Genomic DNA, 72,089 nt, shown 5'->3' on the forward strand with positions numbered 1-72,089 from the left:
ACAAACCAAAAAGTGAAGGGGGGCGGGAGGGGGAGGAGGAGTCAATCAAAAGATTTCATTCCTATAATTAAAAAAAAAAAATTGCCCCCTTTTTTACGTTTTTAACCTGTAAATGAACTTAAAATTGGAACTGAAAAGTTGTTTACCTTGGAAAACAGAAGTTTTTTTCATTTTGAAAATATCAGAATATGATGTGTTGTCAATTTTGCAACTTTTTCCAATTTCTTTCTGAAACAGGAAATTTGTGAAAACAGACCCTGATAAAACAATATCAGTTTTAATTAATCAGCATTTTTTGATGAAAATGCATTTTGTCAAAAAATTCCCAACCAGTTCTACTCCAGAGAGACTTTTTCCATTTAATGATGGCAGAGTTTTTGAGAATCATGAGAATGGTGATTGATGGCTTATGAAAGAAGACTGCAGTGGTTAGACATATCTGGTGGGCATGAGCCTAACCACTCTCAGTATTATCTTCATTGACTTATTGGGATTGCATGAGGGGAAAGTTGGGCCCTTATCTATATATTCATATTGTGCTTTTTGAAATGCACAGCAAAGTAAGCAAGTGGCATGGAATATTTTTCTATAAAGGATATAAACACTCATACTTCCGGGCATAGGTCAGTCAACTTATGGCAGTTCAGAAATAGCTACTACCATGGAAGAGGTTAGTATAAAATTGCCAATTCTGGGGTTTCTTCACTTTCCCCTGAATAGCTGGTGCTGTCATTTATCACAAGATACTGGTCTGAGCCAATAAAGCAACACCTATGTGCCTACCTCTTCCTCATGTATAGATTAATTAACATGATGGTCCTTTTCCCAAGCCTTAGATTTTGCTTCAGAGGTTTCCTGGAGAACTCTGACACCCCACATAAACTATGAAGCTGACTTATTCTCAGTAGAGAGAGGCTGATCAATGGGACAAATGACTGGGAGGCTTCTTCCATTTCAGAAATTCCTGCACTGTAGAAAAGGCAAAGAAATGTGGGCTTGGGGGAATGTTATATTTCTTTTGTCACTAAAGGAGTCTACATGGGAATCTCTTCTCAATCCCAGTGTTTCAGGCACTGGCTTCTCTTCATCCACATCCATCCACAAAGGTCCCTTCTTCCACAAAGTAATCAAATGCTGACCACTGCCACCCATAATATTAAAGCAAAGGGAGAGACAAAATTAGGGGAGGGTGGGAAATCCACCTTCATCTGAGTCTCCCTGTGCTTTGTGTTTTCTGTCAGTCTCAATGTAAAATTCCAACAGCCAGAGACCATGTTGTTTTCTGTGTCCAGTGCTTAATAATAGAGGAAGGATGGTCTGAGGGTTAAAACACTGGCCTGGACTCATGTGAGCTGTCCTGCTGTGCCACAGTGTATGACCTTGGGCAAGTCACTTAATCTAACTGTGCCTCAGTTCCCCAGCTGTAAAATGTCCCATCTTTGATCTGTCTTGTCTAAATTGTAAGTGTTCCTAGGCAGGGACTCTCCATGTGGATGTACAACACCTAGCACTGTAGAGCTCTAGCAGGTGCCGACTTTAAACCCCCCCCACTCCACCCCTTCCTCCAAGCCCCACTGCCCCACCTATTCCCACCCCTGCTCTGCCCCAGCCCTGCCCCCACTCCATCCCTTCCCCCAAGACTCCATCCTGCCTCTTCCTGCCCCTGCTCCACCCCTGGCCGTGCCCCCACTCTACCCCTGCCCCGCCTCTTCCCACCCCATCCCCCAAGTGTGCCCCGTACCCGCGCCTCCTCCCAGCTTTTCCTGCATGCCATGGGACAACTGTTCTGGAGCATGCAGGAGGCACTGGGAGGGGGGGGGAGGAGGTGATCAGCAGGACTGCCAGTGGATGGGGGCTCTGGGGGGAGGGTGGGAGCTTAGCTACCAGTGGGTGCTAAGCACCCACTAATTTTTTTTCTGTGTGCGCTCCAGGAACAACCACCAATTTTCACCAAAGTGCTGTGCCACCAATACCATCCCCCTACATTTCCAACAGGGAGAAGACCACTCCAAGTCACCTCTTACAGGAACTAAGGAAAGATGCACCTTTTAGGCAAGGTAGCAGGACCTGAGCTGCTTCTACCCTTGTGTCTCATTCCATATCCTACAGCAAAGAGAGTCAGATGTGCCAGCAAATACAAGAACTGTATTCCAACGTGAAAGGAATTTTTTTCAATAAAGTATCAGAGAGGTCAACTTCGACATCTCTACATCAAATATCCTGGGGCCTTATTATGAGAGTATGCATTTGATAAACCCAACCAAGACAGTAAAGATTAGGCACTCCAGTTTTCCCTTTCTCCGTAGCAGAGATATTACCTAAATGATAGTGTCGAGTTTTACTCCTATCTGATGAACCCTAACACCTGACCCAAGCCACTAAATCTTTAAAGTCTTTCTCCCCCCCCCCCCCCCCCCGTGGCAAGTTGAGTTGAAGAGGATAAAAGCTGCATGGGAGAATGATCATTTTAATTAGATTGATACTGCCCAGGAAAGGACTGCTGCCTAGCCAAATCCAATTTGCTTTAATTTAGAAGAGGAGTAAAGTTAACTCTCTAATCTCTGCTGAAAGACGATGTTACAGAGAGGCCAAACATTAAAGGCTTTTCTTTTTTTTTAGCTTGTTTAAATGGAACAGAATCAGAGGTTGGTGCAGGAGAACCATATGGAAAGTTTTCAGCTTCCACCTTATTAAAATTAATGTTAAAGCCTAGCAGATTGCTGAAATAATTAGTGTCATTAAGAATAACTGTGAGGGCAGCCCTTGGCTGAGTAACAAAAATCAGCATATGGTCAGCAAAAAGATTTTTGACTTTTGCTCCCTTAACTGCCCACAACTTTCTGCAGCTTTGCAAGTTGCCTAAGTGTAACAGCAAAAAGTTCAAGAACCTGGGCAGAAAGTAGCCAGGGGAGGGGGAGCTGTTGGTGATGGAAGGGAACTCCTCCCCCAGGGTTGATGGTTGGGTATAGGGGACAGATTTTTCCAAAATAGAAAAGGAGGTGATTTAGGAGAGACTCAGTTGGGCTGCCTATACTTCCTCATCAGGTGCTGCTCATGGTTCAGGTACAAAACTGGGAGTCCCAGAAACTCCTCAGTCAGAGACAAGCTTCTCCTTCTGCTCTCTCTAGGGCTGCCCTTAGGCATACGCAGCTGTGCAGGGCACCATGAAATTTGGGGCACCAAATTGCCCCAAATTTCATGGTGCCCTAGGCAGCTAAGTGCTGCATACACGGCAGCCCCAGCGACCAGCCCTATCCCTTGGCCAGCCCCCCCCCCCACCCTGCAAGGGGCAGGGCCATCCCTAGGGAGGGGTGGGGCCCTGGACAACTCCCTCCGCCCTGCTTCTTACCCTTCCCCCCCCTGGCCCGCCCACAGAGCTGGCTCTAACTTTTTTGCCGCCCCAAGCAAAAAAAAAAAAAAAAACAGCGCTGCTCCGCCGAAACAACCTCCTCCCCAAGCACCGCCCTGCCCCGCTGAAATAACCCCCCCCCCCCGAACCACAGTGCCGCGCCACCGAAACACCCCCCCCCAAGCACCGCCTGCCCTGCTGAAACAAATAAAAAAAACAAACCTCGAGCGCCGCCCTGCCGAACCAAAAAAAAACCCCCAAAACCCCGAGTGCCGCCCCGCCACCCAAAGATTGGCTGCGCCTTACAAGGTGCTACCCCAAGCATGTGCTTGGTCGGCTGGTGCCTGGAGCCGGCCTTGCCCGCCCCCATTCCACCTCTTCCCGGCAGAGGTGGGAAGCGGAGCAACCCGGTCCCAGCCCGCTCTACTCCGCCAGCTCCCAGCCACGGTGCCCCACTTCCCGCCGCAGGTGAATATAGGGAAAGGATTGCCCCCTGCTCTCACTGGCGGTGGGAAGCCAAGGCACACAGCCCAGCCCGCTTCGCTTCCCTTGCCCTGGTCCCAGCCATGTTGCTTGGGTTGGGGAAAGGACCGGCCCTGGCTCTCACCTGCGGCGGGAACTGGAGCGCCGCAGCTGGGAGCTGGCGGAGTAGAGCGGGCTGGGGCTGGGCTGCTCCACTTCCCGCCGCTGCCGGTGAGTGGTGGTGGGGATGTGTGGAGCCCTTCCCCCAGGCCTCCTCCCCCGAGCGACACGGCTGGGGCCGGGGTGAGGGAAGTGGAGCGGGCTGCTCCCGGCCCCCCACTAATCCTCTGGGCCTGTGGGGCCCCCAAACATGGCCCTCCACAGCTTCTGCCTCCCAGACCCTGGGGGACTGCATAGGGCACCCAAATGGCTAGGGATGGCCCTGACTCTCTCTGCAGGTTTCCCTGCCTGGTGAGTCCTCCCCACACTAACCAGGACGAGAGGGGGTTGCTGCTAACCACAAGCCAGTGAGAGGGAGGAGAGATCGCCCATACTTTAACCTGAAGAGTTGAATGTGAGCTCCCAGCGTGATCAAAAAAGCTAATGCGATCCTGGGACACATAAACAGGGGAATCACGAGTAGAAATAGAGAGGTTATTGTACCTCATATTTGGCACTGGTGCAACCACTGCTGGAATCCTGTGTCCAGTTCTAGTGCCCACAATTCAAGAAGGTTGTTGATAAATTGGAGAGGGTTCAGAAAAGAACCATGAGAAAGATTAAAGGATTAGAAAACATGCCTTATAGTGGTAGAATCAAAAGCTCGATCGAGTGAGTTTAATAAAGAGAAGGTTAAGGGATGGCTTGATTATAGGCTATAAGTGTCTACGTGGGGAACAAATATTTAATAAAGGGCTTTTTAATCTAGCAGAGAAAGGTGTAACACAATCCAATGGATGGAAGGTCCAAAAGCCTAGTGGAGTGGATGAAAATTGATGTCTGGAAGTGCTGTTCACTGCACATGATATGTGGATGATCCTTTGCTGGAACTCAAGTTGTGGCTACAGTCAAAATGGGATCATCATTTCTTTTACTAATTAGCCCAATCACCCCTTCCATTCCACCCTTCAATGCACATGATTTAGAGGTTGTATTGGTCACCATCCCCAAGTACCTGGATGTCTACCTTCAATATAATATATTTAAACAAACAAATAAAATGCCCACCCAAGCTGTGTTATTGGGAGCTGTGCTGGAGGGGAACAACAGGACTCAGGGTGGGACTCAAGGATTGCAAATAAGCTTGTGCCCATCTTAGATTTTGGGGGAGAGTGGGGTGGGGAAAGAGCATCTTTTTTTCAGGGTAGAGCTTTCTCTCCAAATTGATTTTCATGGGGGGTGCATTTAATCTGTTATTTTGATTTAGTTCCCCTTTCAGTATGTCTTTTATCTACTTCGCCAGCATTTACTTTTCTGCAACTCTCGAAGACCCCTTACCAGGCTGCAATGCTTTGTTCATACCATCTCTAACTCCAGCTGCTTGGAACAGTTCATTTGGCATAAACACTTCTGACTGCTCTAATTTAAATCATATGATGTGAGGCGATTAGTGCTGGGAATTAAAACTCATGCTCCTTATGATATTAATACACACAAAGTAGGTAGATGTGCACTAGACAAAAATTACCAGCAATCACTGCACGCTCATTGGGGAGGCAAAATCAACTATGCTGAGGAGTATCTATGCTAGCATCATCATTATTGTCTTTAACCATTGCAAGACTGAGGGTAGCAGCTGAAATTATTTGTTTGGGAAGCTAATCTCATTCATACATCTGCAACTTTTACTGTCTTTCAGATACTCTGTGCAAAGCAAAGGGCCAAATTCTGGCCTCAAATCTATGTGCTGAAGATGGCCCTAATTCTCCTTCTGGAGACACAAAAATATGAAGCTGATAGTTACAGCTGGGGGTCCTATTGCCCAATAACAATTTATTTAAATGTAGCCCCTTATTCTGTTTGAAAATTATCCACAGACAGACCTGGATTTTTATGCACATTTTGTCTTCTGCAATTACTTGATGAATCTTTTAAATAGACACATTTTAGCCTATGGGTTGCTCACAAATTATTTACTGTAATTATTACTCTGACAGTTTGCTATTGGTAATTCACTATTGCGCTTTGTGACTGGTCACCTAAGTTACATGGGATTGCTTCTGTTCCCTGATTGGAAGACTCCCATTCCCACAAAGATTTCAAGACAGCTAGCAAACACTTCCAGCATAATTATTCAGGCATGGGGCCTGATCCAAGCCCTACTGAAGTCACTGTGTATTTGAGGCACTTTCTCTTCTTGCAAACATGGTTGCGAACAAAACATGTGCAGTCCACAAGGTTGAGAGTCTGTTATGGAGAGTTTACAGTTTTGACTACAAAACAAGATAGGCGATTCAGAGGAAGCTGTCACCTTAGTTAATTGTTTCATTACCCCGGTCATTAATTTTATTAGTCATTAATTTATAATTAATTTATATTCACAGTTTTAAGTAAAACAGATATTGACATATGTTTTTTGCAGTGGTCTTCCAAAGTTAATGATAATTGTGGTTACATAAAAATACTTTTGCTCTATATGGTCAAAATGAGAATAGATCCCAGAACTATGTAAGAACCAAAAAGGCTCTTTGTGATTTGAAGTTTAATTGCCATAATTTGAAAATAAACCAATAAAAGAAACATCTGAACTAACAATCTGCCCTCATGAAGACTTAATGGAAAAATCTCATACTGCTAAATATTATTAGATTATCTTTCCATCTATTTCTGAATAAAAAATGGTGTAGATTTCAAAATATTAGAAATATATCAGTATGATGCAATGGGATGAAATGTAGTTATTTCAAGTCCTTTGGGCTTAGTTTTAGTAACAACTATTTTGAAATCCTTTATCTCTACAACTATGATGTAATCCACAGACAGGACACGACCTTTTTGTTTTAAGATTATGGCACCACACAAAAAAGGTTTATAGGAGCAATATTTTAATCTAAAATAATCCTAGTTTTGTTTCAAATGCTGTAAATCTTTAATCCTATGGCTTCAGTTAATGTCTAAAATAAATGTAAAACAAAAAGGATGGGTTACACACCTTACAGTGACTGGAGTTCTTTAAGATGTGTTGTCCCTATGTGTACTTCAGGATGCACATGCACCCCGGAACAGAGAATTTTCCTTAGCAGTATCTGTCTATACCCCCACTCTCCTTGTGCTCCCCACTGAGGGGGCAAAAAAGGGGCTGCAGACTGCCACTATCTTAATTCCTTGTCTACTGCAGTTCCCAGCAAGGGGAAACCAGGCAGTGGGGAAAGGAGAATGGGTAGTGGACATATGGGGCAACACATCTTGAACTCACTTTACTACAAGGTGAGTAATCTTTCCTTCTTTGAGGAGTGATTGTCCCTGTGTTGTGCATGTCAGGTGACTCACAAGTGGTGTTTCTTGAAGGAAGCAGGTGCCTGGAGTCCTATGACACAACAGATTGCAGAATTGCCCTGCGTAGAGAGGCATCAGAAGCAGCCGCTTGCACTAGTGCATAGTATCTAGTATAGGCATGTATGGAACTCCAAGTTGCCGCTCTGCAGATGTCCGTAATAGAGACTTCTCTAAGGGAAGCTACCCATGCTGCCTGAGCAAAAGTTGACTGCATTTGCACGTGGCTATCAACGAGACATTGTTCATCTTGTAGCAGAAGTAGGATGCACACTGAGATGCATTTCAATAGCCTCTGTGAGGAGATGGCCTCTCCTTTCGTAAGTTCCATGAATGAGACCGAGCCTAGGGAACTTCTGAAATGATTTCATTCTTTGCAGGTTAAAGGCAAGAGACTTACACATGTCAAGCGAATGCCATGCCGAATCTTCCTAGCTACATTGAGGCATATGGTAAATCACAGGTAGATGGATACTTTGGCTGATATGGAAGTGATATGAAACAAATCCCTAAAGCTACCTATAAAATGTTTTAAAACTATTTACAGAGAGAAGCTGAGACAGTCAATACAAGCACTGAACCTGACCATGGTTGTCCAGCAGCCCCTTGTATTCCCTCAGGGCAGGGCAAGGGCACATGTGCATACCACACGGACACTACTAAAGAGGTTCTCTGGTCCTGAGTACATGGAGTTAATGCACAACCTGAAGTGCTTTGCACATAGAAACAATCACTCCAAGAAAAACCTGCTTTATTAAGAAAACAGAATATACGGCAGATGTACTCATGTTGTTTTAAGTCTGGTGGTGGTAGTAAATCCACATTTCACTTTATTCTTCAAAAATATTGTATTCTGAGGAGCACCCTGCTGTTTAATAGTGCTATAAATGAAGAACCACATTCTGAGAGCCTTCCTTGCAGCAAGTAGTAACTTACTCCACAAGTACTCCCCTCCCCATTGACGTCAATGAGATTACTCAGGTAATAAGTGGCTACTCATCATGAGAAAGGGTATCAGAATCTGGCCCCAAAGAAATACTTCAGGCCTCCAACTCCATGCCTTATTGAGTAGCCTATACCAAATGGATGAATCATTGTACAATTACACCTTAAATGAAGAGCATAGTTTTATAGTTGATATCACTATACATTGTTCAGCATCTTTAGTACTTCGGTTTTTGCAATGACTGACATGTGGTCTTCCATGATATTACAGATCTTAAGAATTGCTGTGGGATATTTTCCCAAATCTCTTGTGTATCTTCCCTTCAGGGGCGGCTCCAGCAAGTGCATGCCTGGGGTGGCAAGCCGTGGTGGCAATTAGGCGGCGGGTACGCTGAAGGCACGGGACCCGCAGATCACCCGCAGAAATGCCGCCGAATCCGCATAACCAGCGGACCGCCCACAGGTGTGCCGCCAAAGGCCGCCTGACTGCCATGCTTGGGGCGGCAAAAAACATAGAGCCGCCCCTGCTTCCCTTTACCCTCTCAACCTTCCTGGAGTGTCTTTGTCATCTTTGCGTGCCTAGGTACGATTGTGTCTGGAGTGCAGGCTGTCCAAGTGATGATCCTTTTTGTGTGTATTTGTTACTTTACTGCTTCTGTTTGACAGCTCTGGAGACTGGTATCCCGTATTTACCACTGAACAGGTACAGCAGAGTGAGTGGCAGTACCAGCATCCTCATACTGCCCTGCCAATGGGCCTGAGCTCTGATCCAGAGGGGCTATCTCCACGAGAGAGAGGTTAATTCATATTGAGTACTCCTTCATACTCTTTGAGATGAGGCTGCCACGTAGGGCCAGTTGTGGTGGTGGTGGTGGTGTGGTTTATGATGTGGAAGCTTTCACACTGGGAATTGAACCACGGGATTGAAGCGAAGCTCATTGACAGTTACTGAAAAAACTCCAGAGGGCTTTGGATCAGGCCCTAAAACTGCCAAGCTCATTTCACAGAGCAAGCCTTGATTTTAAGGGTTGCCGCCTCCTCTTTGTTGTTCAGGAAAGTTTTAACTACTTTACCAGTGTGCATGGTGTCAGCATTATATGTGAGGGCAAATACGAGGCCAACAAAATTATCTCCTGATGGCACTGCACAGTATATTAAGATTTGCTTATGCTTTTAAGGATTATGGATCCATTCAATTTTAGTTAGTTTCTCTTGAATTAGTTTCCTTGAGGTGCAGCCTCAGATATTCCTAGATCCCTTCATCATGTTTTTCAGTTTTTATGGACAATATTTTAGGGGGAGGTTGTACAGACTAACCAGCTGAGTCAGCAGATGTGGGAGGTGTAACAAATGCAAGGGTGCGCTCCTCTCCCAGGAGAGCAACTTCATGCATGCTGTTGTGATGGCAGCTGAAGCTAGAGTGCATGGAGTAAAAGAGCCGGTGCTACAGCCAGAGATGAGATCAGGAAGGTCCTGTGAAGTGAGAGATGGAAAAGAAAGGACGCACCATATTAGCCACCTATACACATAGCCAGCACTGGCCCTGGGGATGGTGTGTGTGCATATGCCAAATTACCACCCACCCCCTCTTTCCTAATGATTAAACACCAGGGTGCCTGGGGAGTGGGAGGAAAGACGGGGTCTGAAGCAGCAAATCTTCATCATACTTACTAGAAGCTGTGCCCAGCTGCAGCTTCTTCTCCCTCCAGGTGGGACAGGATGGAATAACGGCATCTCTCTCCACCACTGTGTGGTGGCACGTTCCCATTCTTTTCTTTGAGGTACAATGAACCTGGCCAGCCTCTACCCCTCTTCCTCCTCTCTCCATGATGGCCAACCCACCACACATCCTTCTCCAGTGGCTGCAAGTGCAAGGGGATGGGGTGGCTGCAAGTATGGCTGGCCAGATTGAGTAGAGAGGCTGAAATCTCAGACAAAAGTGAGACCAATGGACAGGTGTGTGGATTGAAGTTTTGACAATGGGAATGGGGCAGGCAGACTGCTCAGGCAGTGGGCTGGGCCAGTCAACAGGAGCTAAAGGAAGCATGGTTCTGAGGTGGCAGGAGGGGACCAGCCCCGGGGTGGAGGAGTTAGACTTTATGGGGGTGGGAAGCAGAACAGATGGTCAAGCAGGAATGGAAGGCAAGGCGCACAGGTAGCACTGACCATGCAGCTCCTGAACTAGGTCTCAGGAGAGCTATGAAATCTGGAGAAAAGTCATAACCTCTCCCTCTCATTTCTTACCCTCAGCAGAGGACTTATTCTTGCAGATCCCAGCTCATTACTCTCATGGTCTCCAGCCAGGTGGCATCCTGGATGGGGCCCTCAAGCACAGCTAAAGAAAGGTAATTTTTCAGAAGTTGGAGGAGAGGGGCAAGGAAGAGCTGTGATGAATTGATGTTATGATCAGATAACTGGGGTGTGGAAACTGATAAAGCTATTGGATAACATTGAAAACAACAAGGAAATATGTTCTTTTAATTGAGTCCTATTCCTACATTTAACATAGCATCCTGGCAACATAGAGGAGACTTAAGAGATGGAGGGAATAAATTGTAGTCCTGAATCTTTGAGCCAAACTGAGCTGAGGGGACTGGGAAAGGGAGCTTACCCTCTACTACTTTGTTTTTCCTATACTAATATTGTCTGTCCCGATGTGGAAGGGGTGGGGGAGTCCATGTTCTTTCTCCTCCACAGGCAGATCACTGATAATACTCTAGGGTGGGTAGGTGGATGTTGCTGAAGAGTGAGTACCATCCATCCTCAAACTGTACAGACTGTGCCAAAGTTCAAATGACCATGGAGTTAGAAAACATAGTTGACTATATATCAATCAAGTGGGTCCCTCTTGCCTCCCTCCCCTCCTAAGCCTGGACCTGATTTGTTGGGGCTCTGGGAGGTTCTGAAAGGACAGCAGCAGTAACAGGAAGCAGATTTTACCATTCCCTGTCTGCTCTTGCTCCTGTAATGTCACAGCTAGGGAGCCAAGCTGCTGCCTACAGGACCAGAAGAGGAAGTTAGGAAATACCCTTACAGAGAAATCCTATAGAAAACTATTAAGTTTCTGTAAATTCTTTGCACTGTCCTATAAAATGTACTAGAGAATTATAAATATGCTATAGAATTCTACAGATTGGTTAAGAAACCCTATAGAAAGGATCTCTTGTCCGTATTAAATTGTTTGTTTTAGAGTAATTTTAAACCTTAACTTTCTATAGAACCTTCTTGCCTTTGCCCTATTAAATTCTATAGACACTTTCCATAAGGATTACAAAATATGGTAATATTGTCTTAAATCAACTAAAATGGGTTTATAAAGGCCAAGTTTAGTCTCCTAGGTCACCAATAATGGCCTCTGAGCAAACATTTATGGAAGAGCCATACTTTTAAAAGCCAGTTAATAAATAACTAGCAAATAACTTTTAGTGATATTTGTTTAATGCCCATATGCTCCTTCTCTGTGAGTAGATAGAACAGGGATCCTGGCTGGGTGTGCATGGGCAGGAGGAATGCCTCCCGCACTGCATCATTCCCCTTACCCTGCAGAAGCCCCTTATCAGATATCTTACAGAGTTTCAGCCCTGCAGCGTGATGGAGCATACCCAGGGAACTGCCACTCTGCTACATCACCCTGAGGGAATTTAGAGGGTAAGTGAACGCTGGCTCCAAGAAGCCATTTCAGGAGCAATGGCTGGTGGAACTGTGGGTCCATCAGGGGCAGGAGAGAGTCATGAGCTCCTACAGCAGTGCAGAGGCATGGGGCCTATGCAGAGATGGTTAAAGATCTGGGGTTCCAGAGAGCTGAACCCCATTCAACGTCCATGATGTGTAAGGGAGAAGCAGAGGCAGCCTTCCCCAAAGGAGTGATCAGATAAAGAATGGTGGAATGTCCAGTCCTGATGATGAGAGTACCTGTGCGGATACCCCCAGACTACCTGATTTATCTGTCTTTTTGCCTAATGCTCCTGTTGCGGGGGCTCCCACTTCATGGTGGGGGTCTTTGGCTGAGGCTGCTTACAGCCTAGGCATTCCATTGAACATCTCAGAAACCTTTTGTCTAGAATACAGTGGGGAGACCAGTTAGCTGGCTGTGATATAGTTATAATAAACAGCTCTCATGCTGTTAATTAAATGTCTCAACTCTATGGCAGCTGTTTTTTCCTTCCCCTACTTAAACCAACCAAGTGGTTTTATTCAATTACCTAAAAGGTTAGTGGGCTCTGGTAGCTTAGAATAGGTCCATTATGGATCTGTATGTTATATTTATCTAACAGATTGGCCACAGATTAAAAACTTTTAATTCATAGGTGTGATATCACTAAAAGCAAGTAATTTGCAGGTATAGTGTTCTCTGTGTGAACGGCAACATCTACTGAAGAAATGCAAGCAAAGATTTTCAAAAGCAGGGGCCTAAAGTTAGCCTCCTCAATCTGTATCTAGGTATCTGGCTAAGTGACTGGCAGGATTTCCAGCAGCGCTCCCAATGAAATCATATATATTTTCATATATATTTATAAATTAAGACAATGGGAGTTTCTGGGTATCAGAACTTTTGAAAATCTTGCGACTTACAAATGAGTTCTTTAAGGGCCTGGTCCAAAGCCCATTGAAGTCAGTGGAAGTCTTTCAATTGATTTCAATGGTCTCTTGCTCAGGCCCTAACAGTCAAACATTAGGCACCCATTTTTGATATTTGGCAGTGCAATTCTCCCTCTCACTTCAGCATGGGTGTGACTTTAATTTCACTGAAGAGTTGGAGAATCCTAGTAAATACCCTGGCATTCTTTTTATCATTTTGGTTTCTAGGGAACTTTTTGGAGTCTCGTAGGACATTTTTCTTTTAATTAAAACTCACATTTTCCATGCAAAATATAATTTAAGGACAACCCCCCCCCAAAAAAACCCCCATGTACATGTCTTTTTCAGAGTAAATGGATGCCTGTGCAATGCCAACATGAAGGATTCTTGTTTTAAGTCAATCCTCCCCCTGCTTCTAGGTGTACTTGAATTTCTAGGTCTACCCTTGTTTGAATAAAATACAAAAATGTGCAAACCAAAATCAATCTTGCAAAACTGTACGCAAGAGGACTGAGAAAACAAGCATTGGCACTGCACAAAAATACACCAAGGCTTCAACAGCACTGTACAGACAGCTCCAAGGGCTAGGTAGGTGTCATTACTGCAGCCTGATATGCAGATGTCATTCAGACCACACACATCCCCCTAAACAGGACCGTCAGGTGACTTTGGTGGGCTTGGGAAGAGCCACTGTGAGAGATGCTAAAATAAATACCCCCCAGCCAGCATTCTCTAAGTTGCCCTTCCACCCTGTATGGAGCAGAGCAGGGGTCAATAGGGAGGCAGTTTCTAAGAGCCCCCCATGTAGTTAGCGGTGTCCTCTCTTTGCATCCCTGCAGCTCTCAGACCCCAGGGAATGGGGGGTTGATTTTTAACTGGGGGGGGTCAGCTGCGGACAGCTGTTTTGCAGTGGAGTTCTCCCTCTCCCCCCGGTGGCTCGGCCTCTGCCCTTCCTCTCACCTGGGCCCATGCGCGCGAGCGCAGGGCGTGTCTCCCTGCGGGCTCCTCTTTGGAAAACCTCCCGCCCCTAGTCAGGCGGGGGGCGGCAGGCAGAGCGGCCGGCGCGCTGCAGGGACCGCAGGCGGGCAAAGCGCTCCAGCCGCCGCCGGGAGTTGGGCGAGTTCTCTCCTCCAGCAGCACCATGGACAGCAGCCCCTTGGAGCAGCTGGACGCCGCCGGCTTCCTGGACATCTGGCAGCGCTTCGACGCCGACGGTGCGGGAGGTTTGCTCGCGCGGGGAAACTTGGCGCAGGAAGGGAGCGAGCCGGGCGCCGCTGTCTTGGGGGCGCTGAGTGTCGGGCGAGGCAGGGGGTCCCGGGACTGGGAGGACGGGTCCCTGTGGCTGGGCTTGGGGTATCTTTCGGCACCTGGTGGCTGTGTATGCGGGACTCCCCCTGTGATGTAGCTGGGGCGTGGTGCCCCTGAGTGCGGCCCTAGGTGTGCATGCCCTGTGCTTGTGTGATGCACGTGAGTGTGGTGCCTGAGTCTATGTAACATGTGGCTGGGGCTTCATATATGTCTGAGACTTACCACGTACTTCTGTGTTTGCCAGCTGTGGCAGATGTTGCCTGCGCCCCGGATAGCCCGCAAGCAGGCTGATAGCGTTAACACCGTGCAGCAAAAATCAGGACAAATGTTCTCTTTGCGCACCAACGATGTTTTTTTTTATTTTAAATCAAGTACTTGCTGAGCATCCACCAACACTACGTAGCTGAATCAGTCCTTCCAGGAAATCCTGAATTTCACAGGGTTGACCTTATCTACATAAGGGAATTTTTTTTTTTTTAACAATAAATATCCCTTGCAGAGAATGCACTCAGAGCACAAAATATTTGTCCACTCTGTTACTGCTACTGCTTCTTTTTTCCTTTTGGCCAAGATCTTTACAATATAATAAAGAAAAATTAAAAATATGAAAATGCTAAGAATTTGAATTAAATATAACAACTTCCAACTTTAAGTGATGTGCCATAAGATAGGAAGGATGAATAGACTTATTTAGGAATAAAGAGAACATTGCTCCAACTTGGCACAGTTTCTATAAACATAAAAATGGTTCTATAGTATGTAAGTTGTGCTTAGAGTTAAGAGCAATAATTATGTCTGTTCAATCATGTATGTTTTAATTGTATTTAGACAATGGTTACATAGAGGGGAAGGAGCTTGATAATTTTTTTCATCATCTACTGAAGAAACTGGACACATCTGTAAGTACTTACCAAATTCCATGCATGTGAAGACAATTACGTTTAAAAAGGTTTTGTACTCTTTGCTCTGTGACTGATAGTTTCCTTAGTGAGACCAAAGATAAAGGGTTTTATTTTCTCCTAGCAACAACAGGTGCTAGGAGAAACAGGTGCAATAACTCTACCAGTATTAGAACTGTTTATTTTCAGTCCAACATCTGTTACTCACTCCAAGGTTATAATTTTGGCACAAACCAAATCTCCTCTTTGAAAGCTTGGAGGAAAATCCATTTAGATGAATAAAAATGGAACTGAAATTCTTTAATACAGAATTTAGTCTTGGAGGGGAAAGTAGCAAGTATTTATGCTTGATTCAAAACAGTGCTGATTTGTTAATATGATCATTGACTTTGGAAATAAAATTACCATAGAACTCTTCCTGCATTAATTTTAACCAGTGCTTATGAAGAGTTATGCCTTCATTCTTAAAAGTGGTTAAAGGATAAACATATGAGTCAAACATATTGCTCATAAGATCAAGACTTGTGTATCTTTGTTTGGTTTGGGTTGGGTTTTCTTTTTTTAGCTCTATTTCATACTATTTATCAGTGCTTCTCATCTTATGCTGTCCACAAATCAAAATGTACAAAAAGTTTTATGCTAAAATCTCCCTTTCCCCCTTATCTTCAGTTCATACTTTGCCTTTGAATGTCACTATATGCCAGAGAGAACTACTGCCACTGAATAAATCTGTCCTAGAATTTGTACAAAGATTACATTAAAAAAAGTATGTTTTCACTACAGGGTCAAATACAAGAAAGAAAAAAGTCAGCATCTCTTTAAATAGAAGAAATGCACACAAAGCAAATAAATGTGATGTGAAGCAACTCCATTAAATAAAAACAGATAATAAGACAGGAAAAACAGGCTAGTTAAATCTGAACAGATTTCTGACTACAATGTACAAAATTAAGAATGGGGGTCTTACATACTCCAATTTGTAATTATTCTAAACAAAAAGGAACTGTTGTTTCATTTGCAAAAATAATAGTTTTATTATGAAATATTGCTGGCATGTATAGAAAAGTCTATTTAGAATTTAGATATAAATTGCATAAAGACAGAGAGGATTCAGAGATGAGGAATGAGAATGATTATGGATATAGAAAAATTCATATGAAGAGAGGTTGAAAAGACTGTGATTATTAATTTTAAAAAGGAGATAAAATTGGAAGCTTCCATTCTCCCTGCTTCATAACACAAGATAAAAGGGCACTGAATTAAACTGAAAGGTGGCGTATTCAAAACTGATAAAAGTGTTATTTCACACAATGCAGATTGTGACTAGAACTCATTGCCATAGGATGTTATCAAGACCAAGAACCTAGCAATATTCAAAGAGGGATCAACATTTATATAGATAAGACTATCTAGATTTATAACAACGCTAAAGAAAGTATTGGAAGGGATATGAGACTTCAAGCTTTGGGGTTTAAGCCAGCCTTTAATTATGAGGTGTTAGGAGAAGAATTTCATAGTGCAGATTATCTGATGTTTGCCTGCTGTGGGGTTTCTTGCACCATCTTCTGAAGTGTCTAGTGCTGGCCACTGTAGTACTGGACTAGATGGGCCAAGAGACTGCTGCAGTACATCAAATCCTATGTTCCCGTGATCACACACAGAGGTCTATGTGAAGTCTGTTTCATGACATGAAATAGGGCATTACATACCAAAACAGTAGTGTACAGAAACCAGTGTGTACAGGGTTCATAATGGAACATATTTTTTCCCTTTGTTAAACAGGGTATATAATGACAACTCTCATTATTGCCAAAAGTTACATGTTCAAATGATTTAATTTAAATCAGTCTTCTTTTCCTTTCCGCATCTCTCATTTTCTATATCTACTGTTGCTATTATAAGAAAAAGTTTCACATAAATGAAACCCCTCTGAATTAAATTTAAGGAACAGATTCTGCCACACTTACTCATATGGAGAGTAGTATCTTGCTTTGCAAAGGATTCTCAGTGAAATCAGTGGGAGCAGTAAGGTGCTACTTAACAGTGAGGGAGCCAGTATATGGTCCTTAAACAATATGATCATGTGTTGCCTTGCATCCCTTCCCCTGGTATCCACAATTCAAGAAGGATGTTGAAAATTGGAGAAACTTCAGAGAAGAGCCACAAGAATGACTAAAGGATTAGAAAACATGCCTTATACTGATAGACTCAAGGAGCTCAATCTATTTAGCATAACAAAGAGAAGTGTAAGGGGTGACTTGATTACAATCTATAAGAACCTACATGGAGAGCAAATATTTAATAACAGGCTTGTCGATCTAGCAAAGAAAAGTATAACACAATCCAGTAGCTGGAAGTTGAAGCTAGACAAATTCAGACTGGAAATTAGGTGTAAATTTTTAATAGTGAGAGTAGTTTGGAACAATTTACTTAAGGTCACAGTGGATTCTCCGTCCTTGACAATTTTTAAACCAACATTGGACGTTTATCTAAAACAGTGGTTTTCAAACTGCAGGTCGTAAGGCGCTGAGTCACGGCGGCTCTGGTCAGCACCACCGAATGGGCCATTAAAAGTCCCATCGGCGGTGCTGCCCAGCTAAGGCAGGCTAGTTCCAACCTGTTCTGACACCACGCTGAGCCCTGAAAGCGGCCAGCAGCAGGTCCAGCTCCTAGGCGGGGGGCCATGGGGCTCTGCACACTGGCTCCGCACTCCCATTGGCTGGTAACCGGCCAATAGGAGCTGAGGGGGGGTGGTATCCCTGTGTGTGAGACACATGTGGAGCCACTTGCATGCCTCCGCCTAGAAGCCGGACCTGCTGCTGGGCTCTTCCGAGGTGCAGCGCGGTCTGCGGTGCCAGGACAGGCAGGAAGCCTGCCTTTGCACCCCTGCCTTGCTGCTGACTGGGAGCCACCCGAGATAAGCCCGTGCCTCAACCCCACGCCCCAATCCCCTATCCCAACTTTGAGCCCCCCCAAACCTGGAGCCCCTTTCTGGACCCCAAACCCCTCATCTCTGGCCCCACCCCAGAGCTTGCACCCCCACCCGGAGCCCCTCCCGCACCCCAATCCCCTGCCCCAGCCCAGAGCTCCCTCCCACACCCTGACCCCATCATTCCTGGCCCCACCTCGCAGCCCTCATCTCCATACCCCAACCCTTTGCTCCAGCCCCAAGCCCCTCCCACAGCCCAAACCCCTCATCTCCAGCTCCATTGGGTCACCAGAAAAAAAGTTCGAAAACCACTGATCTAGAAGATATGCTCCAGGAATCATTTTGGAGAAGTTCTATGGTCTGTGTTATAATCTGACCTCCTGTGTATGATCACAATGGTCCCTTCTGGCCTTGCAATCTATGGTCTATTTTCAATTCTCATTGTTTAACTAATGGCAAAATTATCTCAAATCCATAGGGCAGTAGTCAGTCTCAGCATTCTGCTTTCCCTGCATGGGTGGATCTCCCATTGAGGCTACTGAGAAATACTGTGGCTGAGTAAGTCTGAGAGTAGAATTTTGTGCTTTGATTGGAAGCTCCTCAGGGAAAGGACTTTTTCTTATTTGTCTCTTAAGCATCATGAGCCTCGTAGCACTATATATGAATGACTTATATTTGTATAATTATCATATAACATTATGTTTACCCACCATTTTTCTTCCTGTACACATCACCTATTCCGTACATGCTTCCTACTGATGTGTGAAGAACCCCTTCCCACAGTGTAAAAAGTCAAGGGGCCCCCTGGAACTATTTTTCATTACCCTAAAGAAACACATTGCCTACTGATATCAGCACAGGGATGGGAGCTAGGATCTCTGCATTTTAATCCTAGTTTTGACACTGATTCCTTTTATGGGCACTTAACCTCTATGCCTCTTCTACCCTCTGCTACAGAGAGACAATAACACTTAATGACATACCTTGCAGACGCATTACAAGGATTAATTAGTTACTATTTCCAAAGTGCTATACAAGTGATAAATAACATTATCAGCTCTCGAAGTTGTCTCTGCTTGAATAGTGAACAGTTTCATAATTATATTTTTTCAACCTCCGCTCTCTAAGCTATTATTTTCCCCTAATGACCACTGTAATCTGTAGCTCTGTTATTTTTCCCAGCTTCTCTGCTACATCTTTGTCTGACATTAAATGCAAGCACATCAAAGCAGCTGGGGAAACAATTAAAGACAGAGTCTATGAGCCACTTGAGAATCAGATTTGTGGATTACGAGCACTGGGCAAGAAAGAGGATTCAGAATGTGTCACTAGTGAAGATGGGTCCAAACCAAAGTCTTGAATCTAAATATCTTTGAACTTTTGGGGGTGTTTTGAAGTAAAGGAAGATCTGACTTTTGGAAAGCCCCCCTAACTTTATAATGGGCCAAACCAAATCTCAGATCCAACCCCCCCTTTCCTTATCTAACTATGAAAAGCTATCAGGTCATACAATTCTACCATAACTCCTTTGATTTGCAAGTAGATATAGATTAATGGGCCACTTCACCTTGAATGGTCCCTTGAAATCTGTTACCTATTTATGCTAATCTGTTCAACCTTGTATTTTGCAGAGACACGTTAAGTTAGTTTCCCAGACCAGAAGAAGAGCTCTGTGTAAGCTCAAAAGCTTGTCTCTCTCGCCAACAGTATTTGGTCCTGTAACAGATATTACCTCACTCACTTCATCTCTCTAATACATATGCAAAAGATTTTAGTAAATTGATGGAGTTATGGTAGGATTCTGTAGTCTAATTACCAGTCTATACTGATGGGCTAAGGACTAGAGATCCACAAAGGGACTTAGGCATTGCAATGCTCAGTGTTGCAGTGCCTAACTTTTAGGCACCTTGCTGCACCCAGTGGAATCCACAGCCTCTGAGTTAGGTGCCTACATGCCCAGTGTATGGGAGAAGAGTTAGCTGTCAAAGAATGGGATCCACCATCAGACTGAGGCCTGGTCTACACTACAGGGTGACGTTGACGTTAGCTGCGTTGCGGCGATCTAGCTGTGGAAGTGTTTTCACTTAAATTTGACTCCCACTGACGTAAGTGCCTCTTTACGCCAATTTAGTAAGACTGCTTCCCCGTGTGGCATAGAGTCATGGGCGATGTAACTAGGTGGACGCAGTGTCAGTGTGGACACTGCATTGCTTACATCAACTGTTACTGACTTTCAGCAGCTGTTCCACAATGCCCCATGCTGACAATACAATCGATACAAGTAGTCCTGGTGAGGATGAACACCGACAACACAGGGAGCAAAGTGTGCACATACACACAAGCGATTTAATAACGGCAGTGGCTGTATGCTGACATAAGTTAGGTCGGCATAATTTTGTAGTGTAGAAATGGCTTGAGCGGGGTGCTGCCTAACTTAGCTAGTAGGAAATGTCAAGAAGAGGGGTGTGGCCTGAGTCCTAACCCTCTCAGGGAGTTTGGTGCTGCAGGGAGGCAGCTATCACTGCTTGGAATTCACAGCTCTCCTGGAGCTAGGCCCCTAAGCAGTTGTTTTTTTGTTTTGGTTTGGGGTTTTTGTTTGGTTTGTTTTGCAAGAAAAACACTCCGTGGGGTGGGAATAGGAAGTGGTGGCAGCTTCCCTTGTAACTTTTAGCCTAGTGACTAACGTATTCACTTGGATGTGGGAGACCCGGGTTACATGTCCCTCCTCCCCCGCCTGATGTGGAGCAGAGATCTGAATGTGGGTTTTCTCAGTTCTCAGGTGAGTGCTCTAACCACTGAGCTATGGAATAGTCTGATGTGGGGCTCGCCTTTTGAAGCTGGTTCACAGGCTATAAAAAGCATAATTGTCCACAATACCATGCAGCTTTCCTAAGCAAGCATGTTTATTCTTAAGGTGAAAGCATTACAGAAAATATATTAAAGTATTAAAAGAACTTACACCCATGCTAATAAGTTTACCGGAGATCACGAGCCAAACTTCCAGCCTCATCTAGGAGGTTTTATGCAGCCATAGGTTCGTAACAACTATTAGCTCAGAATAAGCGCACCCATGAATCTCAGAGTCACTCCTACTATTTGGGCCTCTGACCTTGTCCTCATGTAACAGGCGATCAGCAGACAAAAGGTCCCCTCCTCAGGGCAGAGCTTCAAAAGGCTGAGCTCTTGCATAACTTGAGGGGGTAACATTTGCATGTGCCTCCTCCTTGAAATTTCCTGGGAACCCCACTTAACTTTAAAAGTTCACATTGTTTCAAGTAGTCCTTTGAAGCTCGTAACACTTCCCCAAATTTACATTAGTCATGTCTCCCTTCTAAACAAGTTACATACAGTCCAACAATAATACATGAGCATTTAAATTTTTAATATAGTAAACTCCTAAAATTCTTAAACTTACTTCAGTAGTGTTCATCCAGGATACTGCTGGAAGTTGCCATTTCTGTCATACGTATATAGGTCCTGATTTCCAGCCTGACTTTAGTTCCATTTTTGTGCCCACTATTCTTTTGAGTGGACATATCTACTGGTTCATTTTCCACCCACAATCAATTGTAAATACACTTGGTCATATACATGCCTAAGATTTATGGAGGAATAAATTGGACCATCACATATTTGTGCCCACAATTTGTGGGTGCAAGTAGACGGCTAGCTTTTTTTAAAAAAAAAGAGGCTATTGCAGTTACTCTGCATAGGAGGCACTTAGCACATGGCAGATTCAGGCTCTCACATGAGTTCAGTTCTCACTGGCTTCTGTGGGAGTTGCATTGACGAAGATCTCAATCCTGCATCTGGCTCCATGTGGACACAGGGCTTTGCATGCATGCAGCCTGTTAAAGGATCAGATCCTAAGTGAGGTCTGAATTAGTCCAAGGATTTGTTGTTCCAATTTGGCAGACGCTGACAGCTAGCTGCAGACAGAATTGAATGGTGCAATCTGCCTGCCTTTTGTACCAATGAACAAGGGAAGTTGGGAATTTAAAAACAAAAAAATCACTTGCAAACAAGCATCTTTCAATGCTTTAGACTTTTTTCCCCCCCTACATGTGATGTACTTACTTAATTGCAGGGGAAAATCCTATTTTCCATCTCCTCATGTGGGGGAGAATGGTAATTGTTAATGGCATGACCTGTTCTTGATTAAAGTGATACTCTCAAGGTTGGCATATCCTAAATTAGACCTACTCTTACATCACGTTCTAAAATCCCCGTGATTCTCTGCACATTTTATTTTTTCCAAAACAAATGATTCATCACTGTGTTTTCATTAAAATAAATCACTACCAGCAGCACAGCTCTCTTAACAAGCAAAGAAATATGAGAGAACGTGGGGGCAAGGGCACCCAAAAGAAAAAAAATGTGATAAAAGGAAAGAGATTATTGTCAAGTTTCCAGAAGGTTATGGACAACTATTCTTAAGAAATTAAACACTGTGGGGATAAAAAGGTGAACATGTCCTTTCCATCATAATGAGAAGTACGAATATGTCGATTACATTGCTGATGTGAAATATTTTTAAAGGATTTTTCACAAAATTAAAGGACAGGATCAGATGTGAAGAGGGGAAAATGTACTTACTATGGTGGGTTGAATTACAGTAATTGTCCCATGCAAAACTTTGTGGAGTATTATCCTTAATAAGAAATGTTCTTGTAAAAAAAATTGTCCTTAAATCAAGTGATTTATGATAACTGCCATGGGCCATATTTTTTACAGCTGTTTATATTTTCATAGTAAAATTATATAATCTTTTGTTTGCTAATAACATACATGTTACGGACTTGATCCTAAAAAGTGCTGTGCCTTCAATTACCATAGGCTTTGTTATCCATTGAGGATGCTCAGCTGCTCTCAAGAGATACTCAGCACTCTGCTAGATTGGGACCTAAGCCAGTGGCTTTGAAGTTTTATTGTTCACATGATGATAGCTAAGGGGTAAAAATCCTTCTTCCAGACTTGGTTCAGTCACCATTATAATCTAATACAGATCTTAATTCTTTGAGTAAGGTGACCTTTCTTTTTCCAAAATGAAAACTGGAGACAGGCACTGCTTTTTATTCCTGTCATTTCTATCAATTGACAGTAGCGATCTGCCCCTCCTCCTTTCTCTGTCACCGATAACTATCATACTACCAATGGCTCCTCAGCTTGCAAACTTGGTGTCATTTTTGATTCCTCCTCAAATAGCCACAATTTCCATATGCCTAACTTTGAGCAAAGTTTGGAGAATTCTTATTTTATCTGATGCTGTTTGCCCCTTTCTATGGAAGAAAAATCCCCTTCATTATACTCACACTGTGTTTTGACTAGGGCTGTCAAGCAATTAAAAAAATTAATCGTGCAATTAATCGCGCTATTAAACAATAATAGAATATCATTTATTTAAATATTTTTGGATGTTTTCTACATTTTCAAATATATCGATGTAAATTAAACACAAAATACAAAGTGTACACTGCTCACTTTATATTTATTTTTATTACAAATATTTGTAATAAACAAAAGAAATAGTATTTTTCAATTTACCTAATACAAGTACTGTAGTGCAATCTCTTTATCATGAAAGTTGAACTTACAAATGTAGAATTATGTACAAAAAAAAACTTTCATTCAAAAATAAAACAATGTAAAACTTTAGAAGATAATGCTGCCCGCTTCTTATTTACAGTGTCACCTGAAAGTGAGAACAGGGTATTCACATGGCATTGTTGTAGCCGGTGTCACAAGATATTTACGTGCCAGATGCGCTAAAGATTCATATGTCCCTTCTTGCCTCAGCCACCATTCCAGGGGACATGCGTCCATGCTGATGATGGGTTCTGCTCAATAATGATCCAAAGCAGTGCGGACCGACGCATGTTCATTTTCATCATCTGAGTCAGATGCCACCAGCAGAAGGTTGATTTTCTTTTTTGGTGGTTCGGGTTCTGTAGTTTCCGCATCAGAGTGTTGCTCTTTTAAGACTTCTGAAAGCACGCTCCATACCCCATCCCTCTCAGATTTTGGAAGGCACTTCAGATTCTTAAACCTTGGGTCGAATTCTGTAGATACCTTTAGAAATTTCACATTGGTACCTTCTTTGCATTTTGTCAAATTTGCAGTGAAAGTGTTCTTAAAATGAACAACATGTGCTGGGTCATCATCTGAGACATCTATAACATGAAATATATGGCAGAATGTGGGTAAAACAGAACAAGAGACATACAATTCTCCCCCCAAAGAGTTCACTCACGAATTTAATTAACGCATTTTTTTTTAACAAGTGTCATCATTGTGGAAGCATGTCCTCTGAAACGATGGCCGAAGCATGAAGAGGCATATGAAACTTTTGTGCATCTGGCATGTAAATATCTTGTGACACCGGCTACAACAGTGCCATGCAATCACCCTGTTCTCACTTTCAGGTGACACTGTAAATAAGAAGCGGGCAGCATTATCTTCTGCAAATGTAAACAAACTTGTTTGTCTGAACGATTGGCTGAAAAAGAAGTAGGACTGAGTGGACTTGTAGGCTCTAAAGTTTTATATTGTTTTTGAGTGCAGTTATGTAACAAAATACATTTGTAAGTTGCACTTTCATGATAAAGAGATTGCACTACAGTATTTGTATGAGGTGAATTGAAAAATACTATTTCTTTTGTTTATAATTTTTACTGTGCAAATATCTGTAGTAAAAACAATATAAAGTGAGCACTGTACACTTTGTATTCTGTGTTGTAATTGAAATAGATATATTTGAAAATGTAGAAAAATATCAAAAATATTTAAGATATTTCAATTTGTATTCTATTGTTTAACAGTCCAATTAATTGCAATTAATTTTTTGCGTTAATCGCTTGAGTTAACTGCGATTAATTGGCAGCCCTAGTTTTGACTGCAAAAATTTTTCATCTCTAAAAATGTTCCTGTATTCTATAGGCAACATGAAATGGGCAACTTGCACACACCTCCAACCCAGGCCAGTGAAGGCTACTGCACCCCAGGATTCTCACACAGGCCCTACTGGGGAAGGCAGGCAGTGTTAGCACAGAAGTCCACCCCCAGAGGAGGGCAGGTTGAGCTTGTTGGAAATACATGGGATCCCTGCCAGCAGAGAGTGCCCAGAGAAAGCACTGAACCATTTTTGCTCAAAACTTTCCAAAAATAAAGTTATCAGACAGAACAAGTCTAGAATATTGCAGCCCATAGTGGCAGGAGGATAGTTAGAAGGAAGTGCTTCTACAACCTTGAAGTGCCATTTTGCTCTGGATGGTGACTATGCAATAATGGCACCACAAACCCTTGAGAAAGACTATGCTTGACTACAGCTGTTTATTTGCTGTCAAATCATCCCACCAGTTTATAAAGACAATAGGCAGAGAATCCCATCAAGCTATTTCCCGGGTCACTTTTCAGGTCAGAACTGTATTGCCACTATAGCATTTACTGCCCACTGTAATTGACGGCTCTGAAACAAATCCAATGTAACCTTTAGACATATGAAACTAGAGCTTGTTTGGCTCTGCCTTTTCTGTTTGCACCAACTTTGTTGAATAGCGAGTTAATAATTTAAAAAAAACCAACCACACAACCTTCTTTCCAGTGGGGGTGGGTTGTTTTAACAGCCTTACTTTACATAAAATCATAGGACTGGAAGGGACCTTAAGAGGTCACCTAGTCCAGTTCCCTGCACTCAAGGCAGGACTGGGGGCATGGCTACACTGGAAACTTCAAAGCGCTGTTGTGGGAACTCTCCCATGGCAGCGCTTTGAAGTGCGAGTGTGGTCATGCACCAGCGCTGGGAGAGAGCTCTCCCAGCACTCCTGGTAATCCACCTCCACGAGGGGATTAGCTCCAAGTGCTGGGAGCCTGTTAACATTAGAGCTTTAAAGCACTCAGACTTGCTGCACTCAGGGGGGTGATTTTTCACCCCCCCCCCCCCCCCCCCCGCAGCAACTTAGAGCACTATAAAATGTAAGCGTAGACAAGCTCTAAGTATTATCTAGACCAATGTTTCTCAAATGTGGCCACCAGGGGCTTTTCATGAGGCCACGACAGTCTCCTGGGTGATGATGGGGAGGAGGAAGCATCGGCGCCTCCTCCTCCCTCCTTATTGCTCCTGGATGCGCCTCCCTGCACCACCTCTAGAGAGGGGCACAACACTACAGGAGCAAGGTGAGTTCTTGACCCATGTTGGGGGGAAGGGGTTTGGGTGGCAGGCTCCAGCAGCAGGACTTCAGGAACCTGGCCATGCGGCCCCAGGCTCCAACCACGGGGCAGCGGGTACTGACCCCCCAGCTCTGGCCATGCGGCCCTGGCCTCCAACTGTGGGGCTTCAGCCTCCAGCCCCTGGTTCCAACTGCATGGCAGCAGGTACTGGCTCCCGGCTCCAGTCCTGGGCTTCAGCCATGCAGTAGCAGATGCTGGCCACAGGCACCAACTCCAGGCCCAGCCACATGGCAGCAGGCTCCAGCCGCGGGGCTTTAAGTGCCAACCCCTGGTTCTGGCTACAGGGCAGCAGGCACTGACCCCCGCTTCTGACCACGGAGCTTCAGTCAACCTCTGGCCCCCAATTCTGGCCATGGGTCCTAGCCCTTGGTGCTGATCCCCTGCCCCAGCTGCACGGCAGCAGGCACCAACCCACAGCTCTGTACCCTGGCTCCGGCCACACGGTGGTGGGAGCTGGCTCTGGTTGCCGACCCCTGGCCCTGGCTGCGCAGAAGAGAGTGCTGGCTCCAGCCACACAGCAGCGGGCGCTGACTCCTTGCTCCAGCCATGCACTCCTGGGCTCTGGCACCCAGCTCCAGGCTCTAGCCCTGCGGCAGCAGTCACTGGCCCTGGGTGCTGACTCACAGCTCCGGCTGCATGGCAGCGGGCTCCGATCCCTGGCTCCAGCCACGCAGTTCCTGTCCCCAGCACTGGGTTCTGGCTGTGGCACTGAGCCCTAGCCCTGGCCACATAGCAGCAGACACCAGGCCCTGGCTCTGGCCACACAACAGCGGGCCTCATCACTTGCCCCTGGCCCCCACTGCCTCCCACAGCCCTGTATCCATCCCTCCTCCCCCTGCCCCAGGACCCTGCTGCCTTCCTGGCCTTGCATCCATCCCCCCATTGCCCCGGGCCGCTGCTGCCTCCCACAGCCCGGCATCCATCCCCCCATTTCCCCGGACCCCCGTTGCCTCCCACGGCCCTGCATCCATCCCATCATCGCCTCTGGCCCCTGCTGCCTTCCCCTTCGTCACTCCCATCCAGGGCTTAATGGGTCCAGGGGTTTGCTAAGGAAAGTGATATTAACAAACATGCAAGTATCTCTTTTCACAGCAGACTTACTAGCTATTTGTGAAAAATTATACTTGTATGTTTGTTAATATCACTTATCACTTTTCATAGCTGTGATATTAACAAATATACAAATATCACTTTTCACAACAAGCCTCAGGACCCACTAAGCGCTGGATGGGGTGAGGGTGGGGGGCGAAGGAGGAGGCAGCATTATTTTTGTTACCGAGTCTGCCAAAAAACCCTACAAATACCCACCCAAATCATTGTAATGTATATCTGTGCATATTTAATTGTTTTTCCTAAAGTTAATTAGTATTTTAGGGGAAAAGTGTCAGTGCGGCCACCAGTGAGAGTGGTCACTCTGAGGCCACCAAAAAATTTGTTGCGAAAAACCCTGATCTAGACCATCCCTGACAGGTGTTTGTCTAACCTGCTCTTAAAAATCTCCAATGACAGAGATTTCACAACCTTCCTAGGCAATTTATTCCGGTGCTTAACTATCCTGACAGGAAGTTTTTGCTAATGTCCAACATAAACGGATATTGGACAGAACTCGATCCAGAACTGATCCCTGTGGGACTCCACTCAATATGTCCTTCCAGCTTGACTGTGAACCACTGATAACTACTTTCTGGGAACAGTTTTCCAACCAGTTATGCACCGGCCTTATAGTAGCTCCATCTAGCTTGTATTTCCCTAGTTTGTTTATGAGAAGGTCATGCAAGACAGTATCAAAAGCCTTACTAAAGTCAAGATATACCACATCTACTGCTTTATCCCCCGCATCCACAAGGCTTGTTACCCTGTCAAAGAAAGCTATCAAGTTGGTTTGACACGATTTGTTCTTGGCAAATCCGTGCTGACTGTTACTTACCACCTTATTATTTTCTAGGTGTCTGCAAATTGATTGCTTAATTATTTGCTCCATTATCTTTCTGGGTGCTGAAGTTAAGATGACTGGTCTGAAATTCCCTGGGTTGTCCTTATTCCTCTTTCTATAGATTGGCACTACATTTGCCCTTTTCCAATCCTTCCATGACTTTTCAAAGATAATCGCTAATGGCTCAGATATTTCCTCACTCAGCTCCTTGAGTATTGTAGGATGTATTTCATCAGGCTTGTTCTTTCCCTATTTTAGTCTCCGATCCTACCTCATTTTCACTGGCATTCATTAAGTTAGATGTCCAATTGCTACTAAACTTTTTGGTGAAAACTGAAACATAAAACACTTCTGCCACTTCCACATTTTCTGTTATTGTCACATCTGGCTCTGATCAGTGTGGTAGCTCTGTTTCTATGTAGTTGATGTTTGTCAGTCTGGAGCGCGCTCCCTCTCTCACTTCTTCTCCTTGTAATATGAACAATCTCAAGTTACCCAAGATTTGGGGTAGGGAAGAGGAGAGCACTAATACGGGCTAGCAGTTACCTTTCAAACTACAGTAGTATCTTCTGACTGTAGAAAATGCATCCTCAGGTCACATCCACACCGTGTAAATTAATTGTGCATGGGCAAGACACTTTTTTTAGGGACATTTGAATCTTGTCATGGCAATTATTGAAAACCAATTAAATTTATACAGTTAACTGATAGTAATTGATGTTTGTACTGTGCTTTGAAGATATAAAGATCTGTAAGTATGTTAAGCTCTATAACTAATAGTAAAAATGTATGTCATTTGTTTAAACATTTTCCACTGTAAAACCCAAAACTGTCTTCAGACCCAGACCTCTAGTATTTTACATTCTGCTTCCAGGTTGTTGGGTAAGAATTTTTTCCCTGCTGTTTCTGGGGTAAGCCCCTCCCAAATGCACAAGACTTCTGAAGTTTTAACTATCAGCAATATTTGTTACTGTGATATTAACACTATCATCTTTCCAGACTCACTGCCTCACTGTAGCAATATTATAGCAGTGATGTGAAAACAAAACCTAGCACCCAGGTTAGATTCAGACTTGTTTAAGCTTTCTAGAGTCAATGTTTGACCCCTGCTTCCCCCTTCCTTCAGATGGGAACTAAGCTGCCTCAGGTCTTTTCATGGAGCAACTTACTTGGCCTCTGCAACAGCTTAGCTGCAATACCTGGCATGCTGGGGTACAGAGCCATGGCTGCCCTAGTCCCCATCCACCTGCACAGTGGAGAGAGTAGCAGCCCCAGGGCAGCCACATCAGATGCTTTCTTACTCCCCTATGTGGGGGTGAAATGCAGCTCTTGACTGCCCTGCAACAACAGCAGAATAGATCCTGTCTTTCCAAATGTTGGGTACGGCGCTAAAGAACAAAGCTGGAGATTGAAGTTGATGTTGTACAATTTGATATATAAACACTTCACTTCTAGCCTACCTCTCCGAAAACCCAGATTGTGCATTTTTGACTCTGCCTTTGCTCTCTGGAAGTAAAATGATCTGCTTAGTGACAGGAATAGACTCCTATTACCTTTTACATTACAAGAAAGAGAATGGTGCTGCATAGAGAGGGAGGGCAACTTTGAAACATTTGTCAGACTGAAGAACATCTGGACCAAAAGCTAATGGTGCTATGGTTTGCATACATTCCAAATGATGCATCTTTAAGTGATTTAGCCAATAAGATAGCTAATTGTAAAAAATCCTATTTTTATTCTCATTATCAATGCTCTTACATATCTAAAATTCAGTGAAGTTGTTAAAAGCTGACATACGGTTGAACAATAAGCTTTTATAACAAAACACTAGTTTGAATTCCACAGCACATTTTTTCAAATATCCGTGATGATTATAGTTTCAAAAATAACTTATCCTACTGGGCATGGAGGAGGATAATTTCAGAGTAGTTTGCCAGGCTATTGAAAATAGCAACTGATACGCTTGCCTAACGCCTGGGAAGTGTTCTGCTCTGGAAGCCAATTTAAATACCACAAGAAAGAGTTATAATTTTTAGGTGAAAGAAAACAGTATTGTGTTTGTTCAAAAGTGCCCCACTTTTTTGTTTTGTCTGTCTATCCATCCATGTTGGCATAAGAAGTGTCTACATGGAAGCACTACAGCAGTGCACCTGCACCACTGTAGCACTTCAAGTGTAGGCAAGCCCATAATCTAATCATGGTTCCATTCTCTCATCTATGAAATCCTGATGTTACTCTACTAAAGTAAGTTCTGCTGACTGTGGCAGAGGTTCTAAGGGAAAAAATCCTACACAGTAGTATTCTTTTGAACCAGCTGGAAATTGGTACCATCATATTGTGATGCTTCCCCGTGGGTACCAGGGCTGTGAGGCACTTCGATACCACCTGGTCTTAGCGTGAGGAAGCCTTGTCTGTGTCACCTCCACTGGCCACAGGCAATACAAGCACTCCCCTCTAAGACTATGCATGCCCCACTCTGATTCTGCAGGTTAGCGATAGGCACACTCCAACCCCCGAGCCCTTTGAGGTCTCCCTGGAGTGTCCATCCCCTGTTCACTGGACACTCAAAGTATTCACAGATTCACTGCTCCCAAAGGAATAGTACAACCCATCTTACCAGGAACACCTCAGACCACTGTTCCCCTTAACACACAGCACTTAGGTAAGTTTATAGTGAAAACAAAGAAATTAATTCAATGAAGTACAGAGATTTGAGTGATAACAAGTAGAAGTACTGGAAAAAAATAAATAAAATCAAATCATTCTAGAACCTAGGCTTAATTAACAAGACCCTCGTGTCTAATAAAGTATTACCAACACTTTATAGCCACACAGGCTATGATCCCTTTTTCATGAGACAAGCCACGCTATCAGCTTCTCTCCTATGTGAAAAATCTAGACTGTACCTCTGCACTCCAAGGAATACCCCACAATCCATTGTCTTTACTGGTAAACAGGATCCCCTCCTGCTGTTTATTTCTTCCTGTAAATATTGCAGTGGGTATTGGGCTCAGTATGCAAATAGGCCTGCATTGTGAGACATACAATGTCCAATACACATATGACCAGACAGAGCTAAGTATCTGCTACCTCCTGTTTGAAAGGAACCTGTTGAAGTCATGTCATCTCTTGGTTATCTGCCTTAACTCTAAGTCTTTGAGAATGTAATTTCCAGCATAGATCTCCAAATCCTTAATTATTATCCATCCATACATTTTGAAATGATTGGGGTGACTAGTGGGCTATTGGCTCTTACTAGAGACCTCACACACCACACTTTGGTAAACTTAATATGCATATATCTGACCCAGGGGATCCCTATTAAAATCCTATGAATTCCCTTTCCCTCCGCCAGTTGGCACCAAAAGATTCCTGGGTCACACATGACTACTGATTATTCTGCATGGTATCAAAAAGATTTGAGATTCGAGGCATGGGTGCCCTTACTGTAATTCATTTACAGCAGGGAGCAAGTTTTCAAAATATCGACTTGTGAGTTAACAGTGATAGTACAGTGCTAGCCTTAGTCATTGTGCCTACAGCACAACCATGTTAGCTGCAAGAAGTTTATAGATTGTTCCGGAATGAAAGATTGAGGGCCTGATTCTCTATGGCCTTGTACCTCTGACAGTGAAAAGTGGATGTAAATGCTAATTTCGCCCATGCTTAAGTATTTTGCTGACTCAGGGCCCAATGACAAGTCCTTCGGTCATTGCCTTGTTTAAACCTTGGAAAGCTGCTGCAATAATAATTAGTTAAATTAAGAATAAGTTCCACATTTGTCATCCTCAGAACACTTTATAAACATTAACTACTGTGAAGCAAGTAGTTTTGATCCCCATTTTACATGTAGGGTAACTGAAGCAGAGAGGTTAAGTGACTTGCCCCAGACCCCACAAAGAGGTAGTGTCAACACTTGGACTGGAACTCAGGAGTTCCTGGCTTCTAGTCCCATGGTCTGACATCCCCATGTGCTCAGCTTTTCCTGTGCTTGGACCGCAGCTCTCAGTATCTCCGGCTTCATCACCCTCAGCAGCGGGAGACAGAATTGGTATTCATTCTTTACATCAATCAATTTTGATTTTAACATTCCTTTGTCCTTAATCGAGTGGTATGCAGTCATGGCAATTCTCTTAATAGGACTCACTTTTCTAGGACTACCTGTCATAAGAACCTAGGAATTACCATACTGGATGAGACCTAAGGTCCACCACTATTCTGTCTGACAGTGGCCACAATGCTTCAGAGGAAGGCATATGAACCCCACAGTAGGCAGAGAAGGGGTAATGATGAGTCTCTGAACTAGCCAAGTGGGGAAGCAGAGAGGTGTGACATAAATGGGTATTTCTATTCAGACTGCCTTATTAGTGCTATTTATCTGAAATTATTGGAGATATCTCCTTTGGAAATTCTAATTGTCAGCTGTGGTGTGTTTCTTTTTGGATGCTGTGCGTATCATCACTAAATTTCTTCTCCCTATCTCTGCTTGAGTTTTTCTAACCAAAATAAGGTGTAGCTGCTTTAGTATCACAGGTGGTGCAGCCCAGCCAGACCAGTTGTTCAAAAATGTTGCCAGGTTAAATTGGCCACAAGTCAGTATAATACCTGCCAAATCATATAAACAGTTAAACTCTCAACTTCTCACCTTCACCACCTAGAAATTGTTTGAAAGGGGAATAAGTCATTGGACATGCAAGTACAAAGAATGCAGGATGCTTAAAATTCCATATCATAAACACTGATACCTCCAGGACTTAGTTTCAGAGCAGTTCTAGATCTCCATTCACATTGGCAATAGCCGTATGAAACAAGCCAGCTACAATGTCACCAACATCTGCTAAGCCAAATGACCTAATAAAAAAGTACAAAGATGTATTTCCCAGGAAACTGCTCTAATCCATAAAGTACAAGAGTAAAATGGACATTCTAGCTCTTGTAATACACACTCCCCGCCGCCCCCGGGACCAGCTGGCTAAGGAGAATGACATTGAAACATTTAGGCATCTCCAGATGCCTGAAATGAGTCTCCATCATACTGTTTATGAGCCACTGAGCTACATATAGGGTTCCATTCTAAAACTTACCCTATGTGGCATCTGTGCATGGACCAATAGAAGCACTACACTGAGAATTCTAAATGATGTAACATTCATATATGGGACAATTGGGACAGTAAATTTCATCCAGGAGATGTTCTAGTGCCCTAAATGATTCTGTTTGAGTGTGTGTGTGTGTGGCTTTTCAAACGGCAGGATGCCATAACAGAGGAAAAGCTTCAGAGGGTGAAAGAGCGATTCATGTCTGCCTACGATGTCACTGCAGATGGACGTTTACAAATACATGAGGTAAACTCCCAAAATATCTCTTTTTTTGAAAGACAATGAAATTAGAAAATGGATCATGCATAATTGGGACGTTGGGGGGTGGGGGGAGGGAATGGGGACCCAAAGATAAGCCAGGTTGTGTGTAAATTTCAAACTGCTTGCTCAAAGTGTAATTTACATGGAAACAACATGGTCATCTTTTATTTGCTGCATAGTGTCACTAGTCATGTAAATTTGCTCTAATCTTTACCTGCCTCTTTTAGCTTGCATATATGATCTTGCCAGAGGATGAGAACTTTCTGCTGCTTTTCCGACGGGAAACACCCTTGGACAACAGTGTGGAGTTTATGCGGGTGCGTGTCTTTTGCTTTCACCCCTTGTACGTTGCTGTCAATTATTCTGAATGGCACCTATAAGCAGACTCTTATTTAAAGTAGTTTAGTATATTAGACCTCTGTGGAATTTTGTACAAGTTCATGTTCAGTAAGGAAAACAGTGTTATTTTTGAAGGCTTCATTTTCTTAGGTGTTGAAGTTGTGAACATTCTGGTAGGAATGCTCAAAAGACAGAGATACCGTAGATAGGCTGGGGATGCATATATGCTTGCACTTTGCAGACTTTCTTAAAGATACATGTCCATTTTCTCCAGAGATGAAAGGTTTCTGTAGCAACCCACTGAACAGTTTAACCCTTTAGAGAGCTGGGGTCAGATCCTCGGCTTTATCATTTGTGCACTGGACAAAGATCAATGGGAATTGGCAAAGAAGGTTTTGAGCCACCTTGGTACTGGCACTCGTCACTGATTCTGAAGATGTCCGTCGAGTTCCAAGGCACAATTTAGAGTGGATTGAGGGATTTGCTAAGTGGCCCTGGGGTGGGGCTGTGGACTGCCAGTGCAATTCTGTCAGTCGGGGAGCACTGGGGTATAGGGATGCCCTAGAAATGCCTCCTTTTCCGTGCCACACCTCTGCACAAGGGGGGCAAGGAAGGAAGCAGAGTGAGAGCCATTATGGCAACTCTAGACCACCCAAGATGCTCCCCTACATTTGGGGAAATCAAGTGGCCTGATCTACCAGCTTTTGAACAGCTTCACAAATCTGGGGGAGGATTTGGTCCTATATTCTTGGCATTGCTGCCTGCTGCAGAAACACTATGTCAGCCTTGCAACACTCATGAAAATTGACCAGCCCAAACAAAATTTACTTGCTTACCCTTTATTGTGATGATGGTTATAACAAAAGATATTGCACTTGCTCATTAGAATTACTTGCCCACAAAAAACAAAAATACCCCACCTGGGTGAATAGCCAAACAGAATTATGCACGACTCCTTCATAGGCATGGAGCGACTTACTCCTATAGGAAAAGCTCCAGGGTAGTGAGAGCTTTTAAAAGCCATTATTAAAAAAAAAAACTTTATTTTTAAATATATTCCTCTATGTCAAAGGCTTGATTTCCAAACTGAATATATAATCTTGATTAACATGTAAATTGGGTGTTTGTGGACACAATGACCAGGCAAATTACCACTGTGAGTATGCAACCATGATGGCTTTGTGCACAAATTAGGTACAAAATTTTGATCAGGTTCTCAGTCTGATTATATTTTTCCTTTATAGAAAGATACTGTCTGTCTGTAATGACTAGCTGATTGCAGATTCCTTTTTTCCACAGCATGCTATACACAGTTCTGTCAACATCAAAATAAGAGTAAAAAACACTGTGTGTGGATAATTTTACTTTGTCCATAGTGAATTAAGTACTCAATAATATGGCTACATGGAATTATGGAACTGAATGAGATCTCATCTAGAGCTGTATGAGATAATCAACTTATTTGATGATTAAGTGCAAAATTAATGTGGTCTTACCAATTTTTCCCCTCCAGATTTGGCGCAAATATGATGCTGATAGCAGTGGATTTATTTCAGCTGGCGAGCTCAAAGTAAGTTATTTTATCCCTCTTTTGGGGCCTGAAATCAATGGGAGTCTTTCCACTGGCTTTAGTAATTCCACTGCCTTTTCGTGAGCTTGATAAATGGCATTTTAAAATTGTTCTGTAGCAATCAATCACTAGAGAACACATTGGCTGTAATTGTAGCTGCTAGATCTGTGATTCTCTTGCACGGTTGTGTGAGGAACTGACCAGTAGATCCTCTTTTTTGTGGACCACCTGAGCTCACCTTTGTGTCCCACTCCTTCCCCCCATCCCTGGGCTTACATCCCTTCCTCCCACCCCCGACCCAAACTCACCTCTGGACTGCTGTGGAGACAACCACCAGAGCACTTCTCCATATCTTACAAATGTGCACAGTCCCTAGTCCAGCCTCCCCTCTCCAGCCCCGGCAGAACAGAGCCACAGCAGTTCCATTTTATTAACTAGCTAATTACTTTTGTGCCTATTAATAAATGGTTTTCTGTGCCTGCAAAGGTGGGGGCAGGATTTAGCTCAACATTTATTTTACTTTCCAGCCCAGGTCCGATTCAGGAAAGCACTTAATCAAACACTTCACTTTTCAACACGTTCAGAAATCTATCATTGGTCTGCAAAGCACTTGGGCAACAAATTCGGCAATGAATCTTGGTCACATGCCATCTGACTGTAACCCCAATGTATTGCCATCTTTTGACTTCTGAGCCATTGGACTGGCACTTCGAATTCTTCAGCTTAATGTTGAGGGTCTGTCAGCAGCCAACACAGAGTCATTAGTCCTTAGCCACTCGCCACAGTACCGATGTAATCTGTTTGCAAGAAACTTATGTTGCTATCAGCATGGCAGGATGTTATGGTACTGATGACTTTGACCTCATCTCACACTTCCCTGATGTTTCAAATGGGTTTCTCTAACAACCTGCGATGTAGATGCAGTTAACTTCAGACTATGTTGCACATCCTTGACGAGTGCCTGCTGGCAAACTTCAACCGCGGGCTACCGGCTCTTCACCTGGCTGATGATGATGCTATCAAATGGCTGGGCACACTATGCATATGCCGAGAGAGAGCATATGTTTAAAGTTAAGCACATGCTGAAGTCCCATTGAAGTCTGTGGGACTTCAACATATGCTTAAGTGTGGATTTAGGTGATTAAACACCTTTAAAAGTCTGGTCGTAAGTGCTTTGTTGAGTTTGGGCCATAATGATTTAAGATTATTTAGAAAGTTAAGTGTTTGGGGTGTAATAAATATCACTTAAAAAAAATCCACTGTCTCCTCATACAGCTGATCCTCTAATTCACGGTTCCATTATGTCTGTTACAAGAGAATCTGATTATTTTAAAATATATTTTAACACTATATATAAATTTAAAAAAAATAAAAGATCAAATAAATTTAAATTAAATTGAAGCCAATGGAACTTCTCATGTACTCAGAGTTAGGCTTGTGTTTAAGTAACTTGGTGAATTGGGGCCTCAATTTTTAATATTATTCCTTGAACTCCAAAGGGTAAAGTCTATTACTCTATTCTTTTCTGTCAATAGGACTTCCTGGGAGATCTCTTTTTGCAGCACAGAAAGATGATTCCTGAGGCAAAGCTGGAAGAATACACTGATACAATGGTAAGCAAAGATAGTATTATTTATTGTGACTAGAATTTTAGACAAATCAAACTCTGTCTAAACTTGTTCAAAAGTTCAGCTAAGGAGGTACCTTCATATTTACACAACCTAGACCCAACCCTCAGCTCCCTCTCCCTGCATAGATGCCATCTCTCCCAACCCACACATAGGCTTTCAGATCTCTTGTTCCTCAAAACCCACAATGCACTGCTAGTTCCCTTCTTCACCCCACATGCTCACAGGCTTTCCAGCTCCTTCCCTACTAGTAACAGCCTTTTGGGTAAGCAGCAACATTTTGAAATTCACTAATCTAAGCCTGATCTTCAGGAAAGAACACACACATACTTTAAATCATTGGTGGTTACGATGTGTCCACAACATTGTGGCTGCAAGCAAGCATTTGTATATGCAAAATAGGTAGTTGTGTGCATAACGTATGTACCCATCTGCTTACATAATCAGCCATTTTGCATGCAAAAATGTGGGTTTTATGCAAACGCTTAGGTACCCACATTTGAAAATTGTATGTGGGGTTTGTGTGTGTGTGAGAGAGAGAGAGAGAAAATAAGAAACAAACTCAGAGAAAAATTGTTCATTTCTGATGTCAGTAATGAAGTGGAAGATGTCATCTGAGTTCCATCAAAAGCTTCAACTAATGCTACTTTCATAAACAGTTTGTGGACACATTCATAAGCACCCATGACTTCAAATTTGACCATTTATATCTAACTTAAGAACTAATTTAACTTCTTTTTGTTTTACCGTCAAATCTCACATGTCCACTTATGACAGTACATTTCCACTCCCCCCCAAAAAGGGATGAAATCAGACTACAGAAGTAATTTTATAGCAAAAAAACTTGAAAATAGAAAAAAAATCCCCACAATTAGCATAAAAGTCGTTTCAGGAGAAATTTCTGGTAGCAAATAGCTTTTGCAAGGCTCCATTAAGATTTACTTCCCTGGTGAGTACTCTGAGCAACAGTTGGAGAGTAAGCAGGGCCGGCGCAACCCATTAGGCGACCTAGGCGGTTGCCTAGGGCACTACAATTTGGGGGGGAGCAACCACGGCAGTATTTCGGCAGCAAGACCTTCCGCCACCTCTGTGGGGGGCAGCATTTCGGGGCGGGCCTTCCACTGCATAGAGTGGCAGAAAAGCTGGCGGCGCTCCTGAGAGTAAGCAATTTGAAATTTGTAGAGAATGATTGGCTCATAGCCTCTGACTTATTTCCCCTTCCTATGAGTTTCCCCCATAATTTCCCAAGACACAGCAACTGCCATTGCACATAATATGATTACTAACACAACAGATACAGTTAGATAGTAATACAACTGAGAAGAAACATGATCTAGTGGTTCAAGCATGGGGCTGGGACTCAGAAGTTATCTGGTTTCTATTCTTAGATGCTCTACTGTCTTGCTGTGTGTCCTCGGACAAGTAATTTAACATCTCTGTGCTTCAGACTTGGAAAAATGGTTGCTTTAGTGTATCTGGAGATGCATAATCTGAAATGCAAATATGCATCAGGAGGAAGAAATCTGCAAAGCAGTTATGCCAGAAGAACTTAGGGTGCTATCTAACAGCAAATTAGACTTGAGTTTGCAATGCAATATTGCAGGGGGAAAAGTCCAATGCTGTTTTGGGCTGTATATGCAGAGGTGTAGTGTCACAAAAGAACACTGTGATAATCCTCCTCTCTGTGATTCTCAGGCAACTGCATCTGGAATATCGGGTTCTGGGCACCAAATTACCATAATACTGTTGACAAACTGGAAGGAGTTCAGAGATGAGTAGGCCAGAGGGATTCATTTACTAGGAAAGATGCAAAATATTAATTATGTATAGCTTGATTGTGCTATGACTAATGGGCACATCGTAACAGTCCACAAATATTTGAAGGGTGTAAATATCTAGAAGGGAGCAAATATAACTTGGAGTAATGGGATGAAACTCAGAAGGGGAAATTTTATCTGAACGTTAGAAAAAATGGCAAATCATTAGAGTGTGGAATAGACTCCCTTGGGAAATGATGGAAGCCTTATCTTTTGGCACATTTAAAACTAGACCAGACAAAGTTCTAGTAAGGGAATAATAGGAAACAAACCTGCACTGGCAGGAAGAGAGATTAGCTAACCTAATGTATACCTCTAATCTCTAGATTCTAGGATTCAGTTTCTGTAAAATGGAGATAATAAACCTTAGCTATTCCACATTAGTACAGTGGGATTAATTCATTAATATTTGTAAAGTCTTTTGAAATCCTCAAATCAAAGGTACTATAGAAGTGCAAAATGTGATTATTATTATTAATCATCCTGTCTATCTAGAGAGAAAGAGAGGTTTGCAGCTACTGCACTGACCTGGGGTTCAGGAGTTCTAGGTTCAGTTCCTGGCTCTGCCACAGACTTCCATGAGGAAGTCACTTAATTTCTCTGTGCCTCAGTTCCCTGACTGTAAAATTGGAATAATTATACTTTTCTCCCACTTGTGTCTATTTAGATTGTAAGGTCTTTGAGGCAGAGACCCAGAGTAAGTACAGTGCCTAGCACAATGGCACACTAATCTCACTTGGGGTCCTAAATGCTTGAGTAAAAAAGAAAGAAATAAATAAAAATAACAAATAATATCATGGTGTCAATAAAATGTGTGATGACCTAAAAATGTGTCAGTCTCACCAGGAATGTCAAAGTCTGTGCATCGTGGCATATATAGCCTAGGGCTGGTTGCACACATCTCAAATAGCCAGTGACTAGATGCGTGGGCCCCAGTGCTTCTGAAGAAGTGAATAAAGAACATACAGATAGGTGTACTGTTTTTGACAACATGAAAAAAGAAGCAGTCTATGATCCCATGCTGGGTATTTATAGCTTCTTGCTTGTGAGAGAAGATACAGGATAGGTATCTGACTGATCAAGTGATGCAAACTGTTGCTCCTATTAATATAATTGCAGCCCAGATGAAAGGAAGGTATCAGAGGCTTTGCAAAAGTTAACTATTATTTTCTGAGGTCCCAGAAATGGGCCAGGTGCCTCACAAAACAAGTGAAGATACTCTCCCTGCCCCTTTTAATTACTGCTCTGGGCATTAGCAACACTATGCTTGTCTTTGGAAGACTGCCTCCAAAGCAAATGATTTTAAAATCAGAGCACTAGGATGGAAAAGATTAGATTTGGGAGTAGGGCTTGTAGCCCTCCCCACCCACCCTCTCCAGCCATGCGACCTATGTCATAAGGATTTGTCCCTCTGCATACTTTTATAACATATTCTGGGTCAGGAGGACAATCTTATGGACCAGAGAGTGACTGCAGTGAATGTTTGTCTTTCACTGTGGAAATTGCTTTCATAGGCACTGACATCATGGTAACTTTGCTGAAGTTTATTCTACGTTGCTTTGCTTTATAAATTTTATTTCTGTTTAACCACCACTTTCCACATACCATAATACATACCCCTCTTCTTCCTCATCTTTATTCATCCATCCCTTAAGTGACACAGATCATCTATGTGAAACACAAGGCTTGTCTACATGGATGTCTAGTTTGCTGCAAGTTGGGATGTGCATCTACCCCGTGCTAGCCCTCTTTCGAAGAGGACTAGATCAGAGCTCATTAGTGAACTGTTAATACAGGTCAGTAGGGTTCACATGGAAAGCTAGTCTGCGGGAGATTAGTATAAAGTCGAATGACTCCCCTCCTTGCTGCAAACTACTTGTTCATGTAGACAAGCCCACAGTGTCCAAGGCAGTTTCTTTGCTCTATCTGTTTTCAATGTGAATTGGAGTCTTTTCCCCATTTTGAACACCCCTCCCTGGGTAATGTGGATTTTTCTCATCTCCAGGAATGCGTTTCAATTTAGCGTGTTGCTTAGCAGCCATGCATTACCAGATCATTCCATTTCTTCACAGTACTTTATGATCTTTGCATCCTTTTTGCTCCTTCATCAAAAGACTGTTGATTGTGATCCAGGGCTTAACAACAAATGGAAAGTGGTGAACCCTCAGGGATAGAAAATGGGCAGTGCTTTCACTCGTGTTTATAGGGCACGTTATGTAGGCAAAATACAATCTTCAGGAGCATCAAAGTCATTGGAGATAGTCATGATGGAAATAGATGTAACTGCAGGATGCTTATTTTCTTAGTGTTGGTGGCACTCTTTTGAGCCAAAATGAACAGTCAAAGTTCAAGGGATATAATGAAGAGGAAAGAGATGAAATTAAGCAAGGGAGAATTTAGGCTCAATAGCAGGACGAATGTCTAACAGTAGGGCCTACTAGACAGTGAAACAATTTCCCAAGGAAAATGGTCGCTCAATAATTTATAATTAGACTGGAGATTATATTCTAGCAGTTGGGAGTTCTGAACAGTCTAGGGCACAATCTTTCACTGGCAGAAAGATGAACAAGATGATTTAACAAGTCTTTTTCATCTCTAAGTTATATGGTTCTGTGGAAACCACCATATGCAGTGAGAGCATCCTCCCTATCCAAAGCCCAAGTCAGCGGATTAGTGAGGGAGATTAACTGGCAGTTGTGGGATGAAATTCGCAGCCTGTGACCATGGGAGTTCAGCACAACCCACTGCTATCACTGTGCCAATTTATGGGCTGAAACAAAGCTTAATGCACCTCTCTGCTGTAGAGTAGGCCACTCCCAATGGACTGTTCCATAGATTGTAGAGGGTGGGGCTTATCATGTGAGATATTGAGGCCCTTTGGGAAGTCAAAGTGCAGTGCTCTGTACCTTGCAGGGCTGGGCCCATGGTGGCGAGGCTTCTAGTATAATTCTCCTATTCGCAGGAGGGCTAAAAGGGCACTTCTGTGCTGTGGAGGCTGGCTTTTTTAGAGGCTGCATAGGAGTGAATTTCACCCTGTTTAATTTTTGTGTGTGTATATTTGCCTTCACACACATGTATGCATATACGTACAGCTAGATACATAGCATTTTGCAATTCCCCATCATTCAGGGAAATTATGTTTGGAAGTAATTTGTTCTTCCAGTTGGCACAGAACAAGCATTATGGGGGGCATATTCTCAGGGGCAGAGTTCAAATCACTGCACTTTCTACCCATAGCTCTTAGCAACAGCAGCCTGCCATAGGAATACTATAGCCGGGTACCAGGGGAGACCAGGCAGGTAGCGTAGTTTAGAGAAGAAAATGGGAGGTTTTGCTGATAGGCTGAAAATATTCCACCCTCCTAAACGTATGAGAAAGATAGTGAAAACACATGCGGTGATGCCTGCTACTGCTTCACCACAAAGAGAAAATATTGGTAATAATAGTAGAAATAATCTCTCTCCAGCTGCACATAATGAGGCTTCAATTGGACTTATGGGTTCTGGTGAAGTCACAAAAACCACAAGACTCAAGCTCATATGTTTGTCACAACCTCAGCATGGAATCCTAGTCTTAATGTATGTACTTTAGTGGGTATTGTCTATGGATGAATAATAACCAGACCTAAAATTAACCTTGTGCTTGAGTTAACATCTCTTTCTCTCTCATTTATCTGTCTTAGGTCTCCCCTGCTGTATTAGTAGTACTTCTTTACTGCCTCCTCCCCACACCTTATTTCTGATCCTTTTTACCATTTTATTTAAATTTCTTATTAGCCAGCAAGATATTGTAAATAAAACAACATCATTGGGCTTGATTCTCCATTGCCTTACATCTTATACCTGTGCTGAGAGGGTGTACATTGTTACCACTCTAACCTGATAGCATTTTACACCCATTTTGCACAGGTGTACTTGGAGTACAGTGCAGAGGAGAATCAAGTCCAGGGAGGCTTTCTAGAATAATGTTGTCAATGGGCCAAATGCCAAGGTCCTGACCTGATTTGCTTCGATGCCAAGTAATGATTGAATCAGCATTTGCAGCAGGTGACTCTTTTTACATCTGTTTTCTAAGCTTGCACAGAAATCACCATCCTTAATAAACTTTCTTGCATCTGTAACCATATAGCACTCAGTCATTTCAAGACCGAACAGAAACCTTTCATTCTTATGCAGAAGCCCCTTGCACTCCTTAGTTACCTTGTAAGTAAAGGCACTGACTGTTCTTAGCATTCTATAGTTCACAAAACTACTTTAGCTGTTAGTCCTGATGTATTAATGCTGCATGCAGGGAAAGCTCATTACCAGTTTGTGCTTCTACAAATCAGGTTACATAGGCTGTTGAAATAATCACATACAGAGCAAAGTTATTGTGGTTCCTTTTTGAATACCGCCTGATGATAACATCAGATTCACCAAAGGCTTTAATTTGAGCACCACAATATCCTACTATGTTTTAAAAAAAACAAAACAAAAAAACACTATCTTTGCCTACAAAAGAATAAAGCATTCGTTTTGTGTGATAACAATCTGAGTGCTGAGACCAAAAATTCAAACAGGATTTTGCCTGAATAAAAACTAATTATGAAGTACAGTATTTGTTCTATGGAAATTAGTGGTTGGAGAGAATCTAGGGTGAAAGCCACTCAGAAGTCAATGACAAAACTCCTATTTACTTTAATAGGGGTAGGCTTTTGTCCCTAATCTCTCCCCATATAATTTGATGGGGAAAGACTTAAAGCACAGGAGATGTGGCTTGCTTCTATTGTCAGCTCTGTCACAGACTTCCTGTGTGATCTTGAGCAAGTTATTTAGTCTCTCTTTGCCTTCCTTTTTCCCTCTGCAAAATGGAGGTAAAAGAACTTAGTTTCACAACACCCAGTTAATTCATTCATATCTGTGAAGTTCATAAGATCATCAGATGGAAGGCATATAGAAGTGAAAACCATTGTTTTTATGACTAATGCATCCTGACTGCAGTATGTTTATGCACTTTATATGTTGTTTAGTGCCTCAGGGTGCGAACCCCCATATCACAGGGTTTACTACTCACAGTTGGAGCACCTCTTTGTGGCCACATCTGAGGACTAGCTCCTGAACATTAACATCAAGTTTTTCACCACAAGGTTTAACGTTACCACCAAAGTTTTCATCACAAATGAGTGTTTACAAGTATCTTGTCATACAATACCTTCTGTTTAGATAGTCTGGTTTGTTCAATGCCCATTGTGTCCTTTAATTCCTTCCTGTACCCTTGCATGTACATAGGTACTGGCTTTCCTTTTACTACAGTGTTCCGTCCTGTATACATTTTTAATCCAAGCACATCTTTGGAGCTTTGATATTTAGGGTTTGGTGAGGTAAGGATGCAGTTACTGGCAGGCCCCTTATGGAGCTGTCTCCGAACCCCAGGGCTGTGCATATGCAAAAAGCCCACTTCCCCTCTTGGGGTCACCCTCTGGGTGAGTCCTTCCTGGCCCCCTTTCTGGAGGATTGAGACTTGAGCTCCCTTGGTTAAGGGAACCTACCTGCTGATTAGGAGTAAATGTTTCTAGCAGCACCCTGTCAGCTGTTTGCTCTGTGTTGTCAGCAATGGGCAAAGCTTCCTCCTTCCTGTCGGCCAGGTAATTTGCATGTTCACAGGGACATACTGCTGGTTGTTTGGATGTGGATTTAAAACCACTGTAAACGCAAAGACTGGGCTCTGCCATAAAGAGACAGCATCAATTTCCGCCAGCAGGTTAAAACTGATGTCTTGGTGACCTACAGTTACCAACTTCTGCTTCCACAAGGAATCAGATGTGTCTGAACCCACTAGGGTACTACAGAGATGTATTCACTGGCATCCGGCAGTATACTCTCAGAATTTGAGACACAGGCTGTTTGCCTGGATGGACAGGTGCTGAATCAGCCACTCTATCCTAGGTATTTGCCCACATGGGATCAGCATGACGATAGTCCTGTGCTAACAACATTACTTCCTCAAGATGCTGAGTAGGCAAAGACAACTGGTTACAGGGCTGCCTACATTCCATAAAGTTCCCTTCTCCCCTTCTGACGCCCCTTTTGAGACACCTTCCTCAGTGGTCTGTAAAGTGAGTTCAGGACCGTGCTCATCTGCAGAACTCTGGCAGTTAGCACTTGAAACAATTCTCTCAGCAGGCAATCTGCTACAATGGTCCCATCAGGAGCTAATTGGGCCAAATAACTCCTGTACCCTTCAGGCACAACTACTTACTTGCAAACCTCACCAGGAAGCATCTTTCCTGAAGGAGCTTTCCCAAACAACAATCCATTTTTCATTGAGCTTTGATAAAAATGCAATACTGTTTAAACCTGCTGGGCCTTATTCTCATTTACACAATGCTCTTTTACACCACTCTGGCAATGTAAAGGTACTTTAAAGTGGGTGTACAGTTCATTTGTTTCCACTGAAAGGCATCTTTATGCTGCCAACATGGTTTAAATGAAAATCAGGCCCACAACTATTTAAACCTCCCATGTGTGTTTGTACACAAATAGATCCATGATATGGGGGTGTACCTGCTGTAATGCTTTGTGTGTGTATGCAATTATCAGATTAGATCAAACACATGCTTGAAATTAGCAAGTTTAATAAATGTATCCCCAGGCACTTGATGTGTAATACATGCAGAGACAGTACATTGCAGATGTGCATGAGCTACAGTTGTCCAAGTAATGGGATTATGTCTAGTTTAGTAGATGTGGTACCTGAACTAATTTATTGAAAGCCATTCCATATCGAGTACATGTTTTCCATATTTCATGTGCAAATCATTATTATAGAAAGATACAACCTGGGCCTTCAGGTGGGACTTTCTTTTTCTTTGTTGACCTGAATGGACAAAAGATTAAATGTATTTGGAAATATTATTTAGGATGTTGGTCCTATAATAGGCAAAGTAGAATTTGAAAAGATGAGGGAGATCGGGGAAGGGTTTACAGTGGCTATAGCCACCCCAAAATTTGCCTTAACCCTCCCGTAGCCACCCCTCCCAGCACAAAATTCAACCATTGAAGAAAGGGTGGTATGGTATGGCTTTGCCACGCTTACTTCTGTGCTCCTGCTGGCAGCGGCACTGCCTTCAGAGCTGGGTGCCTTGCCAGGAGTAGTGGCCACCACTCTCTAGCCACCCAGTTCTGAAGGCAAAGCAGAGAGAGCGGCAGCAGCTAGTCTGGCACCCAGCTCTGAAGGCAGTGCTGCCACCAGCAGCAGCAGAGAAGTCAGGGTGGCATATCCAGCATAGGCAAGGGGTGGGAGCATGGAAATAACAACAAATGGGAGGAGGGAGCGCAGCATGCAGGGCGAGAGATTGGGAGGCGTGTGCATAAGAGAGGGGGATCACAGATGGGGAAAGGTGACCTAGGGGAGGGGGATCACAGAGGAGGGAGGTGGGGCTTGGATAAGGGAGGAGAATCACAGGGGAAGGATGCATAGCGGAGGGGAAAACACCGACAGAGGAAGGGGGGCATGGTTAGAGAAATCGGGAGCATGGACAAGGGGTGGAAAGCCCCAAACAGAGAGGAAGTGTGGATGGGGGAGGAGTTCCAGACAAGCAGGCATCATTCAAGGAGGGGATTGGCATGTGGTGGAATGGTAGTGCGCAGCCCGGTGCGGGGCACTGCACACCGCAAGGGTGGCACAGGGACGGGGAGCTGCAGCAGAGTTGGGAGCCCAGGGGATACTGCTGCTGTTAGCGGGCTGGGCAGGGGCCAGCAGATGCTGTGAGGCGTCCAGTCCCGAAAATGTGGCAGTCTGAGGGCACCAGCAACAAGCTTGCCAGGCACTGAGCTGAACTGTGCTGCAAGCCAGCAGGTGGTGTGAGGTATGCTGGGCTGTCCTCAAGCCGCAGGTCTGGAGTCCAGGTCAGCTCCAGGCCCCTTTCCATGAAGAGGCAGCAAGGGGCCGGAGCCCCTTCCTGGGCCCTGCCTGGGGACAGGGGAGCTTCAGTGCTCCCATATGTGTGCCCACAAGATGTAAAGTGCAGCCCCTGAAATTTTCTGTCTAGTCCACATCAGACACACACACACACACACAAACCCCCAGGAAGAGGCTGGCACTACCCCTGAGAGTTTTTCTTGGTTTGGCAAAGGCAGAGCCTAGAGAAAAGAGGCAGGTTGGGGAGCTGGAAGCAAAGGGAAAGAAATGATGCTGATTAGTTAGAAAATACACATTTAAAGTCAATAAAATTTAAACTTTAGGTCCAAATTAAAATTAGGAGGGGACCAAACTGCTCAGGAGAATGGTAATGGGCCAGGGATCCTTTCACACCTAGGTCACCAATTCTAATCTAGCCCATAGTAGTAGTCATGAACACAGGTCATGACTATTTGATGACATACACACAAAAGACATTTCCTACTCTAGAGCTCTTGTCATCTAAGTCAAACAGAAGTAAGGTAGACAACACACACTGGAAAGCCCAGATGAGGGAATAACTACAGTAGGGAGGTTTTTTTATTTTTATTATGTTATGTTTTATATTACGTACTCCTTGAGGGCATCCTGGAAGGCAAGGAGACTTTAGGAGACATGTGAATGAAAAAGTAGTGGCTTGGCTTGACCTATGCACAAAGAGTTATTGGCCTCAATACACTTCTTAGGGTCACAGTCACGTGTCTCTATCACATAAATTGCCATCACAATTGGTATTAATTAGTATCTTTATTTCAATCTCATAGAGAAGCCAAAGATTTAGTGGTCATGGAGGCTGAAATTCCCCCGAAGAGATCTATGGGTTTCCTATTTGATGTATCGCAGTGTATTGTGCTATTGGGCCTGTATTTAAAAATGTAAGGACCCTGAAAGAGGTTGAGATTTTTGCTGACACAAGAGCAGGGGTGAAAGTAACTTAAATGACTTACTGGTACTTACTGGTACGCAGGCCGGCCGGGGTCCTGAGCAAGGTGGTGCGGGGGGGAGCTCTGGGCCCTGGAAGAGGTGGGGCTGGGACCAAAATCCCCCAGGTGTGGTAGCAGCAGCCGGGAGCCCCAGGTCCTTTAAATCACCATCGGAGCCCCGGGGTAGCAGTGTCATCGGCTGGGAGCCCTGGGCTCTTTAAATAGCCAGTGGAGCCCCGGGACCCTTTTAAATTGCCAGGCCCCGGGGCAGCTACCCCTTTTGCCCTCCCCTTCCTCCCCCCATCAGTGGCCCTGCCAGTACGGTCGGCACTTTCTTGCCAGTACCCCAGACTGGACCGGTTTACTTTCACCTCTGCACAAGAGTATTTCTGAGGTTTATAACATATGGTAGAAAGTAAAAGAATAATTTCAGTGAAACAGAAATACCTAAAAGAACATGGGTGTAGTTTAGAAATAGTTTGACTATGTTAAATGATTTTAGTAATGCAGTGAGAAGCACAGTGTTCCTTCTTGTAAAGAAAAGATTAGGAAGGTGTCTTCAGCATATTTTGGTCTCTTGCAGTGAGGCAGAATGCAGTGGAATTACATCAGGAATGAATTTGGCCCTGTATTTTTTAGAATGTGGTGACTCTCACTTCATGTGGCTCTTCATATTATTTTTGTGACTATTGCATGTCACATTTGTCATCTGAGACTTACAGTAACATTTTCAAAAGCACCTAAGTCCTATTTTCAAAAGTGACTTAGGCAACTAAGTCCCATTAACTTTGAATGGGGTTTTTAAAATGTTACCATTAGTGATTTACTGCAAGAGGGGAAAGTGACTATTTACAATGCTTCCAAAATAAACCTTAATTTTGTGCATATAAAAAGTTCAAGGCTAAGTTTTTACTCCCTGATCTCACTCGGAGCAATCACACTAGACTTGCTTCACTCGTTCTTCCAGCTCCAGGTTGAGGGAAAATTAGAAAATCAAGGTTATTCTTAGTTCTAACATTTATAAAACTGTGAATGCACACAAAACAGGCTTTATGAAACAGGAATGAAACTGTAATAGACATTTATGTATCCATTGTACATTCCGATCACTTTGAATTGGTGACACAATTTTCAAAAGCTTTCAGCATAGATCTAACTCTGCTCTTAATTAATTTCGGTGGGAATAAAGTTGGGCCAATGTTGAGTACTCTTTAAAAACCTTATGCTGAATATATATAGGGTAAAGTATTTGGAAGAATTCATTCAGTAAAATACTGTTATTTGTTCTTATCCAAACCTAATACTATAAAGAGTATTACCACAGACTATGTGTCTCAAGTGATATGCAGGGAGGAGTGTTTGACAATAGTACTGAACATTTATATAGAGGCTTCTCAGGACATGCTGGCCCCTTCTCACATTCTCTACTTACGAGCTCTTGGGAGTCCGTGTAAGTATCAGGCTCTGAACTGAATTCTGAGATAGTTGCCCCAGTTCTGGAAGATGTTTAGAAACAGCATCTTGGTTTCCCTGGCAGTACTGTGAGATCACCCTTTTCTATTCTGTGTCACATGGATTGAGCTCTCTGCTGAACACTGTGCCTATTATAGAAGGTGTAAATAGGGGAGACAGACCACATGTGCCTTCTCAAGGACTTATAAAATCACTTGGATTTTTAGAAGAGTTATAACCATTAAAGGAGTAAGTTTAATGAAAGAAATGTTACTAGTTATCCCAATACTGAATATGGGAAAGAGAACAGCAACCTATCTTGATGAAATGTTATACCATTTTTGCAATAAAAAGTGGAATCATTTTTTTTCTACACCATTTTGCCATGAATTATTTATGTTTAAGATCTATCAAGCCTCTTTTCTCCTGGCTTAAGTGATCACCTCTTATTTATTCTTCAGACAGGCAAAGAACTCCAAAATAAAATAAAATATATGGGGGTGAGTCACCAGGAGGAAACAATCTGACTACATTAAGCAAAAGATGTCACCATATTTATATGGATTAACTCCTTGACACTGTCCATCTGAAATTCCTGAATAAAACTGGTGGTTCTTGATGCCAGGCTTTGCTCCAAATAAACCCACCAGCTTTGACAATATAAAATGCTGACATTTCTGTGTATCAGAATGAAGCATTTTCCCCTGGGCTGTGCCATAACCATTACAACTGATGAGGATAATGATGAAATCAGGACTGGAGGGTTTTAAAGTTCCTCATGGGCCAACATTTTTCCAAAGACAATAGTGTGATGCTGGTATTTAATTTAGTGAAGAACTTATTAGGGCCACAATTTACTTCTGTGCCAGGTGTGAATGGCTAGAAGTTGTGTTATGTGTTTGTTTCATTTCATATTTTTGGTGGCTGGACAAAAACAGGCCAGATTGTGGCTGGCACGTGTGTTGGGTGCACAAGGAAGTGGAGAAGGTGCCTGCACCTTAGATGGGCAGAATTACATGCTCCTAGCTACCAGCAAGGTGTCATGGCTTGGTTGTAGGTGGCCAAACCTAGAAGTCGGAGCCAGAGTCCGCAGTCTTGAGACAGGAGTCAAGAGTTGGCTGGGTCGGGATATTGGGAGGTCAGAGGCAGAAGACAGACAAACTGGCAGTCAAAAACCACAAGTCAGATGCCAGGAGATCAAGCTGGGTCAGAATTAGGAGTGCAAGTAGAGCGGTACCTTCCTGTATGCAGTACCAGCAAGAGATTCTTAGCAGGTATGGGGTACCGGGAAGACTTGGAGCTAGCCCCCCACTCCAGGGGGTGGGGCTGCGCTCTGCTCCTTAAAGGAACAGAATGCAGCTAGGGAGGGCATTCATTCTTTATATGGCTTTAACAGCACAATACATGTGCTAACAAACTTAAACATAGGTTTTATTTAAGTTTGTTAGCATATGTATTGTGCTGTTGCGTTGGTCAGGAGTCCTCAAGGGGGGTGGAGGGAGGGAAGGTGTTTAAACAATGTTTTTGATTCTGTTTCTCCCCATTGGTATGAATTATCCATGACATCCATACTGCATCACATCAAGTCCAATTCATTAGAGGAATGCCTCTGCTTGCACTGACCAGAGGATGTTTGGATTCTGATGTCAGCCCAGTTCTGCAGCCTGATGGGAATCAGATGTTGTCCCCAGTGTACATAGAATTCTTCTTTGCAGCCGAACTAGTCTAACATTCATTTTGTTAACTGGAACTGGAGCAGCAAAACAAAGAAAACAAGTGTCTCATTGTCCAGCTTTGTGGGTGAGAGAACTATAAGTGAAGATTATAATGCCGGACACTGATGGCCTTAAACCAGCTGCCTCAGGAATCTGAAAGAACTGTGCTGTAAATATGTTCCACATCTTAGCAACGGAGCTAAGACTTATCACACATCTGCCCACCTTTATTAAAATGAAGCTCCTTCTGATCTGACAGCTCAGGTATTGTCAGTTTCATCCAGAACAATTTACAAATTTGGAACCTAATCCTGTAAACCCTTAATCATTTGATCAATCCCACTGAAGACAATGGGACTATATGCATGATTATGGACCACTTTTGTGGACTGGTAAGAGTTTCAGGAGTCTGTTCCTATAAAGGAAGTTGAATCCCCCATTGAAATGCAATGTTTGGGTACAATACCATAGAGCAGTTTAGGATACAGTTCTATTTAAAATTTGTCTTTTAATAAGTCATACATATGCTGAAATGGCTCCTCACCCAACTCCCATATTCCATATAAACAGACTGAATACTACATATTTGGGGGGAAAGTGAGTAGTTAAGCATGTTGATGTTTGTATATACAAAGGGGGGTGGTGGATGGGGAGAGCATGGGGGCCCTGGGCTGGGGCAGGGATGAGTCACATGGAGGGTCACGTGGGGAGGTCACGTGCCCCCCTCTTGTGTCCCTCCCATGAGTGCAGTACCAGCAAGAAATTATTTCTACTTGCACCACTGGTCAGAAGGCCAGGAGATCAATCAGGGGAAGCAGGAGCAGGTATAGCTAGCAGGAAGCACAGGGGGCACAGTCTGGACCAAGATGAAACCCAGTTGTTCAGATGGCTTCCTGTTCCTGACGCTAGCTTACGTAGGGCCAGCAGGTCCATCAGCCACTCTGGGACTCCACCACTTGGACCTCAGGGGCGGAGCCTCACACTGGGGCTGGGCTTCATGGGTTTCAGGTAAGCTATTGCCAGCAGGCTGCCAGGTGGAGGGTTGGCGCATGGCTGCTCCCATGAACCTTGCAGGCCCTGGTTTGAGACCTGTGGGTCGTGACAAAAGGGATTGGTATGAAGAAGTAGTGATTCTCCTCTCCCTCCCCCCATTGCTGATCAGGTGTGGTGGAAGCATGCTGCACCATAGGAGGTGTATAGATGGTGTGCTAGGGTAGTCAGCACACTTCTTGGGGACTTGGGCAATATTGCATTCCCTCTGCACTGCTCTCCTTACAGTGGGAAGGGCAGTGCAATTTTTCTAGGCCATTCTATGTTCATATTTTCTTATCCAGCTATCTCAGTGTTACTATTTTATGGCAATTTTGTCTTCTTGATTTTAGATGAAGATCTTTGACAAAAATAAAGATGGACGATTGGATCTGAATGACCTGGCAAGGTATTTTTTAATGGTACTGTTATGGTTTAGCAGCTTCTAGTGGCAGACCTGGGCAAGCTGATGGTTTATACTGCGGAGGCCTGAGTTTGAATTCTTCCTACGTTTCAAGTGAAATCAGGCTGTCTAGGTGTTTCTACAGCATGGTCCCGTTACCACAGCATCCACGTGCTTGCTGCATTAGAGCTCTAGGGAATGCCAGGATTTGCCTCCCCCTCACTAAAATGCCCTAGAATACTTTGTACTGGCTGAAGAGATGCTTCAAAGGAGGTAACAGGGCAGCTGATGGAAAGTATTAGAAGGTTCTGGACTGTGTGTCTAGAGGTGCAGTCAAGGCATTACTGAATATATATAGAGAGGTGCCTTGACCTCGCCTCTATGCATATAGATATATATAAAGTGGCCCCCTTGTAACATGCATACTTAAAGCTGTCTCTTAATGAGGAGAAAATATATTCAGCCATGCCTTGACTATGCCTCTATACACACAGTCCAGAATCTTTTAATACTTTCCCTCAGCTGCCATGTTACCTCCTTTGAAGCACCTTCTTGGCCACTACAAAGTCTGTGTGTGTGTATTCAGTTGTGCCTTTACCTCACCTTTGTCCATGCACCCCAGAATTCTTTAATACTTGCCATTAACATTTAGCTGAGAATAATAACCCAGAATCCTTTAATACTTTACTTTCTGAGACACACATTGAGAGAGAGAATGAAAAATACCATAGGAAGGCCATTATTCCAGCTTCCTCTTAGATATGACTCTGTAAGTGGTCTGCTTATAACACATATGCTAGCTGACTCTTAGTAAAATGAATTTAGTAGATTCCCTCCAGCTCAGAGTGAACATTTGTCATTTGTCACATCACAAAACCTCAGTGAGGGCACAATTTGACATGACTGGCATTCTGTGCTCAGGGGAAACCCAGAGCTGGAATAGTTGCTCGAAAGACGGGCTTTTAATAGTGCTTCAAGGGGAAATTTGTACATTGTTAGTGCTCAAGACAGTATTATTTTGTCCTTTTTTCACAACCAGGGAATTCATCCATGAGAAGATCTCTCTGTCTCTCTCTCTCTTTTTCATATATATATTCCACTGATTCCACTTTAAAGAGAGAAAGAGAATTTCCTTTAATTCAGCACAGCAATCCAGTTACAGAGGAGTAACTGGACAATACCTCTTGCTTTTAAGGCTAACCGCCTCCACTGGTCCTAGCACTGGAGATGTTCTGTAAGCATAGGCACCAACTTCTTCTGGCGCCGGTGGGTGCTCAACCCCCACAGAACCACACCAACTCCACCCCTGACCCGCCCCCTCCCTTCCCTGACCCGCCTCGCCTCCATTCCAACCCCTTCCCCAAAGTCCCCGCTCCAACTCCACCCCCTCCCTGCTCCTATTGGACTCCTTCCCCAAATCCCTGCACCAGCCCCACCTCTTCCCCACCTCCTCCCTAAATGTGCCACATTCCTGCTCCTCCCTCCCACAGCTTATTATGCAGCGAAACAGCTGTTTTGTGGCAGCAAGCGCTGGGAGCTAGGGGGAGAAGTGGGGACGTGGCATTCTCAGGGGAGGAGGCAGAGGTAGAGGTCAGCTGGGGTGGGGGAGGGGAGTTTGGTTGCCAGTGGGTGCAGAGCACCCACCAGTTTTTCCCTGTGGGTGCTCCAGCCCTGGAGCACCCACGGAGTCGGTGCCTATGTCTGTAAGGGTCATTAACATAAAGGAGTCCATTTTCAGAACAGTGAGCCATGGGATTCGTACTACAACTCCCCACAAAGAGAGAGGGATTTATGGTTACATCACCCACAGATCTCTCGGAAAGTATCTCCTTCTTAAGACCGCTGTAACCTACAATCTTCTTGCCTTCTGGACAAGTAGAACTAATACAATAACCAAAAGGATCATAATTTAGATCTCTCCTTTTAGGATTTTGGCACTCCAGGAAAATTTCCTCCTTCAATTTAAAATGGATGTAAGTAGCACTATTTTCTAATGAATTTGTTCTACTTTTTTCCGCTGAGATAACTCAGCCCTAGCCTCAACCCATTATCATTTTTTCCCCTGCACTCAGGCTTGTAGTAAAGAAGAAAGGAAGAATGATTTTGAGAAAATCTTTGCACACTACGATGTTGTGAGTTCTGTGGGGTGTTTTATTCTACTGCAGTTTAAGTGGCACATCTGGACTTGAACTCGCATTCATTCCCATGCAATGTAGCATTGGGTGATGCTGTATTGTTAGGGGTCTCTTTCCTCAGGGGAAGCAGTGTTTATAGAATCACAGAAGCAGTGCTGGCCTTAGCTCTGTGTCCGTCAAGCAGTTTTGCACCACATGCATGCCTCACCCTATCAACCAGAATGCCACCTTCAAAACCCCATTCATAGCTCTTTTGACTGCAGGACCAGTGGGGCACACCAGAGACTGAATTCCCTAATTGTCCTATATCACTTGGAAAGCGGCACGTCAGTGCCATTTCCTGCCTTCACAGGACTTGTAGGGTAGTCACCAAAGAGCCTCACAAACAGCTGAGGGAAGATGTCATCACAGTTTATGGGGAGAGGAGAAATTTGGTTTGGAGGATAGGATTTTACAAATACATGGAGTTTGGGGGGACCTGATGGGTAGAAAATATTACTATATTTCTGACTTGGTGAAATGCCTTTAATGTTTCCTCTGTCTTTCAGAGTAAAACAGGAGAACTGGAAGGTCCAGAAGTGGATGGATTTGTCAAAGATATGATGGAACTTGTCAAGGTGGCTTCAGGATTCTTTGCATTTATTGTTTCCCATATTTTTCATAGGAATGATATGTTCCTGATTTGCACAAACCTTTGAAAATCTGGAATCAAATTTCGTCATAAGAAGAAATTAATTTCATGGTCTCCACATGAACACTGTTGGATATTTGTCCATGTCACACTAACACTGTCAGACACACAGTCTGGTATAATTCAAAATGACCAGCAGTTTCTTCTTAATACAGGCCTAAGATAGTTTATGTTCTAAATTAGACAGACAATGCAGTTCAACAAACACTAGTTGAAAGTTCAGTCTCTGACTGGTACATGTACACACTTTTTTCTTTGGTCAAATTCATGTAGGATTCAATGATTGAAGGGCACTGATTTAGCTGTCAGGGGTAAAGGGGAAAGAGGGGAATCTTGCATGGACAGTACTTGGGTCTGTCTTTTCTTATCAGTTCCATTATGAGTGCAAAGGAGTCCAATCCTATGAGGAGCTGAATGCTCAGTTCCCAGTGAAGTCATAAGTAGAGTGAGTGAATAATTGATTTTTTGATTTGGTGAACAAACCAAAAAATCTGGGGGATAAAAGTGGTTAGTTTCAAACTGAAACTGAATTTTTTCAGTTTTTCTTGCAGAAACAATAAAATGAAAATATTTTGTTTGGGTCACACAGAATGTTTCAAATGGTGATTTGAAATGATATTGGCTCCAGGTAAGACTGAGGTGATAGTAGTAGGCGGGTGGAACAACCAGAGGAAATGGCGGAGATTGCATCACTTCCTTCAATTACAAGGTTTTACCCACCTTTTATTACTGTGGTTCACAGTCCGGTGGGGGAGGGGGTGTTAATCAAGTCTTCAGGTGTTATTGGATGTGCAGATAGCAACTCTGGCCAAGACCTTGTCTACACTAGAAAGGGTTTGCTATATAACTATCCTGTCAAACTGTTGTAGTGGGGACACAGCTTATACCAGCTAAAGAGAGCACTTATTTCTGGTGTAACTGCATCTACACTAGAGCTTTTACAGACATGTCTGTGTTAGTTAGGGGAGTGATTTTTTTTCACTCTCCTAACCAACATAGCTATACCAGAAAAACTTAAGTGTAGCGCAGATTCAGAGTTCCTTTTTCCATTTGTGCTTGGCAGGAAAGTTGTAATCTTTTCTTTGGATGTGGCCCTGGCCATAATTGTCCATGTCTTTGCTATCTCCACATTGAATTAGTACATATGTGTTCTGCATAGAGCTACACCTGAAAATCATCTGGACTCTCCAGCTAGTGCAGGCAACGCCCTGCTGTTTACTGGTGCTTCTCACAGCCAGGAGACTATAACTGCACTGTATTCCATTTAGTTTCCAGGTGCAATTTGAACTTTTGATTTTGACCAACATAGTTTCAACCTTGGCTACCTTACAGTATGTCTAGACTGCAAAAAAACCCACGGCAGCGAGTCTCAGAGCCCAGGTCAGCTGACTTGGGTTCATGCTATGGGGCTAAAAATAGCAGTGTAGATGTTTGGGCTCAGGCTGGAGCCCAGGCTCTGAGACTTGACAAGGCAGGAGGGTCTTGGAGCCCAGGCTCCAGCCCAAGCCCAAATGTCTACACTGCTATTTTTAGCCCTGTAGCACGAGTCCCACAAGCCCAAGTCAGTTGTCCTGGACTCTGAGACTCGTTGTGCAGATGGACCCTTAGAGGCTTCCTGTGTGAAACTGCATTTGAGATATGCTGCGGCTAAGAGCTACCCCAGTTTAGAATCATCATCAGAGTTTGAACCTTCAGCACTGCAGCACAGACTGCTCCTACTTGAGCTACAGGGCTAACTGTATTAGCTGGCAGCAAGGGAAGGTTGTTTGAGAGTGGTTGGGGGGAAGTCCAGCCTGGCCTGGTGCTCTCTGTGTTTTCCAACCCTGGAGTTTGGAGAACTCCTGTCCTATGTGTCGCCCCCAGAGGTGGGAATGGCTTTTGGAGCCATATGCTGGGTTTTGGTGGATGATTGAAGGAAGCCGGATCTGTCTGTCTCTCTCTTCCCTCCCAGGAGTTGGGGGAGCTCCTGACCCATGTGGTAAACCCAAGGGAAAGGATGTAAATGAACCACTGGGGCCATTCTGGTCTGGGGCATGGGGTTGGGGTGTGGGAGGGCGTGCGAGGTGTAGGATCTGTCTGGGAGGCGCTTACCACAGATGGCTCCTGGCCAGTGGCGCAGCAAGGCTCAGGCTGCCTGCCTGTGTGCCATAGCCTCAAGATGCTCCTGGTAGCAGCTGGCTGCTAGCACGTCTCTGCGTCCCCTCAGGGGGGCAAGGGGGACAGCATGTCTCTGTGTGCTGCCCGCACCCACAAGCGATGCACCCGTTGCTCCCAGCCAATGGGAGCTGCAGTGACAGTGCTGGGGGCGGGTGCAGTGCGCGGAGCTGCCTTCCCTCCCCACACCAGGGGCCACAGAGACATGCTAGCAGCTGGCCGCTTCCAGGAATGGCGTGGGCCACGGCATGCATGCAGCCTGCCTGAGCCCTGCTGTGCCGCGGGACTTTTAGTGGCCCGGAGTTGGAGATCATTGCCTGTGATTTATTTTTGCAGGGTCCCCCTTGAGCCGGGGCCCTGGGGTGTAGCCCCTAAAGTCTCTGCCTTAATCCTGCCCTGGGACTAATAACTGTAGTCTGTAACCTATCATTTAAATCAGCTTCTGTACCAAATTACTGGAGGATAGCTAATGTGATGCTAATTTTTAAAAAGGGTTCCAGAGGTGACCCCGGCAATTACAGGTCGGTAAGCCTGACTTCAGTACCGGGCTACTGGTTGAAACTATAGTAAAGAACAAAATTGTCAGACACATAGATTAACATAATTTGTTGGGGAATAGTCAACATGGTTTTTGTAAAGGGAAATCATGCCTCATCAATCTACTAGAATTCTTTGAGGGGGTCAACAAGCATGTGGACAAGGGGGATCCAGTGGATAGAGTGTATTTAGATTTTCAGAAAGCCTTTGACAAGGTCCCTCACCAAAGGCTCTTAAGCAAAGTAAGCAGTCATGGGATAAGAGGGAAGGTTTTCTCATGGATTGGTAACTGGTTAAAAGATAGGAAACAAATGGAGAGAGGTAAATAGTGGTATCCCCCAGGGGTCTGTACTGGGCCCAGTCCTATTTAACATATTCATAAATGATCTGGAAAAAGGTGAGGTGGCAAAATTTGCAGATGATACAAAACTACTCAAGATAGTTAAGTCCCAAGCAGACTGTGAAGAGCTGCAAAAGGATCTCACAAAACTGGGTGACTGGGCAACAAAATGGCAGATGAAATTTAATGTTGATGAATGCAAAGTAATGCACATTGGAAAGCATAATCCTAACTATAGATGTACAATGATGGGGTCTAAATTAGCTATTACCACTCAAGAAAGAGATCTGGGAGTCATTGTGGATAGTTCTCTGAAATCATCCACTCAATGTGCAGTGGCAGTCAAAAAAGTGAACAGAATGTTGGGAGTCATCAAGAAAGAGATAGATAATAAGAAAGAAAATATCATATTGCCTCTCTATAATTCCAAGGTACGCCCACACCTGGAATACTGCATGCAGATGTGGTCGCCCCATCTCAAAAAAGATATATTGGAATTGGAAAAGGTTCAGAAAAGGGCAACAAAAATGATTAGGGGTATCGAACCGTTTCCGTATGAGGAGAGATTAGTAAGACTGGGACTTTTCAGCTTGGAAAAAAGGCGACTAAGGGGGGATATGATGGAGGTCTATAAAATCATGAGTGGTATAGAGAAAGTAAATAAGGAAGTGTTATTTACTCCTTCTCATAACACAAGAACTAGGGGCCACCAAATGAAATTAGTAGGCAGCAGGTTTAAAACAAACCAAAGGAAGTATTTCTTCACACAATGCACAGTCAACCTATGGAACTCCAGAGGATGTTGTGAAGGCCAAGACTATAACAGGGTTCAAAAAGACCTAGATAAATTAATGGAGGATAGGTCCATCAATGGCTATTAGCCAGATGGGCAGGGATGGTGTCCCTAGCCTCTGTTTGCCAGAAGCTGGGAATGGATGACAGGGGATGGATCACTTGATGATTACCGGTTCTGTTCATTCCCTCTGGGGCACCTGCCATTGGCCACTGTCAGAAGACAGGATACTGGGCTAGATGGACTTTTGGTCTGACCAGTATGGCCGTTCTTATGTTTTTATCACTCACTTATGCTCTGGGCCAAATTCAGAAATTATGTTAGACTTCCTTATTTAGACTCCCTTAAATCTAATTAAACCCACTGCACCTATGTAGAGCCACAAGATCCCTCATCCTTCTCTCCATTTCATTTGTATCTCCCCCCTCAATGTGTTTCATGTGCTTCAGTCATTCTGCAATTCCCATTGACACATGTTGTTAGAAAAATGACTGAGAGATTTTCTCTCCCAACAATGATTCTTTCTTTTGTCTCCAGCCCAGCATTAGTGGTGTGGACCTGGATAAGTTCCGTCAGATTCTGCTCCATCACTGTGATGTGAACAAGGATGGAAAAATTCAAAAATCTGAATTAGCCTTGTGTCTTGGGCTTAAAATGAACCCATAGATTTGAATGCGCTTCACCTATTGTTTGCAATGTTTTCTTTGTAAGAACTTGCTGCTGCCGGTAGAACTCTTTCAGTGCTGTGTTAACAATCTGTGTGATAGTGCTGAACGTGGAAGATATAGGCACCTCACTGCTGTAATGAAAGTGCATTTGCACCAGGATGCCACAGAGTGGAGAATGCATGAAGGGCCTTTCAATTCAATAACTAGATTCACATTGTTCAGTAGAAGAAATTACGTGTGGGGCCTCTGTATTTTTTATAAATAATGTCCATATCCACAGACATACAGTTTATCAAAAATGGGGGATGTCGTTCCATTACTTCCTTCATAAAATACTGCCACAATCAGTTCTTTGGCGTAGGATGAGTCTTTCCTTAAAATTGTAAGATTAGTGCTCTCATACCGTAGCTGCTTTCATTGCCTGATTTTTATGATGACTGCCTTCTATGTGAAGTCACTATATTTCTAAACATGAGCATTGTGCTTTACTTGTGCGTACAGCATTATAATACTGGATGGATTGCAGTTTATTTGTGCAAGAATAAAAACCGCAATTAAGGAAATACAGTAAGATTGGTGCTTATGCATTATTTATGGACAGCCATACATCACAGTTCGATAGTCATACTATACTATGTATATTCTAGCTGTCATCTCACTGTATTTATACAGAGCACATTAAGTGTTAAGATTCACATTGTTCAGTAGAAGAAATTACCAGTGGGGCCTGTGCATTTTTTATAAACAATGTCCATATCCACACACCTACCAATTGATCAAAAATGGGGAACACCATTCCATTACTGCCTTCATAAAATACTGCCACAATCTGCGCTCTAGAGTAGAATGAGCCCTAGTGGATTTGTCAAGCCTTGGCTTTACATATGCCAGGCTACAGAGTACAGTGGAAACTTCTCACAGAGAAATCACTTACTGCACAAAATGATTTCACTCTGGGCTAAATCCTTCTTTTGACACACATCTAAGTAAAATGGCTTCGTGCAGCGTTTCCCATTAGGGAGACTAAGGCTCAGAGTCGGCAAAGCACTTGCTCAACTTTAACTTTATTTCTTTTAAATATGGTCTTAACCACATGTTTACATGCTTTGCTGAACTAGGAACGAAATCCCTCCCTCCATGGCCTCCATGACACTATTGGAGCCTCAGTCCCATAGCATCTGCTGCACTCTGTGATCTTCCATTTCAGGGTAACCAACCAGTGGATACATGTAGTCAGCGACCCACTGGCCACACCCACAATGCACAATGCACTGTCTACTCTCCCTTCGAATAATCCCCTCTTTATTTACAAAGAGAAACCAGCTGAGGAGACATGTTCAGTAGAACCTCAGTAGTTCTGTTGCACCGAGGATCTGCCATATCCATGGAGGCAAGATTTCCCCCGTAAGTGGAAGTTCACTAGATCTACAATGCACTTGGCACATTGCAAAGCACTGAAATAATCTGATTCTATTTCATCATATAATAGTTACAGAAAATGACCTTTAATAAGTCGACATTAAGTCCTATTGATTTCAATGGGACTACTCATATGCTTCAGTACTTTGCTGAACAGGGATGTGTTTATTCGTGTCCTTCAGTGTTTTGCTAGATCAGGGCCTTAACTCTCAAAACTGATTGTTGTCATTCTGACAACAACACGGAATCACAACAATAATAACTGAGTTTTCACAGTGTTTCATGGAAGGCAGTAAACAAGCAATCATGCCTTACGAGTACAGAGATGCACTGTTATCCACATACACATTCTTTCATCTGAGGAACAAGCTGTGCTCATGTTGCATGACAACAGACAGAAAGCTCAATAACTAAGAAAACTATAAACGTGCTATACACGGAGACGTCCCTACCCATGTGCAAAGTACGCAGCTGCGTAGTGCTCCAGCCCCTGCTCTGCCTCTTCCCCATGGCCCCCGCCCCTGCTCTGCCCCAGCCCCGCCCCCACTCTCCTGAGAACATGGTAAGTGGAGCGACCCATCCCCATCCTGCTCCGCTCCCCTGGTTCCCAGCCGCGCCGCCAGCGAGTGCTGGGTGGCAGTTCCTTCCTCCCCCCAAGGCTGGGAGCCAGGGAAGAAGAGCGGAGCAGGCTGGGGCTGGTTTCCCTCCAGACTCCCCCCACAGAGGCTTGGGGGCCCCACACAACCCCCCCATGGGGGGGCTGCGTAGGGCACGAAATTGGCTAGGGACGGCACTGGCTATATATGATATGTAAGTTATCGTAGTCTTTAATAATTTTCTACAAAACATAATACAGGACATAACCAACCACAGTTCCATCATATTTCCAAGGGGAAAAGGTTCATCAACCAAAATAATGATCCCTTTCCTTTCACTCGTCTCCTGCCTCTTTGTCTTTCTGGCTGTCTTTCTATTATCATGTATTATATTGCTTTCTTAATCTAGTTTTCCATTACTTTGATATCAGAGATAATTCTGCACCATGATATTGCACTATTTTATATGGTTAAACACCAGCTCTATGATGCTGTTGACATGTTTATATGCTAAGAGGCTAATTCTGATCATATACCAGTTTAACTCCACTGACATTACTCCTGATTTACACTGGTATAAATGGGTTTAAAAAGTCGCTGTTAAAAAAAATTCTGAAACAAGTGGTATTGACTAACCTTAAAGTTACAGTGACTTTACAAGACCAGTTTATAAAGACCTCAACAAAGAAACATAGCTGAAAAAAGCTAATTTAGCAGCACCCCTGAGTCATCTCTAAATGTGAGTAGTTCAGTATCCTTGCAGGCTCTGGTGGGCTATTTATTGACTATGTCCTATTATTGCAGTGAAAACCGTCTGATACAAGATAATGTGAAAAGGTGGGATTTTTTTCTTTTTTTATAGAGGTCCACCTTGCTGACTACACATTTTCAACTGTAAAATTTATTTTTCTTCAAATGGCTTTTAGTTGCTAAACGGATCTATGGTGACAGCTATATTTCTCTTCAAATAAAAGTATTTCTTGTCTTATTGATTTTTTTCTGGGAGCAGAAAAGTGTTTTTATTACTTTTTAAAATGTTTTCAGCACATGAAATTGGGGAGAGAAAGGGTGTCTACACTGTAATGTAAACCCAGTATTTGAACTCAGGCTCAAGTTTAACCCCCCGCTTCGGTCCACATATAAATTGCAGTAACCCAAGGCTTGGACCTAGGGTCTGAGGACCCCACAGGAGGTGGAGGGTCTGGGATGGAATCACTCCAGGACCCAGGCTTCAAGCCCTGTTTCTCTGTAGTGTTTAGATGCAGTCCCACTGGACTTGTGCTCGGGGAGTTGGCCAAACGTATTCCACAATCCCATGGGCCGACTTTCTGTCCTCTGGACAGACAAGTTTTCCTACACTGCACCACAAACAAAGGGCTAGAGCAGACACTTTTTGGGAAGGTGCTAGGAAGTCTGGGATATGGGTGGTTGGACTCAGAACCACATAATGCACCGTAGATGCTCAAACCCTAGGTTAACAAACCCAGGGTCTGCTAACGTGAGTTCTACTAACCATGGGTTTACAGTGCAGTGTAGACATACCCAAAGAAGGTGCTGCGTAAAGGCCTGATCCAAATTGCTTTGAAGTTAATATAAAGCTTCCCATTGACTTTCAGTGGGCTTTGGATCAAATCCTAGAAGCTAGGATAGGAAGATTTAGAGACAGTGGGAGTTTTCCATCGAATTCAATTGAGGCCAGGAATCCTCCCTGTAATTCTTTTGCTCCTGGGTCATAAGGGTTTGAGATGCACATAGGAAATGTGGTTAGAGACTGTGATAGGTTTGGGCTTTTTGATTGCACAAGCACCAAGTAAAATAAAACTGAAACGCTACAGACATTTCCTGCTTGTTTGTTGTTTGTTCACTCTGGGCCTTGTGGGGAGTTTCTCGCTAGCTGCACAGACACTGACTCTGCTTCACAGTACAACTGAGAAATACAGACTTTAGTGTTATATCTGGATCCAGCAGAGAAGGAGATAGACCATGGCCTGATCTACATTATGAGTTTAGGTCGAATTTAGCAGCATTAAATTGAACTAACCCTGCATCCGTCCACACAACGAAGCCATTTACTTCGACATAAAGGGCTCTTAATATCGATATCTGTACTTCTCCCCGATGAGGGGAGTAGCGCTGAAATCTGTATTGCCATTTCGAATTAGGTTTAGTGTGGCTGCAATTCAACGGTATTGGCCTCTGGGACCTATCCTACAGTGCACCATTGTGACCACTCTGGACAGCAAACTGAACTCGGATGCACTGGCCAGGTAGACAGGAAAAGTCCCGCGAACTTTTGAATTTCATTTCCTGTTTGCCCAGCGTGGAGAGCACAGGTGACCACTCAGAGCTCATCAGCACAGGTAACCATGCAGTCCAAGAATCGAAAAAGAGCACCAGCATGGACCGTATGGGAGGTACTGGATCTGATCGCTATATGGGGAGAGGATTCCGTGCTAGCAGAACTACGTTCCAAAAGACGAAATGCCAAAACATTTGAAAAAATCTCCAGGGGCATCATGGAGAGAGGCCACAATAGGGACTCACATCAGTGCCACGTGAAAGTTAAGGAGCTCAGACAAGCCTACCAGAAAACCAAAGAAGCAAACGGAAGGTCCGGGTCAGAGCCGCAGACATACTGCTTCTACGCTGAGCTGCATGCAATTCTAGGGGGGCTGCCACCACTACCCCACCCCTGACCATGGATTCCGAGGTGGGGGTAATCTCAGCCATGCCTGAGGATTCTGCGGGCGGGGAAGATGAGGAGGAGGAGGAGGACGAGCTTGCGGAGAGCTCACAGCACTCTGTTCTCCCCAACAGCCAGGATCTTTTTCTCAGCCTGACTGAAGTACCCTCCCAATCCTCCCAAAGCAGTATCCCAGACCATGAAGACATGGAAGGGAATTCTGGTGAGTGTACCTTTGTAAATATAAAACATGGTTTAAAAGCAAGTGTTTTTTATTGATTAATTTGACCTGAGGACTTGGGATGCATTCGCGGTACAGCCACTGGAAAAGTCTGTTAACGTGTCTGGGGACGGAGCGGAAATCCTCCAGGGACATCTCCATGAAGCTCTCATGGAGGTACTTCAAAAGCCTTTGCAGAAGGTTTCTGGGCAGTGCAGCCTTATTCCGTCCTCCATGGTAGGACACTTGACCACACCATGCTAGTAGCAAGTAATCTGGTATCATTGCATGACAAAGCCTGGCAGCGTATGGTACCGGTGTTTGCTGGCATTCAAGCAACATCCGTTCTTTATCTCGCTGTGTTATCCTCGGGAGAGTGATATCGTTCATGGTAACCTGGTTGAAATACGGGAATTTAATTAAGGGGACAGAGGTGGCCATTCCTACTGGGCTGTTTGCCTGTGGCTGAAAAGAAAACCTTCCCTGCAGTTAGCCAAGCGGTGGGGGCGGGAGGGGGGCATTGGCGCTGAGCTTTTCGCTTCTGGCTAGCAGGGATCTTCCCTGATGCCAGCCACGCAGTGGGGGGAGGAATAAAGCGATCATCCCAGAGAATTGGATGGGTGGGGGGCGTTAGTTTGGTTTCTGCTACTGCACGTTAACAGGAAAACCGCAGCACTCAACGAGCTTTGCTTGCTTGCACTGTAGGATAGGTCCCAGAGGAGGACGCTGCTTTTATGAAGGTTGCAGAAGCCGAAAGACAATGGCGTACCACGGCTGCATGCAAGCCGAATTCTGTTGCCCGGACCTGCGTCTGATCTCTAACACCAAAGCCGCAGGCACTCAATATAAGATGCAAAATGCGATCTTGTACCGAAATCACATGTGCTATGTAATGTGAATAGTGTTGTTCACCGTGAAAGAGTATAAGCATTGTTCTGTAAAATGTATCTTTTTAAATACTTCTCTCCCTTTTTTCCCTCCCGCGCTGCAAATTTTTCAAGCCTCCCTCCTCCGTCCCGAAGGCTATCTCAGATAAGGCGGCAAAAAAACCACACGCGAGACGAAATGTTCTCAGAAATCATGCAATTGACTCGAGATGAAAGAGCTCATCTGAATGAGTGGAAGGACACGGTATCACAGTACAGGAAAACTGCCAGTGAACGTGAGGCCATGAGGGACGAACGTGAGGAGAGGAGGGACGCTCGAGATGAGAGGTGGCAGGATGCAACGCTGGGGCTGCTGCGTGAGCAAACAGACATGCTCCGACATCTGGTGGAGCTTCAGGAACGGCAGCAGGATCACAGACTGCTGCTGCAGCCCCTGTATAACCGCCCTCCCCCCCACCATGTTCCATAGCCTCCTCACCCAGACGCCCAAGAACGCGGGGGGGAGGCTCCGTGCACCCTCCCACTCCACCCCAGTGGACAGCCCAAGCAAAAGGCTGTCATTATTTTGAACTTTTGAAGTGGCCTTTTCCTTCCTTCCTATCCTCCTCCCAAACCCCACCCGGGCTACCTTGTCAGTTCTCTCCCTATGTTTATAATCAATTAATAAAGAATACATGATTTTTAAACAATAGTGACTTTATTTCCTTTGAAAGCAAGCTGTGATCGAAGGGGGGAGGGTAGGTTGCTTACAGGGAATGAGTCAATCAAGGGGGGGGGGTTTCACCAAGGAGAAACAAACAGAACGTTCACATTGTAGCCTGGCCAGTCATGAAACTGGTTTTCAAAGTTTCTCTGATGCGCAGCGCTTCCTGGTGTGCTCTTCTAATCGTCCTGGTGTCTGGCTGCGCGTAATCAGCAGCCAGGCAATTTGCCTCAACCTCCCACCCTACCATAAACGTCTCCCCTTTACTCTCACAGAGATTGTGGAGCACACAGCAAGCAGCAATAACAATGGGAATTTTGGTTTGGCTGAGGTCTGAGCAAGTCAGTAAAGTGCACCAGCGCGCTTTTAAACATCCAAATGCACATTCCACCACCATTCGGCACTTGCTCAGCCTATAGTTGAACAGGTCCTGACTACTGTCCAGGCTGCCTGTGTATGGCTTCATGAGCCATGGCATTAAGGGGTAGGCTGAGTCCCCAAGGATAACTATAGGCATCTCAACATCCCCAATTGTTATTTTCTGGTCTGAGAAGTAAATCCCTTGCTGCAGCCGTTTAAACAGAGTAGTGTTCCTGAAGACACGCGCGTCATGAACCCTTCCCGGCCACCCCACGTTGATGTTGGTGAAACGTCCCTTGTGATCCACCAGTGCTTGCAGCACCATTGAAAAGTACCCCTTGCAGTTTATGTACTCGCTGCCCGGGTGCTCCGGTGCCAAGATAGGGATATGGGTTTCATCTATTGCCCCACTACAGTTAGGGAATCCCATTGCAGCAAAGCCATATACTATGACCTGCACATTTCCCAGAGTCACTACCTTTGGTAGCAGCAGCTCAGTGATTGCTTTGGCTACTTGGATCATAGCAGCCCCCACAGTAGATTTGCCCACTCCAAAATGATTCCCGACTGACCGGTAGCTGTCTGGCATTGCAAGCTTCCACAGGGCTATCGCCACTCGCTTCTCAACTGTGAAGGCTGCTCTCATCTTGGTATTCTGGTGCTTCAGGGCAGGGGAAAGCAAGTCACAAAGTTCCATGAAAGTACCCTCATGCATGCGAAAGTTTCGCAGCCACTGGGAATCATCCCAAACCTGCAACACTATGTGGTCCCACCAGTCTGTGCTTGTTTCCCAGGCCCAGAATTGGCATTCCACAGCTAGAACCTGCCCCATTAACAACATGATCTCCAAAGCGCCGGGACCCGCGGTTTGAGAGACTTCTGTGTCCATGTCCATGTCCTCATCACTCTTGTTGCCGCGCTGCAGTCGCCGCCTCCTCCTCGCCTGGTTTTGCAGGTTCTGGTTCAGCATAAACTGCATGATAATGTGCGAGGTGTTTACAATGTTCATGACTGCTGTCTTGAGCTGAGCGGGCTCCATGCTTGCCGTGGTATGGCGTCTGCACAGTTCACCCAGGACAAAAAGTGCGAAATGGTTGTCTGCCATTGCTTTCCTGGAGGGAGGGGGAGGATGTACCCAGAACCACCCATCAGGCATTGGGATCTCAACCCAGAATTCCAATGGGCGGGGGAGACTGTGGGAACTATGGGATAGCTACCCACAGTGCAATGCTCTGGAAGTCAACGGTAGCCTCGGTACATGGACGCACACTGCCAAATTAATGTGCTTAGTGTGGCTGCATGCACTCAACTTTATACAATCGGTTGCCAAAAATCAAATTCTGTAAATTCGGAGTAATCCCGTAGTGTAGACATATACCCACATAGCTGAGCTGATAGAAACAGCTGTCTGCTGTGGTAGCTTTTATTGGTCAGGCAGCAAAACTGAAACCAACATGAAAGTGAGGCTTGGGGCAGGGAGAGTCCTCAAATATTTAAAGGGACAGGACATCACGTTCCTTCAAAAAGTTTTCCAAACACACACACATTACGGTTTACATGACTAACATGAAACACTACAGAACCTAACTAAAAGTTGTGTGTGGATTACTGCAGACTCTTGAGTTGCAAGGGATTATTCTGCCCTGGAATAGCAACTCACTAATTAAACAATTTATAAATTCAGGTGCACAACTGTTTTTTCATACTCTCTTGGGCTACTGTGGTGATGGTGGTGTGGCAGTGTCCTGAACAACAGCCTTCTCAGTGAGTGTAGTTTGTGCCCAACAGCCACACGGAAATTCCTTACGTTTCCATGGTTCTTTGTCTCACCAATTCATGAGATGAACTGCTCAGTTCACGCTTAAGCCCAAAGAATCCTTCTCTGCAGTTTCCATTGCAACTGCTACTTCAACAGCCTTCTTGCATGTCCGTGCTGATACAGTCCCTAACTTCTTCCAGACCTGGTCCTTGTGTAATTCAGAGGCTAATTGGTCACACGGGGCATCACTTAATATTTGTCTGAATTGACAATATTCTGACAACTTCCTTAGCGCAGCAATGAACTGTGCTACTGACTCTCCACTTCCTGATGCCACTATGGAACTGATAGTGTTCTGCTGCCATTGATGGGATAGGAGAAAACTGTTCCTGCATTGTTGCAGTAATTACAGCGTACGTGGCAATTCCAGGCACAGTTGAAGACAACAAGTCACGCAGTAGTCCACATGCCTTTCGACCCATCACTGTCAGCAAGATTGAAACTCATTGTCCATCTGCAGCAACTTGCTCGAAATGTTTGAGGTACACCACCCATGATTTGCGGTTGTCATCAAATTCACCAATGCTGCCCACAAAAATTGCCAATTCTCTGCTTTCCTGTTGGATGTCATGCCTACTGAATGTTTTCTCTGGGACAGGGAAATCCTTTTTTTGTAACCGCACTATCTGCATCAGTCACCCTCTGTTGGCTGTGTGTTTACATCGCAAACCGCAGAATTCCTCCTTTGGCTGTACTTGGACTGCCTCTGCTGCTATAGACCCTCAGTGCAGGCTAAGCTGTTTGTCTCTCTGCCTGGCCATGTGGTCAATCAATATGGTTCCTCCCTGCCCCCGCTTTGTCTCTGCACTTGCTAGGCAGCAATGGCAGAAAACTCCTCTTGTGTTCTGCCATTAATTGCCAATTTCCTCCTCTCCGCTTTTGTTTGAACAGCTCTGTCAGTAACTGCAGAGTCCTTCTACTTTGTTCTATAGTTGTTTGCCTACTTCCCCTCTCTTGCTGGATGTTCTCACACTACCCCAGCAGCAGTCTGTCACCTTGTGCCTCTAGGTGAACTTTTCCCTTTTTTTAAATAGTATTATTTGTTTACTGCTTCATCGTCTGTCAGAGGCAGCACTGGACACTCGTGGGATAAAAATCCTGCATCACCAAATGTTATATGTGGATGCAGCAGAGAAGGAGCTAGCTGCCACCACAGAGAGCGTTGATAGAAACACAGTCATCTGCTGTGGTTTCCTTTATTGTTCAGGCAGCAAAACAGAAACCAACACAGAAGTGAGGCTTTGCACTGGGGATGGGGGCATGCACAGACATTTCAAGGGACAAGACATCGCATTTGGGGTTTATTGAAAGCTGTGTTCCAAGTGTGTTTGATTCTGTATTGCTTTGTGAGCCTGAAACCAGGCACTGATGGCAACCTTGCTCGTAGGTGGTTAAACTGAATTAAAACAAGCTGGAATAGAGTTCTGGCTCCGGCCCAAAACCCTGATGTCAGTCTTAGCCAAAATGCTGTCAAGGCGGGTTGCATAAAGAACAGCCAGTCCAAGACTGTGTGCTGTAGTGACTGCAGCCCCAGCACACAAAGGAGTGACAAGGGAATAGTGACCTGCCCTTTCCCTCGCTGCCCTAACCTGTGATGAGCACTCTGCTTTTCCCCTTGCCACACAACTGCCAAAATCTTTCTTGGAGACAAGAGCCCTGACCCCTCACCCAGCCACCTGACACTCTCACTCCCTTCTCCCCCCACACCCAATGTCTCCTCCACGGTCCAGTGCCTGACCTTGGCCTGTCATTGGAGGGAGTTCATAGGGGGAAGCTCTCTCCCTGCTCACTGCCTTCCTGGAAACCCCAAAGTTCTCTGCAGTAGGCATCTCTTTGCAGGCCTTCTGTCCTGCTGCATTTGCTCACCTGCACCCCTGCTAGTGCATGAGGGAAGGGAACAGTAAGTGTTCCTGTGGCTTCTGCACCACATGCATCCCCATTGGTCTGTTAGAGCACCAATGAAGTCACAGCACGAGCAGGGCAAGTGCTCCCCCTGCACCTTCCCTGCCTGGGCCCAAGAAGGGGTGTGCCTGATATAGGCTGGATCCTATCCCTGTACAGCCTGGGGGAGGAGGTAGGGAGAAGATGCTCAGAACCACTGCCTGGAAGGAAGGCTGGGAGTAATTTTAGGGAGGAACAGATTGAATTCATGGTGTGGCTGAGACACATGGTGCCAGGAGCAGAAGGTTGAGAGGCCCCAGTGTCATTTTGCTGGAGCGTAGAAGGGACAAAGGACGAGATTAATTGGCTGGGGCCAGGTAGAGGTTCCATTTGCTGGTGGGGAGGAGGCAGAGGATGAATTGGTTGATGCGGGGCAGATGATCAGTTGGTTAGTGGTGCTTGGGAGCTAAGAGATGGAGGCAGCAAGAAAGCAAAAGGCTTGGGAAGCTACTGGAAGAACTACAAAATATGGGGGTGGGTGGGTAGGAGTGGGGTGGAATCAAGAAAACCACATGTTGTGAAGGTTCTTCACACAAACTTTACATATGGGAGATCCATATTTTCACTAGGATTCTGTCCCCACAGATATTCAGATCCATTATAATCAAGACAGAGTGAAATAAAGTGCAGCGGTATTGGGACCATATTACAAATCTCACAATAGCAATAGTTAATGAGTTGTCTTTCACAAAAGTACACAGAATATGCTCTTCCTTTAACCCCCTGGTGAACAAAGCAATGAGTCGAAATTATATCGTGGCAAGCAGGTCTTTTCATACTTCTTTTTATCATGAAAAGAACACATTCGCCTCCCTGCAGAGACTCCTTTCTAGTCTTACTAAAATGATGAGCACCCCTAGGCATTTCAGTTAGTCACAGTTTCAGCTGCAGTTCTTTTGGCAATTCTCCCCCCTCCCCCGAGAACTACAGCTACAGATGGAGGCAGCATGCCAACTTCGCTCCATGAGGTGATTTAGCCATTTGCTATCACTCAAATGCAGAGTATTTTTACATGGAATTTAGATTCCCTTCCATATTAACATATGCGGGACTATTTAAAGTCATATTTGAATGACTATATGAAAAAACCTTCAAATTGTCAAATCTAACTACAAAAACTTAAGACCATATATATTATGATGCTTTAACTACAGTAAATATGTTGAAATATACCAATAGGATCTTGCCATGTTGGATAATTCAGTGCATCCTATGTCTGCAAGTGAGCAAAAATACTTGTTCACATTATTTCATGGAGATTAATATTTTTCCCTTTGCTATTTCACCAGAAAACTGGAATTCCTGATGGTGTTGTTTTTAATGTGCACTTTTACTAAAGTTAAATTGATACATTGTACCCAATGAGACTTACTATCTAAATTTCCAAGGTAGATTTGGTTGTGCATAAATCCTGAACTACTAAATGTTTTATTCTCCTCAGGCTTGCTCTCTAGCTCTCTCCCACTATACTTGTAGCAATCTATATACACAATTTCCCCAAATATGACTTGATAAGTGTTTTGTAACTTTGGCAAACTACTGGATGAGTAAATCAATGTATGAACTATCTTAATACAAATCTGCTGCCTTGCTTTCCTTTCCACTAAGAATTATTTGGAGAGCAAATTCAGAGCTTCTGCATTGCTTTGTGCTCATCTCAACTTTTCTCATTTTCAGTCTTTAATATCTTTTTCTGGATGACTTGCCCTGATCACTGTGTTTGGGGGACTCTGTGTCTGACAGTTTCATTTGCCTGTATGAAACTGATACCAGTGCAACATGTGTGTTCGTGGGGCTTTTAACTCAAATTCATGCCTCCATTGGCTTCACTGGAAATGATGTTATAAA

General features: G+C 44.1%; 1 protein-coding gene across 1 annotated transcript; it reads left to right on the forward strand.

Moving 5' to 3' along the window:
* Window positions 1–13,710: 13,710 nt before the first annotated feature.
* On the forward strand, window positions 13,711–60,167 carry SCGN (secretagogin, EF-hand calcium binding protein). The gene is made up of 11 exons (XM_034762452.1): window positions 13,711–14,040; window positions 14,963–15,033; window positions 33,374–33,466; window positions 33,709–33,798; window positions 35,334–35,390; window positions 36,926–37,003; window positions 52,246–52,301; window positions 54,223–54,268; window positions 54,368–54,427; window positions 54,979–55,047; window positions 59,483–60,167. The coding sequence occupies exons 1-11, from the start codon at window positions 13,968–13,970 to the stop codon at window positions 59,609–59,611; spliced, it is 822 nt and encodes a 273-aa protein (XP_034618343.1). The 5' UTR covers window positions 13,711–13,967; the 3' UTR covers window positions 59,612–60,167.
* The last annotated feature ends 11,922 nt before the right edge of the window (window positions 60,168–72,089 follow it).

Source organism: Trachemys scripta, chromosome 2, assembly GCF_013100865.1.
Source record: "Trachemys scripta elegans isolate TJP31775 chromosome 2, CAS_Tse_1.0, whole genome shotgun sequence".
NCBI lineage: Eukaryota > Metazoa > Chordata > Testudines > Emydidae > Trachemys > Trachemys scripta.

Excerpts from the sequence above, each read along its gene's own strand:
- SCGN (XM_034762452.1), top strand. The coding sequence starts at position 13,968 with ATGGACAGCAGCCCCTTGGAGCAGCTGGACGCCGCCGGCTTCCTGGAC. Across the intron at positions 15,034-33,373 it reads TGAAGAAACTGGACACATCT|GATGCCATAACAGAGGAAAA; the intron begins GTAAGTACTTAC and ends TTCAAACGGCAG. Across the intron at positions 37,004-52,245 it reads AAGAATACACTGATACAATG|ATGAAGATCTTTGACAAAAA; the intron begins GTAAGCAAAGAT and ends TCTTGATTTTAG.